Source organism: Diadema setosum, chromosome 8 (assembly GCF_964275005.1).
Source record: "Diadema setosum chromosome 8, eeDiaSeto1, whole genome shotgun sequence".
Lineage (NCBI taxonomy): Eukaryota > Metazoa > Echinodermata > Echinoidea > Diadematoida > Diadematidae > Diadema > Diadema setosum.
Window position 1 is genome coordinate 33,580,609 of NC_092692.1, and position 63,980 is coordinate 33,644,588.

General features: G+C 38.3%; 1 protein-coding gene across 1 annotated transcript; it reads right to left on the minus strand.

Annotated features, from left to right (window-relative positions):
* Positions 1-9,365: 9,365 nt before the first annotated feature.
* Positions 9,366-48,309, minus strand: LOC140232212 (ras-related C3 botulinum toxin substrate 1-like). Its single transcript, XM_072312349.1, has 5 exons — positions 48,266-48,309; positions 36,806-36,877; positions 23,662-23,779; positions 11,530-11,727; positions 9,366-9,521 (listed from the first exon to the last, which is right to left on the minus strand). The coding sequence occupies exons 1-5, from the start codon at positions 48,307-48,309 to the stop codon at positions 9,366-9,368; spliced, it is 588 nt and encodes a 195-aa protein (XP_072168450.1).
* Between the last annotated feature and the right edge of the window lie 15,671 nt (positions 48,310-63,980).

Consider the following 63,980-nt stretch of genomic DNA (forward strand, 5'->3'; position numbering starts at 1 on the left):
AATGGATAAATAAAGGTAAATAAAGGTAAATAATGGATTTTTAAGGTAAATAATGGATAGCTGGCGATGTTGGGAATTTGTACAGAAAATGACTGATCAGAAAATCCCGCAAAAATGATAGAAAACTTGTTCATCTGTACATAGGATCATTCCTGCCTTATGAATCGAAATATTCATGAACTGTATATATCCATGTAGGAGTCCTATTGTCTCCATGTTTTGTTGAAACTATGTGATTCAACGTTCCTTAAAATATCATCTACTCATGTAAGCGTTATGTATATTGCTTTGTATTACTTTATATGGAAATAAAATCATTTGAAATTGAAATTGAAAAACTCCATCTAAATTTTGCTAAATTTTGTACACAGTGGAAGAGATCATCATGACTATAGGATTACGGAGAAGGTGGGGGGGGGGAGGGGAGAGAAAAGCAGCATTGGAGGCGGCTGATGGTGATGAATAACGAACACAACTCCTATTCGCCTCAATACCACGATGACAAATTACTGACTACACTGGGACTGATGACCAGTTAAAAGTAACCACTGGCCTCTAATCGGACGTTCGGTTGATTACCGATACGGCAAAGGACGTAATTAACAGCGTGGTGGGGGATGTATGTTGCCTTCTATCTAGGGCGCAGTGGAATTTGACAATTCTACTGGCTTTACATACGTGACCGGGCGAGCGAGTGATCAATCACATCTAAATCACTGTATCTAGGTTTGTGGATGGTGTAGCATTAGTTGTCAAAAACTTCCTTTCACTTAACCCCCCCCCCCCCCCATTTATCTGCCCCAATCTTTACTTTTCTTCTGAACACAAAGGTACTGCTGAAAACGAGCTTCACGCCACCGTCAATCGAAGCAGAGTACACAGTGAATGTCTGAAATATAATAAAAACGAGAAAAGAAAAAGCAGAGGGAAACGTCAGAATGGGTCGTCTCTCAGGTATTATGACGTCACGCCAGTCACTTGAAAGCACTGAATGGCGCTCACAGATGGCGCCCACGTGACGTGCATCGTTTACAAATTGAACAAAGACATGCAATGACACGGAATTAAAACACGAATTTGATTATCAGACAACACACTAAATACAAAAGTCTATTTACAAGCAAACACACATGTCCAGCTAAGTCCAGGTCAACACACACACACACACACACACACACACACACACACACACACTTATGCTTCCTTGATCTTTATTGATTTCATTCTCAAATCATACATAAATGGATTCGATTCAAAGTGAAACATACAAATTTTAAAACAGTTAGCAAAATCGATATAATTTCGTAGTATTGAATGCCAAAATCTCTCACTTCAACATCAACAATGTGATAAATCAATTAAAGCCCCGCCAACTTAATATTAACATCGACAATGGTGATAATAATCAAGGTTCAATCAAGTAATCAATACTAACAAAGCAATACTTTTGCTTTTCATTATTCATTTTGCTTATGTGCAGTATATTCCATTTGAATATAATAACCCGCTATATTCCATTTGAATGATTATGTTGACATATGAAACGATATTTCACTAGACGGTAGTAGGGCACATTATAGATCCATTTTAAGCTTAGCATCTTCCGAATTCAGATCTACCAATCACCTAAAATTATTTTCCCGAAATTATATGGCTTTCGTGATGAGGTATCATAATTACTATTCAACATGTGGGTTGAACGTACTTTTTACCATGCATACACACACACACACACACAATGCGGATTACAAACTTAACAAATAAAAATTGATGAGCAAAAACCTTTGAAGATTCGAGAGGTTGTTATGGAAATCATTGTCTGCCTCCTCTTCCACTCTTTCTCTAATATTTCTCTAATCCATTGTGGACTTATTATTTTTCTGTGACTTTACAGATAAGGGAAACATTCTGCGATCTCGCACAAATCCCAGCTTACATATTTTTGTTTCAAGAGTGAAGAATTGGCCACGACTGTACTGTCTTCTACTAAATCTCTTGTTTTGTTTGAGCTTGAAACAAACACACAAAAAAAAAAAGTCTTGTCTCATATATAAACCAGTGAGGTATTTTTAAGTACTCGTGTTTCACTGACCTAAATTGTTACAACCAACGATTCCGAAATATCTCCCCGAGGTGCACGCTTAAACACTTTGCAAAATTCTAACCACTTGGTAGCATTAAGCGGATTTTCAAAGCCTCGAGCTTTATTGAGCACGCAGCTGACGAAAGTGCCCGTTCTAACAAATCCCGCTTGATTTGAATTCTGTAATGGAATACACTTTTGAATATGGATAGGTCCACACCAGACTGTTGTTGTCCACAGGGTATCCTGCAAAGTGAGGGTAGGGAGGTGGTGGGAGCAAGGAGGTATGAGAGAAGACTCTCATACCTCCTTGGTGGGAGCAACTCACAATACAGAAAGACGGACAGACAGACAGATACTGAGATGGACACACACGCATGCCTACACACACACACACATACACCCCCTCACACACACACACACATACACACATAGTACGATAGCTCAGAACATCGACCAACGGTGTCAGAATGCCCAATGGTAACTCGATAGTCGGCATTGTCCATGGGGGGTAGAAAAGCTCGTCTGATCGATAAAAAGATTGGTAGATACATGAAAAAAGGGTGTCCTTGGCTGAAGTCTATCTGAGTTCGATCCTCTCGCTTAGAACGAATCCCTCGGGCTCAACGAGAAACCTGATCGCTGATGCCGGTGTCCCAACTTTCTTCCTTCAGATTGTTTGAAGCGTATTCGTAATCTACAAACACACACACACACACGCACACACACACACTCATACACACACAAACTTTTTTGTCAATCTTTTATTTTCTTATTCATATGAACAATAATAGCCCTAATACAAATTAGTTGTTTGCAAAATAATACAAATTTCATTTTGACAACATAAATTCTACATTGTCAATATTACAAATGAAAAGTAAAGAAATTTCTATTTTAAAAATAGGTAAAGAAAAGGCAAGCACATCAAAAAACACACCCACCCACACACACCACACAATAGTGTATCATGCTAATATGTATGTATAAATATATAAATATAATAGTATAGGCCTACATATTATATATATATATATATATATATATATATATATATATATATATATATATAATATATATGTATATATATATGTACATATATATATATATATATATATGTATATATATAATATATATATATATATATATATATATATATATATATACATATATACATGTACATCTAATTATATTATGCATGAATGTTGTGGTGCATGAATCTATAGTGTCTTACTCCGTTCCAATTTCAAACATATTAATTTTACCAAACAGATGCACAGAAAAGAGTGAAAGACACAAAATCGTTCCGAATAATATTACATGTAATCAGCAAACGCTTTATTTTCAATGTTATCAGATGTGATTGGCAAGTTAGAATGCCGCAGCTATAGAAACAGTACAAAGAATCGCAGATCATAATATTTCATAAAGTTTGAGGAAAAATTATTTCCCTCTCATTGATCGGGTCAATTGGCATGAGCAACTTGAATGTTTTCTCACATTGTCAAATGCACTTTTGTATTTAAGAAAAAGAGTTATGTTTTAGGAGAGATACAATATGTACAATGTGAGAAAAGAATATCTCAGATATCTGACTTATTACATGTATCCGTCACTGAATGAAATAGTAAAAAATAAAAAGAAATTGTAGTAATTCCTACAATCCGGATGACCATCTTAAAACGTTACACACATTGTACGTAAACAGGTTGCCGTTATGCCGACCAAATGTTTACGTACAATGTCTGTAGCGTTTTAACATGGTCGACCTGGGTCCCGTTGCATAAAACTTTTTTCACAACCTTAAAAAATGCAGGTTGGGATTTGCCCAACCTGAATTTTTTAAGGTTGCTAACCTAAGAATGTAAAATCCGTTGCATAAAAACTCTGGTCGGGAGCTTCCAACCGGAATTTTGTGATTTCAACCGGAAAAAAAAAAAAAAAAAAAAATCCGCTTGGAGTTTTATGCAACGGGCCCCTGGTAGGGGAATCCACTATTTTCACATCAGCTAACAATGATACAATAACACAATAGTAGCTGACCAGTCAACATCAAAATAATGTCAATTAGCGATACCAACACGTTATTATGTATTTATGTGTGCGTGTGTGTGTGTGTGTGTGTGTGTGTGTGTGCGTGTGTTTGTGTGTATGTGTGTGTGGGGGATGTGGTGTGTGGGTGCGTGTGTGTGCGCACTCGCCCCCATGTCGTCGGAAATGGCTATTTTGACATTGACTCTTTCTTCTGTTGTTGTCAAAGATTCTCTTTTTTTACGAGTATGACGTCTTGCATTATCATGTCTGTAACACAAGTAACTCTTTAGGACCGCTGCCTCAAATATTATTGTTTTGGTATGGTCCTGCGCCCAGCCAGTCAAGTGCGCATCGCTCCATAACCATATGGCTGTATAGACCAGGGCCCTGTCTTATAAAACTTGTGATAGAATCAATCAATCACAAATCTCTTGAAAGCTGCAATTAATCGCAACCTGTGATTGATTGATTGCAGTTCTCCATCTTAATTTCAATCATAACTTGTTTTGTAAGATGGATTTGCATTTAATCGTAAAGTTGTGATTGATTTGAATCAATCACAAGTGTTTATAAGACGGGGCCCAGACATCCGGGATATAAACCTCTGTGTCCAATATCCGCCAGTCAAAGGGTATCATTTTAACCTTTGTTGGTGTCATAAGAGTTTGGAGGCTTAACAATAATATTTTGTTTCGTTTTGTTTTGTTTTTGTGCAAATTGTTCAGTGGAGGTAAATGATGTCCGATACTAGCTATGGCAATGACTTTTCCAAAACTAAATTCATAAAAATGAAGCACAGAAGATGAAATAGTGTTTGACATCACCCAGAATACTGTGGACATGAAGGTAACCACCAGCAAAATCCCTATGATGAGATATATCTGGGAGAGAGATGGCTAGGAGATAGAACAGAGATTTGTGTATGCTGAACTATTATCACATTATATTGTCTTTTCCGCTCTTGGTATATAGTATGCAATTGTGTGATTACGCAAGGATAAGATACATGTTGGTTGGAAAACAAAATGATTGAAGTTATCCAATTTTCCAGTTTCAGGGGGGTGGGTGGACGGGAGAATATCCCGTTATTGGCTTTAAATCACCGCCTGCATTTACACGTCTGTTGTCCCTTGGGGCACCTGGAGTATCCACCGCTCTGACTTAGGCGTGAGGCCCTCAGTCGTAACTTTAGAATATACCGGCGGTTTGACAGCTAATTACACAACAAATGTACAAAGAGATGAAATACACACAAGATCGACATTAGAGTAAGTTGCGACTCAACTACCCAACTGTCTATCGGACAAACTTATAGGCAATTACAATAGTTGTATGACATCGGAATCTAAATTGACAACATGGCTTACAGGCAGCAGTATCGTGTAACGAGAGTAATCTTGTGCCAATTGCGCGGTTTCTTTCTACACGCTAATTTTGATCTCTAAGTTCTAACACGGAGACAAAAATGAATGTTCAGCGACCTCACTTGGAGAGACCATGGAGCTACCAAAAAGATGGTAGCTCCATGGAGAGACTCACGCACTCATCAGGCAGATAAGCACCAGTAGATACATTTCTTGGCCCGCAGAGATGGATGAACTTTAAGGAATGGTAGAATTGGTTGAGGTGAGAATTCCGCTTTTAGTTTTTGCGAGATACTTAGAAACCACTAAATGAAATGTTAAAGAGCATGCGATTCTAAGAGGAATTCAAAGTTCATTTGACGTAAATCGGTTTTGAAATGGCCGAGATATCAAAAAAAAAAAGAAAAAAAAGATAAAACAAAGCGATCCTAATAAGAGATGGGTCCCACCTTTTATTAGGATCGCTTTGAGTTTTGGATATCCCGGCAATTTTAAGAGGACTTTTCATGAAATAAACTCCTTTTAGAATCCAATTGTATGCCCTTTCATAATTATTTGATAAGAGCTTTCTCATCATCTCACAAAAAAGTTAAAAACCTGAAGCCCCATCTCAACCAAAACTAATATGTAGTATGTCCTAAAAAACATTACAATCAGATTTTCGCATTGATAGCACCCAATATGATTAAACTGTCTAAATGCTACTTCAGACTCTTAAAATATAACATCGAAGCTCTATTTTGCAGAAAACCCCGTTCAATTCGGTTCAGCGGTCACAGAGAAATGTGGATTGTTGTAAAGCATGTCATGAGTCTGATTCTTCCAAGTTTAGCACTTCGATGCTCTTGTGTGCAGTATAACTTGTGTGTGAATATAATAGACAGAACTCGGAGGGAAGAGATTTCTGACATCCTCTACAAAACTCCTCATTTCTCTTTGACCACTGAAGCAGATCAAATGGAGTTTTCTGTAAGATGTTGGCAATTAGTTATAGTTTCATACCCTGAATTTGTATTTAGATTGATTCACTATTTTTAAAGATATCATTGCGGAGGGTCCCGTTGTAATTTCTTTTCTTTTTTTTTTTTGGACATACGGTAGTGTTCCAGCCCTTTAAAGATAAATTATCAGAATAAGTATCTCGGGTCGTTTTGCAGATCCTGGGCGGCTTTTTAAACAGGGTTTTACTATGGTATCCCGCTTACATACCAATACCTCCCCCACGTTTTGAGCCGTTACAGGGGTATAGTGATGCTTTGATTATACCTGCTAACACAGTATAGAAGAGGTACAACACATCTTTATTCCAATGAGGAGTGGAGGGCTACTGATCAACCACATGTCTCTCTCCCTCTCCCTCTTATTCTCTCTTTCTCCTTCTGTCTCCTTCTTTATTCTTCCTTCGAGAGCACACTAGATTGGAGCAAGTAACAAGATCATAAAGAAAAAGAATTAAAGGGGCCCTGAAATCCAAATGCATGTTGATTAGTGTTGATTTATGATACCCTCAACATCACTTTTGCGGTGAAACAAATATCTAGAAACATGTCATATATTTTTAACGATTTTTTTCTTCTTTTTTTCTTCAGATCACTTGGGAACGCCTACAAAAAAAAAAAAAAAAAAAAATCCTTCCAAACCAAGCAATATTAATTCTTGAGATGACCTCATCTGTCAAACATTGCTGAAGTACTGAAATGTTTAACAAAAGACATTGGAATGCACCTTCCTCTCGACTCAGCATAACTTGCATGTTTCTGTCATATTAATGTGACACAAAAGACATGGCGAGGGAACATGCAAGTCAACGTTCATTTGGATTTCAGGACCCCTTTAAGGTTGTGATGATTGATTTGAGTGTGTGTATGCGACATGCAAACTTATTTTTCCTCCCTCACGACCTTCTCCTCACGCCTTCGCCGAACAAGAGTAAACAAGGAAGCAAATTCCGGTCAATTACTCTTCGCGAATGCACTCCTAATTCCCTCGTACACGCAGTGATTAGAATGATAAAATCATTATTTGGAATATGCTATTCTAGTCACTCATTATCTCACCAAGGAATGAAAATATGCTAAAACTACTGACTTAGCAATACCGTGAATTCACCAACCAAGAGCCACTATGTGCAGAATAGAACTTTGAAAAATCAGTTCAAAATTGGCCTAGGGTATATAGCTTGGCAGAATTTCACACCATACCAGTTTGTTAGGAAGATTTATCTGATCATCTGACCTACTTACTAGTCATACGTCTATTTGTATATTTGTATTTGTATATTCATTTTGTAACCTAGTCAAGTTTACATATTTGAAAAAAAGAAGAAGAAGAAGAAGCAGAGATGAAAGGGCTGGATATGCTTTCCTTGCACTATTGTCTATGGCGTCTTGCTAAATTTATATCTCCTTACAAGTATAGCTTATAGGGACAAGTCAGAGCATACTTGCGCTTGTTTATACACCTTCAACCTGAATATGATTTATCACATCCACCGCATAAAATTCAAATTTCAATACATAAGATTCCAGATGAATTTAAAGAGGCTGAGTATTAGCTGATGTCAAAAACTGGTACAAAATATCTGCTAGTTGAGGACAATTTGCATATAAAAACGTAATCATGGAACTCGATGAATCATAATTATGCCTCCATTGAGAACTCTCATTATTGAAGATGCGAAGTATGATATTGATAGATGAATTATTCAAACAGATTAGAAATGTTAACGTCATCAGATGACTGGACAAGAGATGTGAAAGAATAATCTTCCCGTCCTTCACGATTTCGTAACATTGGAATCGGTAGTTTATTAACTCTGGAAACAAGCAAATAGACAAACAAATAGATAGCTGGAGTAAAATAAATCATCGAGATACAAACAAACAATGGAAAATGTGCTCAGATCTGGCAATACCTAAAGGGAAATAAAGACTGTGTTGCATATAGACACAACAAATCTTGTCGCTGTGTTTCACCAATAGTAAAGACTCTTAAGATTTCGCACCTGGTTCTTATCCTTGAACACTGTCAATATGTTTAGGTCTCGTGATATCACTGTAAGAACAGCATGAACATCAAGAACACTCATTATCATGGCGGTCTTTCTCAGGGGTATACATTTCTCGTATTCATAACAAGGTCCGACCGAATTAAGTCTAAAAACTCTGCAAGTCACACACTTTCTTTCTTTTCCTGGGCTTTTTTTTTCACGAGTGCGTAGTTTTGAAGACGACGTCTCATGGCAGATATCATAAGTCAATGTAATGACGATGACGAAAGTGATTCGATTGTTCCAAAATGTTCTATTTGGAAAGTCAAAACTGGATTTCAAAGCTGAGAGATATCAAGAGATAAGTATGTGAAATGAGTTGGTATTTGGAAACCAAAATGCTTTTAAAGTTTTCTGAATCTACTCTGTATCTAATCTAGCCTGTGACACGACATTTGCTCGTGCGATAGTTGCTCCGGTATTATTTTCTCCAAGGACTTGGGGTTAGGGTTTGGGTTGTGATAGGAATTGTGGTTTAGTTTGATGCAACGATTAGGATTAGGGTTAGGGCTATGTTTGTGGGTGGAATTCATGTCTGGTGTCGCGTGCAGATATTTCTAGAGAGCAACTGTCGCAAATGTCCTGGAACCAATCTTAGCCCTTGCCTGTCTGTATACCTAAGCGAGTTGTACACCGGCATACACTTCACGTATTATTCATCACATAGATATCAAAATAAAGCAGTACATGGAAATAAGAGACCTGACAACATCCACAGTCACTGCTTGACACGAAGCACAGAGAAAAGTTGTGTAGCTGCTTTAAGGCCCATTCATAATGAAATCAATAATCTTATCTAAGGTATAATAAGTATGATACATTATACATGAAGTCTTTAGATTATACAACATCTTTTCTTCTTTTTCTTGAATTGGTTAGGATTGAGTGCTGCCCTCACTGCCTGGTTGAACACCTCCGTGACGCCGTCATTATTCTTCGCTGAGCATTCTACATACGCCAGCGCCATGACTGTCTTAGAGATCTGGACACCCTGTAAAGCATTGCAGGGGAAGAGGAGGAGAGAAAACGCAGTATAAATTACTAAAATTCAATATGAATAATTTCGCAAGGTGTAGATAAGCTTCGTCAAGTGAATGGGTGGTTTATACCCTGCGTTAATTCCCTAGCACACACAATCCATCTGAAATTTGGTTTTGTTTGCAGCAAGAGACTAGTAATCCAACACATCTGACCGTATAAAATTTATAATCGGGTTAGAATAACAAAAACTTTAATGATACAATCTTAATATACATATAAATATGCAGGATATGAATCTACGCTGTCAGTATTTTCCGAGGAAACATTAACATCATAAATGTCCCTGTTTCATTATGCAGACAACTCTTATTTCGTTCACTAAATTCTCAGAATGCATCCGTTTAATACCCGGCATGCCTTGCAATGATTTAGGCCTCTCTATACATACAGCCATCTTTGTCAGCATGTCCAATAAGCCCTAATCAATTTTCTAGCATGCAATCAATGGGATTATGCGTTTTTGTTTTTGTTTTTATTTCATCTGCTCCACAGAAACAGAACTGTCTCTGTGACCGAAATTCGTACTCCATCCATAGGTCAATTGTTGCTAGATCAGACAAGTCTCAGTCAAGCTTTGAGGTAATTATTCACAATAATCTTTAAAAAACACACAACATCAGATTTAGAGCCTAAATAAACTCATCCATTTCAAGCATTTGTATTAATCAAGAAGAAAGTACTGTTACCCAGGGGACTGAGGTTTTCGGAATTACATTTCTCTGAAAGTGATCAGGAAGTTGATGGTTTCTTCTGTTGTGGTAGATGATGAAATTAGAGAAGAAAAAAAAATGATTGAAACGTTTCCTGAACGGCAAACATCCCTCAAGCAAACTGACGCAAACGCCTGAATTAAGGGAACGAGGGCTTCGATATACCCAAAGATCGATGGAATATTTACAATTTGATAAAAAGAAATGGAAATAGAAAGTACCGAGAGAAATATTATCACATTAATCACTTTATCTCGGGCAACGTCATTATTCTTCCGTTCGTTTTAATTCACATCACTGGCAATATGAGAGGGGTGGGGATATGGAAGTTAGGACGAGGGTATTAACGGAAGATTGATTTGATATCCTCTAACCTACATCTTTTAAATACCCGTGATATTTTTGTTTCCTATTAGTACAAATGTCAATGACTGATCAAATCAATGTTATCTTTTCGGTTCCACTTGAGAAGTGTGTCAAAAAATGGAGGAGTACATAACCAAGGATGCATACCATGTAATGAGAAGACATGTATTGTCCCAATTGGATTATTGTTATGGTTTCCTATGAAACGAAATTTCTTAGGGCACAATTAAGGAGATTGCAAAAGTTACAGAATTGGGCTGCTCGCCTTTTCTTCAAGGTGGAACGTTATCACAATCCCTCACTCTTGTTTTAATTTCCCTTCACTAGGTCTCAGTTAAAGGAAAGAGTTGTATTTAAGATATTGTTACTGGTTTATTATACCTCTGACAACCAAACACCAAGATACATCAACAACCATTGTTTCGAGTTGTATTAATTTTCTTTGTAGAAGGAATCTACGTCCTAAATTACATATAGCACCACTCCTGCTCCTGAACATGTGGTATTAAAGCTGGGGATCGTAATAGTAACAGCAACACAGGCATACAACGAACTCCCCACTTTCATTGACTTTCTTTGATTCTGCAAGTTCGGCACGCACTTTTAAGAAAGTGTTGAAAGCTTGTCTTTTCCCTCAGTTGTAACGATGATATATCTTATTATTCGTTTTTATACATTACAGTATCTTCTGTAAGCGCTGTGATATAGCTGAACTATGTATCTACATAGAAGATACATATGAACTGTGTATCTTAATGTCGAGTGATGATAATTAGTTAGTTGGACATTGTTATTTCACATTGTTAAGTGCAAGAGAAGGGAAGGGAGGGGCGGGGACGAGTAAAGCAAGGAATCAGGATAACATCTTGGTAAAATAGTCACCTCTTCGTGCATAACAGGTCTGTGTTTCTGCTTCTGCAGAGCATCCAGCGTCGCCTTGTCTTCTCGGAGGTCCGTCTTGGTCCCCACCAGGATGATGGGGGTGTTCGGCTGGTGTTGCCTCACCTCGGGGACCCACTTGAGAGACACGTTGTCGCGGGAGTCGATGTTGACGGTGGAGAAACACACTAAGAACACGTCCTGTGGGGTGCGGGAAGTGAGAAGGGGGACAGGAATGTACATGTATGAAAGGTATCAGACTCTCTAGAATTCTTCAGTGGTATTATAATCACAATAATAGCGATGATGTTGTCATGGTGATGATGAAAATGATATGATAAAGACGATGGTCATGATGGATGCAACGATTAATAGGACGATGGTAATGAAGAGAGAAGTGACTATGATGATAATGATGATAATAATAAGAATAACAATAATAATAACAATTATTATTATTATCATTATTATCATCATTATTATCAATATGATAATAATTTATTATTACTATTATTATTGGTATTATTATTATTAATTTTATTATTATTATTATTATTATTATTATTATTATTTTATTATTATTATTATTATTATCATTATTATCATGATCATCATCATTATTATTGTCATTATTATTGTTTCTATTTTCATCGGCATCATCATTTAATTATCATTTTCTATTCATTTGGCCATAAGTTTGGAATATAACATGTGATTAAGATGCATAGGAGTGAAAAATGGGCCACGCTCACAAAAGTAAAATTCTTTACTATTACCCGGAGAGATGTGAGCCCTCATGCGTCACTCCCTGGGAAATAATAAAGATGTTCAAAATGATGATGATGATAATAAGAATTATTAATGGGGATGATGATGATGATAATAATAACGAAATACAGGTTGTTTATATTATTAAAAAAAAAATGAAGAGCCTGCTTCCAAAAGCCACTAAATCCATCATTTTTCACTGGATTTAGCGTCTTTTGGAAGCAAGCTCCTCAAATATAATTTTTGTAATCACCACCGCCATCATCATGACAATTATAACAATGAATAGAACAATGACCCTTCATTTTCATGGAGGGAATACTCGTTAGCTTTGGTACTTAATTCCACAGAGTTCTCACATCATACCTTGGCTATGACCGTTACACCTTCCTCATTTTCACGCTTCAGTCAAGAGGAACATACTAGTAAAGGGCAGAACTATGGTTGCATTGAAGTACGCCGCACGAAAGGTCATATGCGCCGTGAATTTTGCGACCAGGTCGTGAAATTCGCGATTTGGGACGCCAAGTTCGTGACCCGGGACACAAACTTGGCGACCGGGGACACGAACTTGGCGACCGGGGACACGAATTCGGCGACCGGGGACGCAAAATTCGCGTCCTGTGGTCACGAAATTCGCGACTTTGGGTCGCGAAGTTTGCGACCACAGGACGTGAATTTTGCGTCCCCGGTCGCCAAGTTCGTTTCCTGGGTGCGTGTTTTTTTTAGACGGCACAGATTGGGGACCCTAACCCTAACCCTAACCATAGCTCTAACCCTAACCATCAAACCCTAACCCTAACCCTAAACCTAACCCTAACCCTAACCCTAAACCCTAACCCTAACCAAACGTGTTTCCCATAGGTTTGATACGCGCCATGCCCCAATCTGTGCCGTCTATAAAAAAAAAAAAAAAAAAAAAAAAAAAACGCGTCCCGGGTCATGAAATTCGCGTCCCGAGTCACGAACTTGGCGTCCCAAATCGCGAATTTCGCGACCCGGTCGCAAAATTCACGGCGCACATGACCTGTTGTCGAGCGTACTTCAGGGTCACCATACAGAATACCTTGAAATAAAAGTGCGCACTGGCCAGGGTCTTGAACACAGGGATTCTCGTATCATGTTACGTTCTACCACATCAGTGCATCTATTGTTATCACTGTCAGGATCATTCCCATTGAAGTGCTTATCCACGTCACTATTATTATATGCCAACATTCAACATAATGTTAAAGGCATTATTTACCACTTGAAGATGACAAAAACCCAACTTTTGGGCACCAAAATAGTTCTTAACTGTGAGTTAGGAATAGAAACAACCAATACAAAATTTTTGATCAGCATAATCAATGTAAAGTATTGGTAGATGTGTAAAATGTGAACAACAGTTAAAATAGAATTGTTTTAGAATAAACAGTTATATACAGTGTTATATGGTTTATTGAGAAAAATAGTGATATCTCCTTATATTTGAGGATTTATTGCGCAATTTTTAAATGGTGTGATGTTTTGTGATACAACTGTCCATCACATAAATATACATCAAATTTGATAACTCGAACATTTTTAAAATCATTGCTCCAAATGGTAAACTATACCTTTAAAATGAGCAAAGAGAGTCAGTTTCAACACTGTAGAATATATCCCTCAAAGTAAGTTCCGCAATCAAAGTTTGATATATCATATTTTTCTTATACCGGCATTATTTTCGTAAAATATGACATCATAAGAAATCCTGATTAATCATCTTTGAAATGACACCTCACTCGCTATTATTGGGTGTTCCTGGAATGTGCAAGACAACTGAGTATGGTGACCGATCAAAATCGAAAAATCGCAACAATTCTGCTATTCATAATGTACTGTTACGATGGAAAAAAAAAAGCCACTGTAATAAGCAATGCCGAAATATGAGCACTTACAAAATCTCTCACTTCTGTATTATAGATGGTTATTTGGTAAGCCTCTATGTTTCATTTTAATCTGCAGATGCTACTGATTTTTTTTTTATCCATGGTTTAAGCCTGGAGTCTAATGAAAATCTCGCATTGCATTCTTTTCTGAAAAGATAAATCAAATTGCGATTGATATACTGTTTGGCGTAACTCGTTTGCTCCATATTGCAACATTTCACGTTTGACCTTTCTTCATGTTTATCAACACTCAGTCGTACTGTGCATTCCAGGAATGTATAATGTAAATAAGTGAGTTGCCATTGTAAAGAAAATTAATCAGGATTCATTATGATGTCACATTTGAATGAAATGATGCAGTTTCAAGAGAAAAATGGTACATCAAACCGGAATATCATCGCAGGACTTTGGAGGGCTTATTTCGCTCGGCTCTGTACCTTCATGGTTTGCTAATTACAGTAGTCGTTCTGCTTCATACAGCAGGACCGCTACTCGCAAATTTAGTCAAAAACATACAACTTATCCAAAGCAGGGGAAACTTTGCACCACTGCAAGTTCTTGTGTGATGGGGCCATCAAGGAGTGATGGCGGCGATCGGAAGCGTTTAAGAATGGATAGTTTTGCCATTAGAAAGTGAGAAACGAAACATGCCTCGCTATGTAGGCAAGGATGCAGGTCAACGCACGGAGTCTAGACCGTGAATGATAAATTGCTAACACGAAGCGAACGTGACGAAATACGAGAAAGAGTGCGAGTGAGAGAGCAGAGTCGAGTAGGCTATCATTAATGTTTGATTAGAGGCAACAAAAGAATTGAGTGGAATAAATGAGCTTCAGATGGGCCCATCGTGCAAGGCGAGTGTATAAAGGGGGGGGGATTTAGAGCGATGCATGTAGCAAAGAACACCTTGTCTTGCATTTTATTCCACATTGTTCGATTGTTTAACCCTATTGTGATGTAAGGCAAAATTTATACGCAATTGAGCAAAAGCAATTGCATTTTTAAACAGTGGTACCTGAAGAGCCAGCGGCCAGGGATGTGTGTGTGTGTGGGGGGGGGGGGGGGCGAAGGGAGAGAGGTGGGGGGGGGGGAGTCATACCGCTGAGCCGCGTTTATCACTGATCCCTCCAATTTTTATGTGACATCAAACCTTCATCACCGCAACATCCAAAAGTGCCTTTGACATTGTGGACAAACGTACGGGTCCTCAACAATAATGACACATTTCAGAGGAGCGCACGCCTCATCCCACCCCATCCCCCTCGAATCTGTGAGATAGATGTTCGGAAAAACCATGAATATTTAATTGCTACGCCTCGCTAGCTGGCGTCAATTCCGTACGATATAGGTTTGGACAACGAGAGTGACAGGGAGAACTCCCCGACGCGGCCGGGGTGACGCGACGGTTGGCCAGGGACTGATAACGAGTTAGTTTAGATTCATAAATGGATATTTCGGTCTGCGTAGATATTTTAAATAAAGATTTCCCTGTGAGCTCTTATTCACTGTCTGTTTCCATTATTATTATTATTTTTTTTTGGGGGGGGGGGAATATGTAAATTGTCTCTAAAAGTGAGTAGTGGGTTTCACTATATACATAGATCATCATATCTATTTTCAGATATTCTATGCATAAGAAAAAAGTAATCGTCCTTTTCCTGTGATCATGTTACCAATACACAAACATGTGTCAGGATAGCTCCGAAAAAATATCAAAGTAGGATTACACAAAGTAAGCATTATGTATAAACTTGTGTGTATATACTATAAAAAAAAATGCACAAAAATACGAAACAAAAGAAACTTGTTTCGATAAAGAAATTTACGAATTTTATAAGAAAGCGTCATGAGGTTGGTTTGTTACATACTGGTATTACTCAAATGTTTGAGAGGTAGAAAATGATGTTGATAACAATTGCTTTGCTTTTGAAGTCGTAATTTTGTAGCCACGGTAGAATTTTAAAAGAATTCAAACTCACGAAGATCCGTAATAATGAGTCGAAAATGGAAGCATTACACGTGCAACGAACACGCGATCACAATGTTGAACACAGCATACGAACACACAATTACACACACGCACACACACATCACACACCCTGCACACACACACACACACACACACACACACACACACACGCGCACACACACAAATGATGATGGTAAAGAGTGTGTTTAAATGACTTTATGTATTCAAATCACACACCTGGGGCAGGAGAGATTTCACTGCATCAGATGCCAAAACTCAACTGCAAAGACTAAAAACTCATGAGAGTTTTTTTTTTTTTTTTTTTTTTTTTTTTTTTTCAGATGAGCTTCCAACACCATCGTTTTCCTTCTGTACTCTCTGCGAGCATTCAGCTGCAGCAAATTCTTCCTGTTCACGCTGGCTCTTTTCCCCTTCTTCCTTGAAATGGGCCTGTTTAATAATTGCCTGGGCTTGACTGACAGGAGTAATCTTCTGTTTAGATCAAGATTATTAAATATGCATCATACAACTTGCTAACGGTGTCTTTGGACCAGATTTGAGTGCCCCCCCCCCCCACAGTGTGTGTGTGTGTGTGTGTGTGTGTGTGTGTGTGTGTATGACAGGGATGGCAGTTATATCGCTCCATGCCGTTTCGATTACTGGGCAGCGATATGGAAGAGGGATGCCGTACCATTACCACCTGCCCATGACAAGAAATCGTCTATCCCATATGATTTATATTCACCTACACGACCTTAGTATGAATATCATAAACCAACTATATAGACATAAACCTATTGACACCAATCAATGTATCTGTATCTGTGTCTACAAAAGAAAGCTTCCGAAAAGGAGGGGGAGAATTATGGTTTCATTCCTGACTGAGATCCAGCATTAAACGTGATATGATCACTGATGATGAATCGCCTATATACTACATAAGCATCGAGTGAAAACATTATGCTGGTGAATGATAGTTTTGAAGAATGTACAACGCAAACAGTGGTACTAACTTCACGGAATACTTGACGAACTAAGCTAAAACCCCGCAGACATGGCAGAGGCATATAGTTTGATAAGTAGATGACGATGTTCATAATGATAGTGTTATCATTTTAGGTGTTGCTATAACTGCATTGGAGAAAATTCATTTTGCAATGGCTTCATGAAGTCTAATTTTTAACAATTTCAAAGTCTATCGATCAATCAATCAATCAGTCAATCAATCAATCAATCAACCTATTCAAAAGGATTCAAAATAGTCGCTTGTCGAATGATGAGACAGGATTATAATCGCACGGTTCCGCTTTGTTTGTTGTTGGAATCCCTCTATTCGTTTTTGCCATCTATAGTCACAGAAATGACGTACATGTATAGTTACGTCAAACATCACCTTCACACCAATGATGAGTTTACGTCATAATTCTCCTGACGTGAAAAGCAGACTTGATTTGATTTGATTCGATTTGACTCGATTTTATTACTTGATTTCGTTTTGAATAATGAATAATATTGCATTTATATACACCGAATGACTGTGAATAAACGCAGGGTTGATTGTGACAAAGTGTATCTCAGTTAACTCGTTTGGAGTCTCCACGGGATGGTATAGTTTTTCTTGAGGTGGGGATTCAGATTTTAACTTTTCGTGAGATGATCAGAAACCACTTGTATGAAATACGAAATAGCACACAATTCTAAAAGCAATTTAAAATTCATCCGATGAAAATCGGCTTTGAAATGGCGGAGATATCCGAAGCAAAGAGATCATATTTAAAAGTGGGTACCACCTTTGATTAGGACCACTTTACTTTTCCGTATTTCTGGATATTTTGGCCATTTCAAACCGACTTTCATCACATAAACTTGTTCTCAGAATTGTATGGACTATATTTAATATTACATACAAGTGGTTTCCAATTATCTCGCAAAAAGTTAGATCTGAATCCCCAATATCTAAACCAAAAGTTATATACCATTCAATTCAGAAAGTTGCTACAGAAAGATATTAGATTCGTTCAGCAACCACATTCGTAAAGTAGACCACATCATATTTTCCCTGTTACTTGTGATGATTGATAATGACATGCACAAAGGGCGAGAGACGTGACGAAAATCAGTGAACCAGCGTATAACATGATGTAATGCCATGTGTCTCACCAGTGAGATCGAAACGTATTTACTTTTCTTCGTGTGTTCATCACGACATTGTATGACTCAGCTTTATTTGATCACTCAGTTGCAAAGGTTACAGAAATGACACCAGTGCACCGGACATCTACGAATAACGACATGTTTACACATACTCTTGTACATCGAATGTTGAAGTCCCCAATTAGCGTAATAACAAGCATTTAAAGGAATGTTTAAAGAAAAACAAAAGAAAAAAGAAAACAAATGTACGTATTTTGTTTCTTTATTTTGCCTGTATATCGTTTGTCACGTTCGGAAAGAAATTATGCTGCCATCATACAGAATTGCAAACGATATAAGTGAAAGAAAGAAGGAAAGCAAACCTAGCGAACCAGTCATATTCCAAATATTCAGCTCCCGACTTAACCTGTTATTGTGACGAGGTGCTGAAATTGCCAGGACACTAATCTTCCGATATCATTAGCGCACTAATTAAAAAAATAAAATAAAATCAGGGTTAGAGCAATTGTTAAGCAAAAAGCTAGAATATAACGATAAAAGAAATAAACAAACAAATAAACAAACAACCCCTCCAAAAACAACAACAACAACAAAGTTATAATTTATGGATTACTTCGTAATTCAAACAGAAATGGAAAGCAATGATGCGTAGAAAACAATAAAATTTGGTAAAAGCACTAGGCAGATATAGCTTACGTGTGTGTGCCGATAGCGTTGAAAAAGTGTGAACGTGGCATTCCATCACGTCTTAGCAAACGTGAATGAGGCCTCTGGAGGGTTAAAGTCAACATTCTATTATATTTCATAGAAATTCTCATTAAGTCATCATTTATCAGAAGACATTACGACAAGCACGTCATCACGCAAGCAGACAGACACAGACACATCGTATAGCACTTACGATTCGCCGGGGGAGAGGTGAAGATATTGAAAGACATTTTATTGCTTATAATTCATATCTAAGCCCAGGTGACATAGAAGTAATGTCTTTATCTAATAAATGTAACATATAAGCATTTCAATATTTATGTATCTTCATCCGTCTCTCCCTCCCCCTTCTCTCCCCCCCCCCTCTCTCTCTCTATCTATTCATCTATCTATCTATCTATCTATCTATCTATCTATCTATCTATCTATCTATCTATCTATCTTTATCTATCTATATCTTTCAGTGAAAATATATCTTCCTCTATTTCACTTTACATTAACGAATCTACCATAAGCTTTTAGCCATGACAGGGGTACTAGTATATCACCGTCACCACATCACATCATACAGGGGTACTAGTATATCACCGTCACCACATCACATTAGTGACCCCAGTGCCTTCGGCCGACACGTGATAGAGCGCAGGATGATCCTTTAACGGCGCGCGCCGTTTCGGGTCGCTTGGCCGAGGAGGCCATGCGTTAAATTGCACGAGACCGCGGCGGAGAGCTGACAACAGTCTGGGCCAATAACTTGGCGAATCTCCACCTTGGACCTGTAGCCTACCTTCCAGACTATCGGATGTTCTGCTCCATCCCGACTGACATGATAATGTCTCATTACAAATAATAACGGAGCTCACAAATCACGCATAATCTGAGAACAGCCTTCCTTCCCTGAGAGTTTATACGTCCGATATTTTGTCGTGTACGTCGCGTGAGATGCAAGAAAGAGCAAAATTTTTAAACTAATAGGGAGAAAAGTGTTCGGTTTCTACCCGAGTGTTCTTGGTTGATTTGAAAATTTATCAGGGAAGCAAGAATAAATCAATATTAACATAAAATAGATTAATACTTTGTGAAGAAACGGGGAGAATTTAATCCCAGCCAGACGAACGAAACAAAATGTTCAAAGGTCGCGTTTATAGGTTTCAGTTTGATGGCCCTATGCTTCTGGAACTCGCCTGACAGCCAATGCCTTCTCCAAATCAGAGTCCGTCAAAAAAGTGGAAACTAGAAACTTTCTAGCAGAAAGAACAGAGCTGCTCTCAGTAAGCATTAAGGTAGCTGACAACCCCTTTAGCAACGAAAAGGATATAGGTTTTGAAAATATTTTCCTCTACCTTAGGATTGAATCAAGACTACATACAGCGATGGCGGCCACTCACAGGAACGAGATGTCAAGGAAAGGAAGAATCAAGTCACCCCGAAGATTATTCTTGTATATACAGAGATTATAATTGTCTATTGATGTACATGTTGTTTTCTCTTCAGAGATGGACTCTATCGATAGTCACTCTCCTCTGGACAACTGGCATTAATTTCCCTCGGGGAAATTAGACGGCGGAAATTTCCCTCCTCTTTGTCAAGATCGTCATCAATGTTTAAGCCGCCAAAGAGGCTATCCCTTAACTTCTTGAAGTGCTACTGCCGATTGGACGAGTGCACAAGAACTCACTAACCTTTCTCTGATTTTTATTAGAGCGTTCCAAATTTATAATCCTAATCGCAAAGGTCGAGCGAGATAAACACTATATGATTTTACGTCAACCAATCCCAACAATGTTGGTAATTTTTAGTTTTCGTGTTCGCAGTTTCAGCTTGAATTGAACTTGACTTGACTTGACTTGGCTCTCTTCAATCATAATATGCAGTTGTATTTGTGTGTGTGTGTGTGTGTGTGTGTGTGTGTGTGTGTGTGTGTGTGTGTGTGTGTATGTGTGTGTGTTATATATCCTCTAGATACTATTCATTTGCACAGTTTCCGCATAAACCAAAGCGATGTGATAGAACAGGCATCTATAAGAAAGAGATGGGGGGGGGGGGAGATGAGGCAGTTTCTTCTTTTGTGATCCGTACTTCCATGGAAAGGTTACCGGGGCAACCTTGAAGCTTGTCCATTTGGTGCTGGGCGATATATTGGTCTAACTTCATCTGAAATTCCAAATATAGATATAGATTCGCAGATGACAAATCTAAGAGTGTGCATTAGGATTAGAAAGGATTATAGTTTACAGTAGTAAGCTGTCCTCATGGACTTCAAGAAGAATCATACTTCTCATTCAACACGTGTACATGTGGATGAATTCAAGTAAAGTGTTTAAAGTGTTGAAAACCCAAGAATTGTTTTAGCACAAAAGTCCTTAAAACATCACATGGCCCTGATATTTGGATTTTATCACCCGATAACCTTAGACAATGTAGATCTATTCATTTATTTAAAAGACAGCTTAAAGATATGATGTTAACTCAATATGTATCCGAATATTAGAGCATGATGCTATTTATCTGTTTCATTTCTTTCACTTCTATAGTTAAAGTAAGGGCTCCGAACCAAACGTACACAACAAACATGAACATTAACACATACTCACAACTCATTTCCACGCAAACACTTTACATCTTGCACAATGCACCGCTGCACTTTTTTCCCCTCATTCTTCCCTCCCTTTCTCTTTATCGCCACTCAGTGAGTGGCGACTTGTATATTATATTCTTACAATGTCGTATTGTTTAGACAATCATTTCTGAGGCCATTGTCCTCGTCAAGCGTTTGCTTATGATGATGGTCTCCTGAGTCTGTACATCGAGAGTTGCCTGATTTGTCTTTGAACAATAGATATACTGTAACTTATGTTTGCATAAATGTATGTATAAATTAGTTTTTTTTTTCATTTTGCATGGCGTCAGAAAAATATTGTTGGATATTTTAATTAATCATTATTTGTTTCAACTGTCAGATTCAAATCATACTGTGCTCAATTGTTTCGTTCAATTGACTTTGTATTTCATTTATGTATAAAAAAAGAAATTCAGAAACAAAATCAAAATCAATCAAATCAAATCAATCTTTGTTGAATTCAGTAAAACCGCTTACATTGAAGCTCTCTTACCTTCTGTGAATATTGAGCACTATTTATGTATTAATGCATGACTGCAACATCTTCAATTATCAACGCTCGCTGATTGAGTAATCACGTTTACTTTGATCGATTTTATTTATTCATTTTTTTTTTGTAATGCATTTCTGCTATTTCATTAAGTCGCAAGGAGCATACCGCAGACATTAATCAGACTTAAAGGGGTAACGACCGCCAGGCTAAGACATACTTAAAAAAAAATAAATGTGTTTGCAAAAATACACGTGTCAATTATATTACATGAGTATGATTTCTGTAGAAACCATTAAAAAAAAGAACGATAATGATTAATGACGTTTAGGGGTTCTATATTGGGTATTTGTAATAAATTTCCACGCGGAATTTTCGACTGTATATGCATTTGAATGATACGCACGCGTATACAATCATCGTGACTACTCCTTATTCTTTTATCGAGTGATGTTCGCTACAGAGCGTCAACCCGAAAAGATAGAGAAAAAAAGGAGATCACATTAATACCTTTCTGGAGCCGGTGTATGGGAAATTTTGAAATGAAAAGATTTGTCATAATATATAGTCTACTTACAGATGTTTGTATATGTAGGCCTACTTATATGGGTCGTGTATGTGCGATATAGCAAAAGAATAAAAATCCTTCTCTGGTAGTAGGCCAACTCTTTAAAGTCAGCAGCATACAAACATTGATATAGTCATATGCATGTTTGTATACGTATTAGGTATCGATAAGTGTAAATGCATATCTATATTTATACATTTACAACTTTTTGTTCACTCTCATCCATTGAATTTTTTTTCTTCTTTTTAATGTGTATTGTTTGATTGACCTGGAAAGAAGAATACCAATAGGATTACCAACGACCAACAGCTGTTTTTTGTTTGTTTGTTTTATAGTAGAACACAGTATTTTGTGAAGGTCTTTGCGAGACACACAGCAAATGTAGACACTAATTTACACGTACGTTATTTTAGAAGAAAAAAGGAAAGTTTGCTGAAAATAACTTACCTATTTCACTATATATCGTATATCTATCTGCATTCCTTCTATTTTTACATCATATAATTCTTTGCTATGTAAACTATACTGAGGAACGTGCGACGAACCCGTGCTCGTAGAGCTCGGAGGCATGCGATTGCATGGCGGCATGCATCGGAAGGTTGATTTGATATAGTTTTGAAATTACAGTATCTAGTTTCTGACACAGATTATATCTGTAGAGAGACAACCATATATAGGTGCACTGTGAACTTAAAAACCTGATACCGATTCAAAGTGATTACAGACTGTGTGGAGTTCTCCATTTCACAGCGTTCCACATCTAAGCTATAGCTTAAAATATTGCTGACGTTTGTACAGTACAAGCTATGCATTTATCATAACCGTTCACAGCATTACACTAGATCATACCACGTTTGTACAGCATATGCATTTGTCATAACCTTTCACACTATTGTACTGGATGGAGTCCGTAAAATGAAGTATCAAATTGGGACGAATACTCACGGCGTTTGCATAAGAAAGAGGCCTGACTTGAGCGTACGTGTCTTGGCCGGCTGTGTCCCAGAGACTCAGGGATACTCTGACGTCATCAACCATCGTCTTCATGGCATAATGATCGAATCTGAAGAGAAATTAGATAAATGAAATGCAATGTCATATCATATGGCGAGAGCAGTAAGAAGAGCGTTATTTCACGGAATGATCCCAATCAAAGTCTAATTGGGATAAGTATTCCTCGATAATGAATGATATTGAAGTAATAAGCACATTTCAGTCCGATTTTGGTTGTTTCGGTTTTCTTTATCCAGGGTAGCCTCTTCAGCATTGCCACTGCTCTACTAGGAGCCCTGCCATGATTTTTTTACCCCAGCGTTGCCAGGCACCATCTATACACCTGGGTCGAGAGAGACATGGGGGAGAAAAACACCTTAATTGTCAAAGGACATATACAATAAACGAGATTCGAACCCGGGACCCCCGATTGAAAATCAAAAGTCTTATCCGCTATACCACAGCAACCCCACTGCGTCTTTGCAAAGACGTCATTGCGTCATTTTCTTCTTCTTCGTCACTGTAGTAATAACCCGAGGCCATGGCCGATTCTGTTTAGTCTGTCAGGTGGAGACTGTCCTTGATAATGAAGACGATTATTCTAGAACTGGAGGAGTTACATTCGTGTGAGAGGTTGACCCATTAACCGTATGTACGTTACGTGGTAATTCTCTATGGATTCAACGCATGGCAGTGCGGCACCCCGCTGGATTCTTCTGTGCTGAACAGTGAAGCGATACCTACACGAGCGATATTTGTTAGTCCGAAGGATCGTTAATCAGAAAATGGAATAAGGTTCTTTATTCCAGAGATTTGCTATTCCGAAATGCACAAATTCTGTATACCTTGGTGTTCGTTAATCAGGAAATGAAAATGTGATTTTGAATTACGAACCTTATTTCGTTTTCGGATTCCCAACATTTTACTTTATCCACGGAAGTGGGATATTCAAACTCTTCATCTCGTAACTATGTTATTACAACCGGAGGTGTTCCTTAGTTCAGTCTTCATTTACATCAACAGCCTCTGGTATCTGCAATTAACTGTTACTCAACGTAAAATGTGTCAGAATCATAGTGCACAAGCACATCTAGCACAAGAAAAAACGACGCAGGTCCATTCTCGAAGGTTGCTGCTGTAGCGCCCTCACGATCCCTGGTTCCCAAGGGCCCTAATTCCCATTTACATGGCAGGGCAACCTCGCGTGCTGGCCATGACTGCGTCTTCAGGAAACAGTAACCGACATTGATGGGAGATCGTTATCAGTTATCAATGGGCTGTACTTTTTCGTTATCGACAAAAATATGATAAAGGCGGAAATCTTATTAACCCGACAGCGGAGAAACAAAATTTCCAGTGGGAGATATCATACAGAGCATATTTGTTCCAATTACAACCATTTCAAATGGCGGTATACGTTAACCGATACTGCAACCTAATTCTGAGTTTCAAAAAGGAGTGGCCTCAGCAACGTAGATTTGTGCATGTGGGATCTCGTACCTGCGTGTTTTGTGTTTTTTGTTGAATAAAGACACATTTTCTCCATGACCCTATTTTAAAGCCAAAACTTGATTTCCTAGCTCCAAGACTATGACGTTGACCAAGCCATACGCATGTAGCAGTCAAGGAACTGGAAAGTCTCATCGTGTGAAAGGTGACAATGGAAAATCCCTAGTGGAAAGAACACAGTGTCCCACAGTGTGATCACAGTGTGGTCACATAGTCGACTATGTGAAAACGCTCGAATTCAAGAGTGTGGAGATAATAATTTCACACTGTGGTCTGGTTTTCACAGAGTGTCCACATGGTAATGTTCTGTGTCACACTGTGATTTGATTTTTCACAAAGTGTTCACACTGTTAAAAGCTCGAATGTTACAGTGTGAAGAGATTTCACACTGTGTTCACACTGTGCCCACACAGTGTTTCTCACACTGTGGGACACTGTGTTGTTTCCATCTACTCGGTCATGTAACCAAGACATCTTTCTCACGTTCCTTGCATGCCAGATCTATACTGTAATTTAATAACTTACATACCGTGGTAATTTTTCGATTAAGGTTTCGAACAAGTATTTACCACTTAATAATTCCATGGCAGATTCCTATTTCGTACCTTCGCTAAATGTCGGCTTTGGACGCCAAAGGGATAACAGGTGAAAATATTAGCGCTGGAGATTTTCAAAACCGACTAGGGAGGCAAGATGTGGGATGGGGAAGGTGGATATTGAGTTGGAGCTCCCACAACTACCTCCCTGCATCCAATAAAGGAAAATAGGCACTTCTGTTTCTCGCCTGTTACTACTTCCTTCGGGCAATTTCATGCTTTGATTGGACAACCAACCAAACAGCTCACAAAGTCGGTATTTGTGCGCAGACACTCCCGCGTGGACATCGACCTGTAAACCTTAATCAATATCACCGTTTGGCTTTATTAACCTAGAGGAAAAGAAAACCTCAGCGTCTTGAATCTCTTGAATTGAGCTCCTTACTTGTGACCCACGGTGACTATTCACCATCGGTGTCGCTATCGTTGAAATAAATCAGCGCAATTTACTTTCCTCTCCTTTTATAATATGTGCATTCCGATGCGGCTAGTCTGTCGAAATTCCTTCTGCCATCCAATAAGAAATGGACGAGGGACTTCTGTTGCGTACCATTTTGTTCTACTCTTCTCACCCTGCGCGCGCCCCATCTACACCGTGGTGCTTAATTAGACGGTATAGTAGTAGCATGGAGCTATATACTGTGTTGTACCTCCATGATTAGGCATCGCATTTGTTTCAAACCGAATTTGACGTGCGGTATTGGCGCCAATTGTTACTAATACGCCGAAGTTTGCGTCTCTTTCGCTCTCCCCCTCCCTGATGCCACTGCAACCTTGGCGTTTCATTAAGTCCATGATGTTCTCGAATGCTAGACAGTTATCACATAGGCAGGCAAACTAATTTCGTAATTCTAGCCATTGCGTACAGGTCTGCACTATTTGGCGCTCGTTAAACTAAAATGTCTGCTAGATGATACAGAGATCGTGGTCACAATGAGTCATGTGCTCGATTCAAATATTCTAGTTCCTTTCTTATGCTGGTATCTATACGAAATTATCCATGTAGAAATATAAGCCATGACTACACCAACTAAATCGACAATGAAATTTTTATTAGTAAATATTTTTAAGGATGATAAAATGTATTTTTAAATAGATTTCAGTTCACTATTGTGATCATCGTGATGATACCGTGGGGGATCTTTATTAACGACGTTAAAATGACAGAAAAGCCGTGTGAGAACGTGCTTGCTTGCCGTGAAGAGAAAACATTATACATGAAATTAATCCGAATGTATATAGGCTTCAAAAGCAATCACTGGGTAAACAGAATTACCCCTCGTCATGGCCGTTTGAATTCCTGCAGTCACATACTCCAGTAACAAATACACATCAAGCGAAACATTTGTAGCCCGATATGACAGCATAAGAGCTTCTGTGACGACGTCTACGTATAAAATCTCCCTGCTGGAAAGAACACAGTGTCCAAAGTGTGAGAAACACAGTGTGAATGCATTGTGAACACATTGCTCACACTGTTAAATTCGGGCCGTTACACAGTGTGAACACAATGTGAATTACCAATTAACAGTGTGAAACAAAGCATTACTATGTTAACAGTCTGTGAAAACCACACCACAGTGTGAATCATCTTCACATTGTTTAATGCAAGCGTTTTCACAATTATAGTCGACTCTATGAACACACTGTGAACACACTGTGAGACACATGTGTTCTTTGCAGTAGGGTTTCTCATTGTTCAGTGCATGAATGTGTTGATATACTAAGTATTCCTTCAAAAGTCTGGTGTAAAAACTGGCTAACCGGAATTGATTTTGCCTTATACTATAATCTATGTAAGGGGATTAATTACGCCTTGGAAGATAGGGGTTAAAGTATGTGCGAGACTGTTGGTTCTTTCGTGTTTTTCAACTATTCTGATGGCACTTGTCAGGATCACTCCGATTTGCGCAGATTTCTTTACCATGATACGACTCCTTACGACTGTCGTCACGTATCTAATGTGTCGTTAAAAGCGAACACATGGACTCGCGTCTGTCTTCGTTAATTAAACATCACAACCACTGATCGAATATCATACATGCAAATTAGGATGCTGTGTGCATACCATATTCAGTTGTTTTACGGACAGTCCTCCTGGAATATTATATGCATGATCGAGTTGTTTTTGCGGTTTTAGTAATATGGCTTCATCAGTCGTCATGCAAAATTAAAATGTGGCGCATGGAACATTATTATCTTGACGATGTCTCAGAGAGCCAACACACATTTTACCTCGAGTAAAGTCAGATCACAGTTACAATATGAGCATATTATGCAGTTAAGGAGCATTACAGACCTTCTCTTAAAACTAATTCTTGTCAATGAGCTGGTTGAAAAAAAAATGGTAGGTCTCATGAAAACGATGTTTTAAAAAACACATGGATACAAGAGAACGTTTTCAACCAAATAAAAAAAAAACAATCATGCAGCAGTTACAACTTTCATGTGAATTAGCACTGTTTATACAACACCTCAGAATGATGTCGAATTGTGATTGGCCAAGAACATGTCACATGACATTCAATAGAAAATACCTACCAAACTCATTGAGAGTGACAGCCATACAATAGGCCCCTGGCATGGGCCTATTGCACGGCTCGAAGGTACTATAGCACGGCTTCGTGGGGGGCTACTAATGCATGGCCGCTCACAGAGTTCTGTGGCTCACAGCAGCAAAGCGCCAGCAAACTACATTGTACGTGCTGCGCTGGCCGGCTACGCTGCGATGCGCGCGCTGCCGGTAAACAGACCAGTCGCGGCGGAGTACTGCAACGTTAACGTGTACGCGCAGCTACTTTACCTAGCTAGTTGCATGTATTGCGGCCTACCTACTGTTGTGTTTTTAGTTTTGACTCTGATCTGCTACGTGGACCACAGTGATCCCAAAATCAAGACTTCATTTCAAGTTGAGAAACCGTAATTTGATTATTTTTCTGTGTTTTTATACAAAATCATTTTCGGAAATAGAGAAAGTCTAGACCTACTACTAGATCTACCGACATCTCAGGTAGGCTTAACAGTCAGGCCTAACTCGATCTAACGTTAGCGTAGAATGGGTATAGACCCTGCGGAGTTTGTGATTCCTGTGACTGTGTGGTCGAATCATGACGAGTGTTTGAAAGCAGTACACAGGGTGGTTTACAATTCTCGGCCTAATTGTTACATTTATTTTTGGGCCTTCCTGAGTTAGCGGTCACTAATTTAGTACTGTGATTGTGGACAAGGTGTTGTATAAAACGAATAATTTATGATTCTGTTCGTGCATTGGGGCATGTAATACCGCACTCGGCGCGAGATTCGCCACTGGTCTATTCAACGCGGCGCTACGCGCCTTGTTGAATAGACCAGTGGCTTATCTCGCGCCTCGTGCGATATTCGGGCCCTATGCGCTCACAACTCATAAATTATTCGTACACTGTATGGCTGTTGTCAACTGCTCTTCTAATCAAAACAGCAATACATATTTTGAACAGTCTGTGTTTCAGAAGTCTTTGAAGACTAAACTGCTAATGCTGAAATGGCCTGTGCATGCCACACCTTCTTTCTTCAACCTCATCCCCAAGGGATTCCCAAAATCTCCGTGCAATTTGTATACGAACTACCAGGTTCTTTGAGGTAATGGGTTCTGAGCTTCATTACCAGGGCGTGGACGTGTGACGAGCACTCTTTGGTTAACCCTTTCAGTGCTTGTACTATGACTCATCACTGACATCACAATATGCAGTGTAAATGCACATGGGACTGATCGAGTTAACTTGTCGCTGAGAGGCATGAACTTGTACGGAGAGGCAGTAGCTTAATTACCATCTTTTGGGTCACAGGAGGTGTGTTCTCCTATCAGATAATTGAAGACCTGAATATAAGAACGACCCAAGTCCATTTGCCCAATTAAGTTTGGTATTGGAAATTGTAGCTTATGCATGGACTCATCTTGTGTATAAATGATACATCCTAATTACCCCCGGCAGTGCCTTAAATGAATGAGTTAAATCTTATATGAATGTAAGAATGATGGACTTGGGTCATTCTTACATTCATGTTATAGCGCCCTCTCTCATCCTTCTCTCATCTCTATAGCAGAATATCATGTATATGATTCAAAGAACGACCCAAGTCCATCACATAAAATGTCCTCTCCACAATTAATGTAAATGTTAATTGTCATAATAATGTATGTTCTAATTTGTACATACAATGTTGCCTTCCCATCACAGTTAAATAGAATATTATTGGACAAATAAAGAAGATATGACTTTTTTTAAGTTTACTCGAAATGGTCTTCCACGGACTTGGGTCGTTCTTATATTCAGATACTCAATTGCAGTGGTGATGTTTGATGAGGGGGGGGGGGGAATAGATTCGATGCTGGTGTTGAGGAATCCTCCTGTATCACATCGAGATTAAAACTTTACAGTACAGCATCACATTATCATACAGTAAAGTGCACAAACTAGAAATCAAAAAGATCTCAAAATTATCATCTAAATATCTTTACTTAATTTATTTGTTCTGTTATAACGGAATTTCGATATAACGAAAGAAAACTGCCGGTTGTTAGAACTTGAGTGGACTGTCATCCCATTGTGCAGTTCATGACTGCAAAACGAGTAGTAATTCTAATACAAGTGAGCTCGAACGGAATGTCACAGCTTTTACAACTAAACATTTGATTGGCAATTACGTTGGGCATTAGATTTCATCCTTACGCATGTATTAAGAAATGCTCATTTTAGTCACTGTAGTAGACATATCAGGTACAGTTGGCTACTAGTACGTGTCTCTTCTGTCACGACGCGAGCGTCCATGCGAAAAGGCGGGAAAAGGTGACGTCGAAGACCGTAAAGAGCACATCTGTCGGACAAGACTCAACCACCTCAACGTCTTTCGCAGGTAGGACGGGGAAGTCACGCAGTCACGCGTAATCTGCTCACGTGACGACCCAATTACAAGCCAGCAGCACTGGACCTCTTTCGCTCTTGCAGAACATAATTTACCGGGCGTGATATCACGTAGACAGACAGACCTTGTAACTAGGTTCTCATGATCAGTTATGATACCTTACGTTCGTCCGTCGCCTACTGCAACCACACTGTGACCCATAGCCTTTTTGTGTGTTCAACCCACTTCATGTAACTAACTTATTTGGCCTTACGCCCTTTCATAGCAACGTACGATCTCGGGCATAGTCAGTGACACACATGCAGTGTATTAAAAACCATTCAATTTATACCACGATACACTGACCGTACTGACCAGATTGTTTATTCAATCGGCAAACTGAAGTCCACTCTTTGTAATATCACATGATTTTCATCAACAGACGTCTACCCATGTAAGGGTACCTGTGTGCAAAATTTGCTGTGTAGGCCTATACCTATGACATCTAGATTTGAAGATGGGTAGGCTTTAATGAGCGTAACTTTCACCCACCCCTCCCTTTTTTTTTTTTCATTTCCATTCCACTTCGAGTACACACATGGGCACCCACAGGTACACTATATAGGCCCCATTATGTATATATATATATATATATATATATATATATATATACACACATTTCATTATTTTGCCTAGTCCAAAATATAGATTTAGATATCCAAAAAGCGGTTTAAGAAATGAAAGCGAGAGTAAATCACGCATCGATGCAATGTTGCCACCACACCATTAATAACCCGTTGATATGACTCATCAGCACAAATCACCAACTGATAACCGTGAACATTATTTTTTTTCCGCTGCATATATGCCTCACCTTCACTTTGCACGTGATGACTTCAACATTTCAAAGTCTCTACCCACCTACACCCTAACGTCGTGAATAAAGCCCCGTTTTAGCAGAGCCTTTCAAACTAAAGTTACCACGGCAACGTAATTGAGCAACGTCAGGGTAACTTTTTTTTTTCACCCTGCCTAAAACGGTCCCAGCAAAATTTTGCTCGGACATTGTCGGCCGTAACATTTGCCAAAGTCAACCCTTACATTACCTTAACACAACACTATCCTGACAACCTTTCTATTAGAACGCAACTGCGGTAACATTCCTATGATACACTCAACCCACGTATGAGTCACATTGCAGAGAGACAAGAGAGAGCAGGATTAATTTGACAATGCGAAATAGAAACGACTCACTATTCCATTCATTTATTTTCGTACACAATGATACTCTTTATTGAATAATTCTCGTCAGGTTGGAAAGGAATTACCTTTTATGTCGTTTGAGAATCACATTAATTTTTAGATGAAAAATCACCGATCATTATTTTGCTTTACTCTTACTGTCAAAATGAGACAACGCCCGTAATGGGAGAGCAAGATTCACTGCTGCGTGAATGTCAAAAATACACACTACAGTTTATAAAGTATGAGATTTTATAAGTCCAAGAATAAATATATAACAACATCCTTTTAAAGCAATCGATGATTTTGACGCTACTCAAATTCCGCCAAAGGACACAGTGTGAAACACAGTCCGTACTGGAAAGAAGACAGTGTCCACAGTGTGTTCACAGTGTAGTCACGTAGTCGACTATGTGAAAACGCTCGAAATGAACAGTGTGCATGGAGATGATTTCACACTGTGGTTTGGTTTCCACGGAGTGTTCTCATGGTAATTTTCTTTGTCACACTGTGCACTGATAATTCACAATGTTGAATTGATAATTCACAATGTGTTCACGCTGTTGAACGGCTCAAATTTAACAGCTTGAAGAAATATTCCACACTATGTTCACATTGTGTTCACACTGTGTTTCTCACACTGTGGGACGCTGTGTTCTTTCCAGCAGGGGTATAACGTTTCAAAGGGTGCACGTCACGATCCAACACCCACGAGTCATACACCCCACGAGTTAAACAGCTCTTGAGTCACACAGCCCACGAGTTATACAGCCCACAAGTCGTATACAGCCCATGAGTTATACATCCCATCACGAGTCAAACAGCCCATTTTGCAAACAATTAAGGCCCGTGAGACCGACTCATTAAGCCCTGTGTTGTAACATTCTGTCGAACTCGTGGGCTGTTTTTACTTGAGTTGAACTCATGGGCTCTACTTGCCTAGTGTCGATCTCATGCGTTATGATTATGACTCATGGACCTTTTTTTGCAATGTAGAACTCATGGGCTGTATGACTTGTGGGTGTGGGTCTCGTGGGATGACCCCGTTTAATCAGTATAAACATAGTGTTCACAGTGTGTTCACATTGTGGCATTCACATTATATAGTCGAAGTCGTGTGATCACACATGTGTAAGCAGATGATCCAGAGTCTGGACAGTGTGAACACACTCTATGGCACAGTGGGTTATGCGAACATAATGAGAACATTTGCTTTTTTTTTCAAGCACGGAAATACTATTTCGATATGTACCCTAATTCCAAAATATTCACCGTGTGTGCCTGCATCTGATTTATAAGAAACAGGTTAATTCGATATTCCTTTCTATGCCCAATTTGATTTCAATAAGTAGAGCACAGACAAATCAACAGTGAAAATTGTTTTACGATAAGGCAAAAGAGGTAAGAAATTTATGGAACTGTAAAGGTTGATTTTTTTTCTTCAAGAAACCATGATATTAGATAAAATCACGAAGGAAAAATTTGATGAGGGAAAAAACGAAATCATCGTCTCACAAGTCCATCACTAATTTCAAATAGTTTGCTCCTTTGAAATGTATTCAAAATGACTTAAAAATCATAGTCCTCGCCTCAATTCATTTTATATTAACCTTGCTATGATATAGCAATGATAGCTTTTTGATGGGCGGTTAAATTTGCTGAGTGCCGCGGAAAAGAATTTACGACAATTTTACGAGCAAATCAATGTGATATGAGGCCATGACAATATCGTCTCAATCAAAAGGCTTATGTGAGTATAAATGATAGCACTGCCGCATAAAACATGAGGAACTTCTATAGAACAGAGTCAAATAGCCGCAACATAAAACAAAACCCTGTAAAGTTGATTCCTGTTTTGCGATGGTAAGATCTACACTCTAATCGGTTAGTTGGTTCCCACTAACACTTCAAAACATGAGTGCAGCCATCTCTTTTGACATAGTATTTCGCGGGAAGCAGCGTAAAGTGGAAGCGGCAATGGGCATATCGGATCGGATATAGGCCCTTTACCTACGCATAGCGAGTAATAGCTAGGCACGAATGGTCGGTCCAGAGTTCCAGAGAGGGAAGATTAAAAATGCATGGTTTCCACGCATGGTGGATAGCATCTCATGAAACGACTCTCTGGGTGAAAAGTAGTAACATTAATTTGATGACTACCATTACAGTTTATTTTTGTTTCTTTGAACAGTTATTGAATAATACAGTGAGCGATTGCACACAAATTCACGGGTCAATGAAGGCCCCACCTGTGTGAAAAGTAAACGATTGTAATGCATTAAGCATGTCAGAACGATAGAAAGACAGTTTCATGTATGCAATTACTTACATGCACAAGCAAATAGAAAATTAATGAGTTGGTTGAATTCTACTCTTATTGAAAAAAAAACACAAGTAGGCAGAACTTATACTTAAGCTTTCAGCTGGTTGGCATGTCTCTGAACTATCTTTAACTTGTTTCACCTAACTATGATGATTGCGATACATAATTTTGATCACTGACAATTCTGTAATAAATTGAACACTAGATTCGCAATTCCCCTGCTCAGTATCAATATAGCTTCGCTAAACATCAGGAATAAAAGCTGATTAAGGCATGTACAATTCTCTACGTAGAGACAGAAGTCGATAGTGGATTTAAAATGTTCGTGTCGCTACAAGAGAGAATGACATTAACTATTTATCATGTTCACGCTTCCGAAGGCTTTCAAAAGTCAAAATCATCATGCATTTGAGTCCCTATGGATAAAATGTGGCGGTGAAAGTAGCAGAATTGAGGAGGGGAAAGGACGGGAGGGTGCGGAATGAAGGATAGGGGAGAGGAGGAGGGGAGGGGAGGGGGAAATGGGATTAGAATGGACGCGATGGCATAGTGGAGTTAAAGGTACTCTTTATCATTGGGTACAGTGATTTTAAAAAATGCTCGAGTTATCACATTATTTTGATGCATATGTGTAGGTCAATTGTATCACAAAACATCCTACCATATAAAATTTTCGCAGTAAACCGTAAAATATAAGGAGATATCACTATTTTTCTCAATAAATCATAACTGTAGACAGTTAAGTCTAGAGACAATGTTAGTATAGCTATAAAGTTCACATTTTGCATATTACACTATACTTAACATCTATTATACTGATTCAAAATATTGGCTGTTTATATTCCTAACTCACATTTTAGAACTACTAGTATTTTGAAGCACTATCATTTGACTCATGCTGTGTTTTTGTTTCACCTGCAAATGGTAAATTATGCCTTTAGGGCAGGGAGAAAAAACAGTGTTTGATGAAGAGATTGAAGTGGACGCAAGGTAGCAGTGGAGTTTAGGGGGTGGCAGGGGTTGGAGGGAAGTGCACCAGAGAGGAAGAGATGGGAGGATACGGGAATGAGAAGGGGATAGATGTATATTGGATTGAAAGAGGAGGAGAATAGTGTAGGGGAGGGGGAAAACTCTGTTTGAAAGAACACAGTATGAAACATGATGTGAAACACAGTGTAAACACATTGTGAACACAGTGTGAAATCTTTCCAATGTTAAATTCGAGCGTTAACATTGTGAATACAACGTGACTTATATATTCACAATTTGAGCCATCAAAACTCACAGTGTGAAACAGAAACTACTATGTGAACTCTCTGTGAAAAACCACACCACAGCGTGAAATCTTTGCCACACTGTGTAATTCGATTGCTTTCACACAGTCGACTATTCTGAACACAATATTCTGAACACACACTGTGTGACACTGTGTTCTTTCCAGCAGGGAAGTATAATATATCATTTGAGGAAGTCGAGAAAAGTGGTAGTGAGTGGAGAGAAGTATAAGAGCCGAGGATGAGAATAGACGACATGTGGGGGGGGGGGGGGGGGTGAAGAGTTTTTGAGGAGGGGGGTGGAGGGGAGGACAGAAAAGCAGAGGGCTTTGGAGGAGGAGAGCAGTGTAGAAGAGAAGGGAATGGTATTTTAGGAAGTGGAGGAAGTGGTAGGGAGTGGGGTCGTGGGGAACAGGAGAGAGGAACATGAGGAGGCAGCCGATGGAGTATGAGGGGAGGGGATTATTAAAAGAAGAGATCCAGCTCAAAAATAAACTTGATAAGAAAGAGAGAAATATTCCCTTCAAAACGATACGAAAATGACAAAAATCGGATAAGAAATAAGGAAAATATGACATTTTGAAGTTTAGCATTTTTTTCAGAAAACATTTGTCGACAAGTCCTTATGAATATTCAAATGAGCGAGTTGATGATGTCATACCCTCACAATTTTTCATGTATGTTATACGTAAACTTCGTATCATAGTTAACGTTTGTTCTTTTGTATTTTTGGTGGTTTTAAGGCAAGTTTTATATTCATACAGCTAAAATGTGAGATTTTGTAATTTCTGTACATGAAATGAATAAGAAATTGTGAGAGCATGACAACGTCAACTTGCTCATTTGAATATTCATAAGGACTGGTCAAGACATGTTTTCCCCCCAAAAAATGTGAAATTTCAAAATGTCATATCTTCCTTATTTGTTATGCCATGTCAGTCACTTTTGCATCGTTCTGTAGGTAATATTTTCTCTTTCTTTTGAGGTTTATCTATTTTTGGGGTGGATTTCCTCTTTAAGGAGGGGGAAGGGGACAAGATTGCAGGAGATGGTAATGGACGGGACGGGAAGTGGGGGTGGGAGGGGTGGTATGAAAGTTATGGGGAGGTGAAGGAAGGGGGATGGAATTTGCTAGGAGTGGAGGAGGGGTAAGTGGAAGCCAGTCAATCAGAGGGAGTTCGATAGTGGGGGACGGGATGTGTGACTCCGTAATAGGGTAGATAGGGGTGAAGGGGTGATGTGAGTCACAGAGCGCAGCTCAGTATACTTACACAGTTGGAGCGTACTCCCCGGGGAAGCGGTTGGTAGTGTAAGATATCAGCAGACAGGTCTTTCCGACGTACCTGCGTTCAACAATCAATGGCAGAAGAGAGACAGAAGAGTTCATTACTGTAACAATAAGATATCAATTACAGCTTAGAGTATTTCAATTCCGTTTCTGGATATCTTTTTTTTTTTAATGTGAATGACTCCTCCATTAATTCTACAAGTTGAAAACAATTAATGGGTTTCTAAAGAGATTGTATAGTTTTTGGTTGATATGGGGCTTCAGATTTTTTTTTTTTTTTTTTTTGGGGGGGGGGGATACATTTGAAAGGGCATACAATTCTAAAATGAAATTAAAGTTTATTCGATGAAAAATCGGTTGTGAAATGGCTAAGATATCCAGAAACAAAGTGGTCATATCAAAGTGTGGGACCCAACTTTTATTGGGATCCCTTTGTCTTCTTGGGACATCCCAGCCATTTCTAAACCGATTTCCATCAAATAAACTTTAACTTCAGGTCCTATATGATCTTTCATATTTTATTTTTCATAATTAATTTCTCATTATCTTCCTAATAAAAAAAACCCTGACGCTCCATCTCAAGCAAAAATATACCATACACATCTGTGTTACACAGTGAGGTCCCTTATGAGTGCTTTTTCTGTTTGTGTGTGTGTGTGTGTGCGTGTGTGTGTGTGTCTGTCTGTCTGTCTGTCTGTCTGTCGTGAAAACTAATTTGCTTGATGGAATACAATGTCAATAATGTCTATTGCTCGATGTTATTTATCGGTTAGGTGTTGCCGAGTGTGTGAAGCGGCTTGTTTTCGACTCTACGAAGAGAAGAGAAGAACAACTCACGAGCAATTAATGGGTTTAATTAGAAGAGTAGTGTCGGGGTAACGGACGTACGCCTAAAGACCCTTTATTTCTTGGTCAGTATATTAGAAGCTTGGTTAGTTGTACATTACGACATCAATCTCATTCAGGTGTATCATAATGTCTTTCATCTGATAGGATCGAGGTTCTTACTGCACGCATCCTCCAACTTACCAATTACTCTGAATTGATTGACATGCAATCCATTGTAAGACGTGTTCATGTTACACTGTTTATGTCGGAGATATTCATCCTTCCCGATTGGAGATGATACAGTTTGTAGTTCGGAGAAATATATTATGTAGATGGATGGCTATATTCATGCACAGAGAACTGGATCTATATAAATAGGTTGATGAGCAGACAACCATAGATGGAAATTTGATATTCGCATAGATAGATAAGTCAATAAGGGACAAACAAATACATAAGGAAAGATAAACAGTGAAATATATCGATAGATAAACAGAGAAATAGGTATATTGACCACACCACTTCAAAGAATTCAAAATACAGCTACTCTATAGGCTTGTGACCCTTGCAAAAAGATCTGACCATCACATTTCTCCAGTTCTCCAATCCCTCCACTGGCTCCCCATACATCAACGTATCACCTTTAAAATCCTCCTTGTTGTTTACAAGATATGTAATAATTTTACCCCATCTTATCTTAAAGACTTGATTTCCTTCCGCTCCTCCACTTCAACCCGTTCTCTCCGTTCTTCCTCCACTCTCCAATTATCACGTGGTCCCCGCACCTGTACCCGTTATGATGATAGGGCTTTTTCTGTCATTTCCCCATCTCTTTAGAATGAACTCCCTCTCTATATTCGTAATGTTGAAAATGTTAGTTCAAGTCATTGTTGAAAACTTATCTGTTTTCTAAATCTTAATTCTGTTGTTGTTGTTGTTGCTGCTGCTGCTGCTGCTGCTGTCGTTATATCATAATATGTACATAATGCTGTATTTTACTTTTCTGTCATACTTTTTTTTTCCCCGGATTGATGCGCTTAGAGACATCAGTTTTAAGCGCTATATAATGTTATTCATTATCGTTATCATTGAGAGAATGAGGTAAATGCGCATATATATATGAAGATGTCTTATACGAGCACAGGATGAACTCGCGACGAAAGAGCATAATGTTGTTGTTGTTGTTTTCTGGCACAAACTTGCACACGCGCATGAGCACGAAAAAACACGCCGTCAACGATGTGATTATTTTCCAAGAGGTCAAACAACTGTGGTTTTGCTACATATAGCAGTGCGAAGGAACCTGCTACAGAGGAAGTCATTCAGCTTCCCTTTTCAATTCAAAGGGGGAAACTCACCTTATACCATTGTTGCTGCATTTGATAGCATCGTAGGTTTGCTATAAAAAAAAAAGCATCCTCGGCATTCGTTTTGTTTTTTTTGTTTTGGTAATATTGTTATCACTATCTTTAATCATTGCCGGGCAGGTATGCATGTTCGACTGAATGATATCGGAGTGTACGAAGTTCATTAAGCAATATGACTCAGTTTAATTGTTCAAACAGTAGCCTATACTTCAAGCACTTGCTGAGAACTCATTTATTAGCAGACAAATAATACCACGGACTTCACAAGGTCACCTATATAGACATAGGCCCCACTTATTGACAAGCATATCCTGACTATACGACATGTTGCTTGTGAGTTACCATGGTAACTGTTTCATTAGCCTTGTATTGCTAAGAGCAATGGTATCATTTCTCATGCAGCCACAACAAAGGGGGAACCGAAATCGATAGAGATGTTGAAAAATGGGGCGAAGATAACTATAGCGGGAAAGAAGCATTAATGGGGCAAAAATGGTCAGGAAATTGAGTAAGTTCGTTCCCGCGATCCCAACAGCATATAGGTCCACATTAGTTTCAGTTGAACAATATATACGGGAGACAGAAATATGTCAAGTGCTGTATTGATTAAAGGTACTTAATCAATACAACATTTGTTCATTTCACATTCCGTCAATCACTGCATTTCATCCATCAATTCATTATATTTTTCTTTCTACCCCGTCTTCTCAAAAAAAGAGCAGGGTAGTCCAAATCAGAGACATAAAGACCTCCTTTACAACGGACACAAATATGATACAGTGAGTGAACAATCGATTTGTAAGGACATACCAAAAAAAATAGAAATATTAAACAGTGAAACCACCTACTGGTATGAAAATATCATTCCATACCATCTATAAGTTAAACTTAAACAGTCGTATAATAAATCACAGAATAGTTGTCTTAAAGGCGCCTCTTTTCCCGTTTTTTCCCGTTTCAACCGCGTATGTTATACTTCCCATTTTCCAATTGTTGTGAGAATCTAACTATCGCAGACATCTTAAATTGTCAATATTTATAATGTATTACCTACTAAACAAGTTTGTCTCTTTCAGTTACCTGTATTGAGCGATATACACGTACATAATACATATCTGTGCTCCCCAGGGAGTGGAGAGTGAGCACTGTCAGTGCTGGTTGGAAATAATGTATCCAGCGGCAGCCGGGGTAACAATAGTCTGTCAAGCGCATTAAGATACTTAGCGAGTGTGAAATGCGCGATAGAAATATATTAAAATAACAGCTATCTACACACAAAACTAATCCTTTTATGTTATACATTTGATAAATGTAAAAAAATAAAATCTTTATGCGATTAAATTAGTTTATGAGCTAATCGACAATAAAACTTCGTAAGTTGGAAGACATTGTGAGCACAGACACTTATTTTTTATCTTCTTTTTAATGCTGCTGCTCGATTATATACTTGCTCCAAGTGACGATATCGGGAATATTACGATGCGGCACCCAGGAAGCGAGCGCCATATGGTATAATATGGAGCCCGAGGGATGCATACCACTTACCGTAGCTGTTGCTGACATTTCGCTCTGGTTCCTTTACTGTCGACAAATCCGACAAATTGAATGAAAGAGTTTTGTTTTAGTGAAAGTGTTTTTAGCGATTATAGGAAGAGTATCTGCACTCGCCTAAAAACAGCTCAATTCCAGGAAATTCGCATCTCTACCGTGACGTGTCACTTTATAATGTATGCCTTTTGTCCCTTCTCTATGTACACACATCTTTTTAAGATGTCGATCAATTATGCAAAGCTGGTCTAATAGTAGTATGAAAATCAATGTATTATATGCCATATCAAAGGTGATTTGATTGGCTATCAACCTAGTAGGTCAATATAAATGGAAACTTTACGCATGAGTGAACACCCTTGTTTTTGCACTCTTATGCACTAATTAAAAGTAAAAAGTGCAAATATTGGCATGTTGTCATTCATTTGCAAATTCCTTTTAAGATAACAATGGTAACAAAAGACCTGTTTAACAAAATAAGAGACATGAATGAAATATCAAAAATAAATTTTCGTTCTTCTTATTTCTTTATAACTTCAAGCAAAGTCAAAATGGAGAACTAGAGGGGGAAAATAAAAATTTCATGTCAACTTAAACTTCAATTGACATAGGGAGTAAGGGCACAAAGATGATTAAATGAACAGAACATCTTTATTTCATTCTTTTAATTTAGTAATTTAAGAATTTATGGGGGCAAATTCAAGAATCAAATATAATTTACAATTTTCTTATTTATGAAATCGATTGAAATTCCTACCATTTTGTTAATAATTCTTCTTCTCTCATTTCATTTGAATTTCGATTTGACAGATTTTTCATTTTCGTCCATTATTTTTAGCGTTTATTGATCTTTTGCAATTTTTACTTTTGTGCCTTGGGAGAGAATTAGAAAGGTGTTCAACACTTCGTAAAGTCTTCCTTTTTATTGACTTACCAAGGTGATAGTGAAATAGATTACCTTTCATATGGTATATAATGCATTTAAATTTAGCTAAACATTCGATGAGAAGTATAGACTTGAAAAAGTGTTTACTTTCTTCTTCTTCTTCTTCTTCTTTTTGCTGAGTTTTTTTTTTTGTTTTTTTTTTTTTGCTTATATATATATTAATTGGTGGGATGTATAGAAGAGACCACATTGTGAGGCAGGTGTTATACAGACAGAGAGTTAAAGGGCTTTTCAAATAATTTATATAATTTCACATCATAAAGTACATAAATCAATAGTGCCATGTATAGATTTGTGGAATTTATTGCGCGATACACAATAAACTGAAAAACTCAAAACATGATTCGCTGAACAAGGATAATGACTTATTAGGAGGCTCACATATTGCAGTGATGTAGCAATGTAATTCCATTGCAATACCACTAATTTATGCATGCTTTCTTCTTTTGTTGTGCTTCCTTGAGCAACAAATCATACCTGGTGTGTCATCATCCTTGTTCATTTTGATCTGTTAGGAATTTTGAAAAAAAAAAAATCTTATTCCTCATCTCAATCACTATAAATTCTGAAACTCCGTATCCAGTAAAACCAATTTAAAGTACTGCTGTTCAAAAGTCTAAAAATCATTTAGAGGTCTCCTTTAAACATTTAAAGTGTTATATTCGCACCGTTGAAGCTTGCTTGTGTTTATGCATACAGTTTAGTGTATCTAGGTCAATGATACATAATATTTTCTTTAGGCATGTCAGGAAGAATTTTCACAAATTGTGACATAATATAAAGCAGTGCAATTGCATTCAGAATTGCAAAAGAAAGAAAGAATGGTGACTTTTTGAATGCTGGAAATCGTAAAGCATGACGTCATATCGGGAAAAGAAAGATCCCAATATAGGTTGAGGAGGTGCCATTTTGAAACTTATGAGATAAAGGTAGACTGCTTTGCGTGTGAAAGAAAAGGGGATTCCTCCCGTACCCAATGCCAAATATCTCACATCATGGCCGGCGAAATGCCCCCCCCCCTCACTTTTGAAAAAGTGGCGCCCGCGGTGCACATACCTTACGGAGTTAAGCAAGCACGTTTCCAATCACTCGCTCCCTACACAGTCTACTAAGCTGAGAAAACGCTTTTGATTTAAAACTGCCATAACGTCACAGTCTCAGTCTTGAGCGGCGCCACAGTTTATCTACACCACTGTCATCCATAAAACTTCCGAAAGTGGATTGCAAGTCTGTCAACGGTAATCGGCTTGATTAATACATATACTTTGTAGGCCTATACCTTTATAGTGTACGAATCATAGATCAAAAAAGTGGCCTTCATTGTTGTTGAGAATCAAATAAGGTTTGAGTTTTTAGTTTCTTTTTCAAGCATTGTTTTAATGCGATCACGCACACACACACACACACGCATACACACACATACACACACACACACACACATACGTACAAGCAGGTCGCACTTCCTGACGGTTTCACTTCACTTCTCAGTTGTCAACACATTCGCCCGAATTCACCAAGGTGGTACAAATGAAACCATGGTTTAGACCATGGACAAAAACCATGGAGCGCCAAGTGTCGCATGAAATATTTCGATACGAAATCAGTCATTTCGTCGATGAAATGATTATTTTGTAACGAAATGACATCATTTTGTAGCTAAATGAACATTCCGTCCACGAAATGATAATTTCGTTAACGAACGGTCATTTTGTCGACAAAATGACCAATTTCATAACAAAATATTCTGTGCGACACTTGGCGCTCCATGGTTTTTGTCCATGGTTTAAACCATGGTTTCATTTGTACCACCTTCGTGAATTCGAGCCAATAGATTGTCTATTCAAGAAAACGGTTAATAAAACCATAGACATGGATGTATTAAATTTGAAATTGAAAGGAAATGTTTAAACATGGCATTGTCAGCCGTTGGTTTATAACAAGAAGGGTGTCTGCATGTACCTTTACCTTTGCGTGTGTTTGTGTATGTGTGTGTGTGTGTGGGGGGGGGGATAATAATTATGATCTATTGATTCTTGCGCGGGGAATCAGGTATAACCCAAATAAGAATATGTCACCTTATTTAGGTTCTATCACTTTGACAAAATGGAACATTCACGCACTAATGACTAGGCTATCCAGTATTCATACCAAACGCAAATTAGCCCTCGTGCAATTCTATTACACCTCTACTCGGCCTCAGTTAAAGGACAAGTTCACCTTCATTAACATAAGGATTGAGAGAATGTAGCAATATTAGTAGAACACATCATTGAAAGTTTGAGGAAAATCGGACAATCCGTTCAAAAGTTATGAATTTTTAAAGTTTTTGTGCAGTTGCCGCTGGATGAGAAGACTACTGCAGTGTATGATGTCACATGCGTACAACAATATAAGAAAAATATAAAGAGAATTTCACAAAATTTCATCTTTTGAAAAAAGTACACATTCCCTTGACTCGTTGCTGACATATGTTATGGGTAATATTATTCCCATTGTCTTTAGAAAGAGGCAAGTCAAGTGCTCTTTTATTATGCGAAAAAAGTGAAAATATGTTGAATTTTCTTTACATTTTCTTTATACTGTTGTACTCATATGACGTCACGAGCCTTAGTAGTCTCCTCATCCAGCGGTCCCAACACAAACATTTTAAAAATTCATAACTTTTGCATCGATTGTCCAATTTTCCTCAAACTTTCACTGATGTGTTCTACTAACATTGCTGCATTCTCTCAATCCTTATGTTTATGAAGGTGAAATTGTCCTTTAAATAAACTTGCACTTGGGCTAATTATGCATTTGTCTTGCATATTATTATTCTAGTATCTGAGTATAGTACATTCAAGATCCTGTATGTATAGGATACAGTTATGATTATAATGAATCATCCTCATCAACATCATTGCCAGAGTTGTATAGCAGGATCAGTTGATAAGTAGCAGTGTCAATTTCAAGATAGCAAAGTAGCTGGTTTGAAAATAAAGTGTGGGCCCCTAATTGCAGGTGGGGTCTGAGAACTCATTTGGAAATTTCCAGAAGACGCCTCGTGAAACCTTCAAACTTTGAACTGTAACTACTCTGGCTTTTCTTTGTTTTGGGGGAATTTTTGGTTTTATGTTTTGCTTTTTTTGGAGAACTTCTTCAGCCTTGATTCCCAAACTTGGTCGATGTTTTAAGCATATACCTCTGTTCTACTCTTCTCATTTTAAACGATTAATTTACTTTCTTCTTTCCTTCTTTCTCCCTTTCCTTCTATCTCTCTAATATGACCCTGCTGGAAAGAACACAGTGTCCCACAGTGCGAGAACCACAGAGTGAACACAGTGTGAACACGGTGTGAAATCTCTTCACACTGTTAATTTCGAGCGTTTAACAGTGTGAACACAATGTGAGTTGTCAATTCACAGTGTGAAACAAAGCATTACTATGTGAGCACTCTGTGTGAACCACACCACAGTGTGAAATCATCTTCACACTGTTAAATTTGAGCGTTTTCACATAGTCGACTATATGAACACACTGTGAACATACTGTGAACACTGTGTTTTTTCCAGTAGGGGACATTACTGTATGACCATCGGTGTAACACAAAATTAACGCATACACCACGCATTTAGCCCGATAGAGCGCTAAAATATACCAGAGAGTGTTCACACGTGAATGCACGAGGTGGTCTACCATACAATCGAGATCCATTCTCCCTGAATATAGGAGCCTTGCCAGAGAACAATCAACGTCAGGATTTCGAATGGAGAACGTAATTACGAGACAAGGTCGTCATGAATTGAAAACAAATAGGATCTACAGATACTAATATCATGACTCTAACAAATAAATGCATGCATCCATCTGAGTGACTAGTGTCAGGTCGGCACGACTACCACGCCCATTGCGGAAGGAAGAGAAGAATGATTTTTGTGCGTGTCATGATGCTTCATGTTCGCATGGCAGGGAAAAGTGGTAGAATGCTAATTATCATGTCGATTTGCACAGTTTGACTATAGTCGATGGGCACGCCATGTCGCGATTGCAATGGTACACCTTATGCGGTACACATCAGCGCCCTGCGAGTTTCATTTCATTTCGTTTCATATTCATTTCATTTCATTTTATTTCATAGCCACTTCATACTGCACTTCATTTCATTTCATTTCAATTCAATTCAATTTTTTCATATTTCTCAGTGAAAAAATACATCAGAAAACAAAATGTAATGTCATCAAGCTTGTGTTGAGCCAGCTCATTGCTACCGATCGACGGGCATCAGGCGTAAGCAAAGTACACATCCGTATTACATGACATTGTAATACGCACATCACAGGCTTTATAGTTGCATTCAATCGTCACTCCGTGTAGAGAGGCAGCGGAACCGGGTGGGGTGCATGGGCTGCAGGACCCCCCCCCCCCCCCACACACACACACACACACATACAACTTTTCCGCTCATCAAAAAAAGGGGCTTAGAAAGAAAAAAATCACACTGAGGAAACCCCATGAATCCTCATGATTCCGGGGGGGGGGGGGGAGGGGGAAGTAACCATTGATCCTCGACGCTCCCCCCCCCCCCTACCAGTCCTCCCCACGCACGCACACACACGCACACGCTAAAAAACACTCGGCGGCCCCTGGACACTTACTGTGTCTATGCCTACGTGTACATTACCCTCTTGGAAATTGGGTTCAGCCAGTGTACACCAAGTGTACACAAAACGTGAACATATCGATGTACTTTGTGTTGTATATTAAACAAGGCACCTGTGTTATATTATGTTTGCTTACACTCATGTTCAAGGACGTTTACATCTGGAAACTTCCTGAAACTATCTCATCTGTTAAAATCCACCTACAGCGGTAAGGTTAATCGATTTAGTTTGCCACAGTCATTTTTCACTTTGGCAAGGGATTCCTGTTCACCTTCACTCAGAAGTTGAACAGCGGCCGTCTTGCAAATTCGTATCCCATGCTTGAGCAATGTGTGATCGATAGCCGAGAATGCTCAATAACATTCCATCGCCCCGTGACATAGAACTGTCCCATCTGGTAGCGTTTCTCGTTCACGAAATTAAAAAATTTTATTGGAGGTAAAGTTTCACAGAGACTCCAACCTCAAGTATACCGCCTGGATCCTCTAGAGATGTTGATCTCGCGAACATGCGCACAAAATTATTATGCTAGTAGCGCACATCGTGAGCGCGAAGCACGACGTCCTGTGCGGGCAAAGGAGTTAAGCTCCAAAAGTTCTGATGCTCTCTGGTCCTATTTAACACATCGGACAAACTATATAAAGATGATCGGGAGAAAGATGCGTCTCAATCGGGAGGGATATACAGCTAGCTAGAGCGGGAGAAATTCAAGAAATTCAAAGAGTAGAAAGCGGGATCATTTGCCAAAGCGTTAACATTAATTTGTATATAAAACGAAGGCAGACAAAGGCATAGAGAAAGACAGACACTCTACCACAGAACTCATCACGACACCAATCGAAAAGTCACATGCTCAAAATTATGTATCAAGGGTTATACAAACCTCATTTTGCTCAAGGTTATTAACATTTTAACATCAAATGAAAAATCTGGGCAATCGGCCATTCATTTCCAGACTAGCCCCCAAGAATTTGGTGCCCTTAAACAATGTTTAACACCCAATCAAAGAACCGGTAGCGTGGGGAGATTATGCGACGGGAAACTGGCCCGACTCGGATACATTCGGATATGCTCGTAACAATTTGTGTACAGCTTTATCACTGATCTCTGTATAGAGACGTCCCACCTCCCTGCTTGTGTATCAATACACACAGAGTCGAAGAATCTCGACTTGAGTCGAACGTTATTATGGATAACCGTACGCTTCGGGGCACATTGATATTCGTTGATGTGCAACTCTATTCTAGCAGGTCTGCGATTGTCATGGCTTTTGAATATACCCCGGAGTAAGCGAATGAAGATAGATTCAATTGAGTCAAGACGTGTTTGTCTACCCCCCCCCCCGTCTTTAAAACAAACAAACAAACAAACGCCAAAGCTGGCTTTTCCGTTCATTCTCCTGGCTCCAAGTTCACTTCATTATCATATCTTTGAAAAGAAATCGGATATTGGGTTGAACAAGGAAGGAGACCCCAAGTTTCCGTACATCAGCATACACACGTTCATAAATATCTACCCATGATAGTGAGGCAGACATATTCTCTTTACCCATACATGATGTGTAAAATCCTACATGAAGGCACACCCACACACGCACACACGTGCACGCCCAATCATGTAGGTCTACGCATACATTGCTGTATTATGATAATATTATGTAGAATATATATGCAATAATAATATGTTTGCATACAATGTTGCATGTGTTGAAGAGGATTTATGCAGAATTTTATAGATCTACTTAGCCACAAACGTACACCAAAAACGAGACACTGCCCCATGGAGCATAATGAAAGTAGTTATATGAGAAAGAAGAAGGCGCATACTTTCATATCATAGGATAACTTGGGATTTGCGAATAGCAATGGTAACAGTTTTTCATTAACCCTTTCTCTGTCAATGAGTAACATGGGCGCAGATTTCACACACCATAACCTATGGACAAGTATACAAATGAATGTGGCAAGAACAGGGTTAATTTGCATCACACATTACATGACAAACGTTGGCCACTACTCGGCAATCGCAATATCAAATGCTCTCATCCCATTAAATAACAGAGAAAGTAATTAAGGATCGCCTCAACTCCGTACGAGTCGAACTACATCACTCACCCGTCTCCGACAATAACGCATTTGATATCTTTTCCCGGTTCCATGGTGATACACTAACAACTAGCGTCGATAATCAATGACATATACTCCAACAAACACGCGAATCCTCATAAAAATCCATTTAGTCGACGTATGTTCCCCGTACAATTATTTGGCGTTTTTTTTTTTTTTCAGGAATCCGTGTTCATAATGATCCCAGTGAATGTTTAAGCGCACGAGTAACTCACTCCGTAGAACGCCAGCCGCAAATTAGTTCGAAATATCGGCCCATAAATCCCTAATTGCCGCAATATGCAAGCTAATGTAAGACAGTGGTGACAATGCTTAACGAGACGAAAGAAAACCTCTCCCACCGCTTCAAAATAACTCGTCTTTTCGGCCCGTAGTATATTTATGGCACAACGATGTTCCTGCAAATGTTCATTCTTTTATTCCGAATACTTTATTCCAATGTGAATAAAACCGCTGGTCCGTGTCACACCCACACAGTGGTAGTAAAGAAAAAAAAATCTATTTATTGTGATACTTCAGTTTTTGTGTGTACGTTCACAATGCTGCTGTAAAATTAGCTCACCACTTCCTACATACAGGCACACACAGACACGATATATCTCTCTGGCTTCCTCCCCGTGTAACTTCCGTACTCGATATTTCCAGATATGTTAAAGTCCCATACACTCTATACAGCGAGACACTTCGCCACAATAAAGAAACACCGTGACTTTTCTACAACTTGTCGACAAGTTAAAATCCAACTACCAGATGCAGGATCTTCGCAGCGTCTAGGAACATAACGTCAGGAGATCACCCGTTTCAAATGCGTTTGTTTCACTTCTGTGCGCGATCCGAATCGACACCCAAGAGGTATTGCGAACAACTCGCAAAAGTGAGTTGGCCTCTATCTGACGCTCTGGTTGAACGGGAGCAGCGGGCGATCACGCGCGAAGATACCCAACAATGGCTCTCTCTGTCAGTGAAATATTTCGGTTATTTTCTCGTGTCGTATCTGTCCTATATATTTCCAAAAATGGCAAATATCTGTTTGATTGACATCTTCAATCAAGAAGAGGGCTCAGTAACCCTCTCTTCGGCTCGCAATCACAAATTCAATTGACGTATTGTACGACGTTCTCTGCGATGCGCGATGCAAAACAATCGTTAATAGTCAAAAAGACAAAACTGCTCTAAAAATTCGATGAATGATGAGAACAAGAATGGTCGATTTTTTTTTTTTTTACCGCAGCCAGGGAAGAGTGCGTTGAATGTGATTTCCAAGGTCGCTAAATCCTGACGGAAACTCGCAGACTATAAAGCATGCTGCTCTTCTGACCATGGAGCTCCATGGTCTGAGTAACATAATTATGATGACACGAGAGTGCGATGAACGATTGAACATTAAATCCACGCAATCAATGGCTCTGGTGAAAAAAATACTGGGTAACACCTGCGTGCGCAACGTCCGCCGTGTGCAACCACTGTCATAATTATAAATGTGGTGATGCGACTATTAACCCATCGAACCCTGGGTCAATCTTGCTGTCTATAGATCATCATCTTGTCATCATCAATATGGAATTTCACTACATATCATACATTTATGGAAGGATTAGATGGAAGCAGAGGAATTAATTCCGCATAACACACACACACACACACACACACACACACACACACACACACACACACACACACACACACACACACAAATCAGACTAAAAAGATATTGAAGCCAATTTGAAACAAAACCACGAACCTATAATAATTACCTTCTAAACTGTACGGACAGCATAAGAATCAGTTGCAGTGGGGCTTTCGGAAATTCTATACAGCTGAAAATGAACAGCTCTGTATAAACAGTATATTGAGGCTAAAAAAAAAGAAGATATGTTCCTTTTACTCTACCTTTTGACCAGTAACATGGGAAATCGATACAATGTATCACAATAACGTACACAGTACCAATTACCACGAGTTCATTCATACTGTTTGTTAATTAGCATAATGCGAGCAGTATACTAATGAGACACTATCAGCGCGTTGTATACAAAGCATGCATTATTTACGTTTACCGCGTCCAAGCCCACACTAGTGTTGTTTATGTTTTAGACAGCAATAGAGAAAACATTGATAGTAAAATTAAGCATTTGTAGAAGTAAATACCATTTTTTGTCTATCGATAAACAATGAGTATCAAGTGCTCTCGTGTATATCAGAGTGACTAGCAATCAGTCAATTTTTAATTGTCTCCCTTGCCAAGAATCTCGGCAAAGCTTTATCCTCAAGTCTTTGGAATCGAAAAGTTTTGAGTTCTTTTTTATTATTTTTGTGACCTGTACTATTTTTGTGTGGACCACATGCGATAGTTATCCCTTCTGCAGTGTTAAATGTATACACCTGACCGACAAAAGTTTGGCATATGGTTAGAGAGCCTGGCTGCACGCCGGGTTCAAGGCGGCGGGACCGTCTGGAGCTGAGGAAAACGAAACGTGTTGAGTCACACGGCTTCCGGTGAACCTGTGGGGAGGGGATGAGCCGAGAGTGAGGTGCAGACTAGAGGAGGATGAGGGGCGGTGGGGGGAGGGGGAGAACAAAAAAGGTACAAAGGAGGAGAGAGATGGAAAGATGGAGAGATAGACAGATAGTTGGATTATAGATAGATCGTTAAGTTATTGATAGATAGATAGATAGATAGATAGATAGATAGATAGATAGATAGATAGACAGGTAGATAGAAAGGTAAATAGATAATAAAGAGATAGATAGATACATGCATACATACATACATACATACAGGCATACAGGCAGATAGGCAGATATAAATTGATAAACAGATAGATAGATGGGAGGTAGATAGGTAGATATCTAGATAGATAGATAGATAGATAGATAGATAGATAGATAGATAGATAGATAGATAGATAGATAGATAAAAAGGTAAATAGATAGATAGATTTATAGGTAGATAGATAGATAGCTAGATAGGTAGATAGATAGGTAGATAGATAGATAGAAGGAATGAAAGAGATGAGAAGCTGAATTGATAGAAAGGGAGAAAGACAGAAATGATAAGATGGATAAAGAGAGGGGGTGGGGAGGGGAGTTGCTGGTAGGGTTGACTAGACAGAACACCCCACTGTAAAATGTTTGTGTGGTATCTGACTGCTGATCATGCACAAAGCTTATTGACATGTTGTACAGTTCGTTGTTCTACATAAGATTATTTGTAATAATTTCCATGTTACTGTTATAAGTCGTATGCACCTTACGCACACTTGTCGTTCAAGACCATTAATTCAGCAATTCCACTGCGCCAGGTTGCTGCCTGTTTGACGAGTACACGTCTATCTCCCGCCTTGAACGGAAAACCACTAATCTATCAATTCAATACACTGCCAAAGATACGAACTCGAGGGTTTGATAGAGGTAATGCTGGAGATCCGCCACTGCTGATTACATAGAAATCATTCCTGTTTGAAACACGTACGTCGTACTAATAAACATTTACGTGTAAATGTGATGACTCAGGATTGGACAGAAAACTAATGACTGCCGAGGGCGTAACAAGACATTCACATTTAGCATAATTTTGGTGGTAATACTACGAACAAGTTTGTACTATATCGCAGCCAAGGAGCAAAACCTCTTCAACGTGCTACTACACGTGTATCTCCTCCGAAATTATTCATTGTGTGATATTGTGCTTGCATGCATATAAACATGTTCTGTCTGTTGACGTGACTGATGCCGGTATGCATGCAGTGTTCAAATGTATTGATGCTGTCTGAAAAAAGAAAACATAGAGTGTACTTTCACACCATGTTTTTGGGTGATTTTAATGAATTGAGTAAAATTAAACGAACAAAATAATGAAGGTTATATCAAAATTGAACCTAGAATAGAGAAGTTATGGAATTTTATACAGTTTTCCATGTTTTCATAAATCAGTGATTTGAGGCGCAGCCACCACTCTCAAATTGGCAATGGTGAGGGTCTCATGAGCTCACAAGTCTGTCATAAAACTGTACATAAAGTATTTACTAATTTCCTTTTTGACCTGAGAGTGACATAAGAACAAGATGTATCATTCACCTCAAATCATAGATGGCTTGTAATAGTAAACAAAGAATCATTTTTGTTGTTGTTGTTGAGGAAGGGGATGTGTTGGAGTGTGAGTTGCAGTTGCTAAATCCTTAACTAAAACTAGTCCTTTTGGAAAGAACACAGTGTCTCACAGTGTGTTCACAATGTCCTCACATAACATTGGATTACGTGAAAACGCTCGAATTTAACAGTGTGTAGATGATGTCACACTGTGGCATGGTTTTTCACAGAGAGTTCACATGGTAATATTCTGTTTCACACTGTGAATTGATGTTTCACCATATTGTGTTCGCACGCAAATTCAACAGTGTGAAGAGACAACACACTGTGTTCACATTGTGTTCACACTGTGTTTCACTTGTGTTTCACGCTGTGGGACACTGTGTTCTTTTCAGCAGGACTATTACAGTTGTGGAGTGGTAGTGATTATCACCGTCTCTGCTAATTTGCGTGTATTTGATGAAAACATTGCTGTGAACCTTTAAAATTCAATAACTTTATTGTTTCATATCCGGCCTATATCATTTTATATTATTCAACCCCTGCATTCATTACAGCTATACTTTGAACATGACGTGGAATTATGCTCCAAATATCGACTTTCACTGGTCTTCGCCTTGCCTAATGTTTCCTATTCTGCTTCCACCACTGGTCAATGTGTCTGTGGTGCTCGCAAATAAAAATGGTAATCCGGAGACCTAAAGCGCAGACGACTTGATAGTACCGCAGTGACGTCATACACTAGAACATGTTGCCAGTCCCAAACAAGGGCACATTAGATCGCATTTGGTCGCGTCGACACATCGCACTAACTCAATTAGCTACCGTCTTGACTTTGGTTTTTCCTTTCAGTCGAGGGTGCACTGTCCATTACAACATAGGCTGGTGCTAACGTCGTGTTGACAGAAATGAGGCAGACTTAAAAGGCGAGCAAAGATGGTGAAACACACACAGAGACATATACACACGCACACACACACACACACACACACACACACACATATATAAAAGTAAAAGAAATTAAAAAGAAAAAAGAAAGGGGCAAAGAAACCATCCTTGTCAGCCGATTGTTTAAGGCCTTTTTGCTTGTCAGCTGATTAAACCCAGAAGTGGTACCAGAAATATTCTTTGCGCCCCCTCCCCTTTACGGAATTCCTGGATCCGCCTCTGTCAACATTATGCGCATGTACGTGTGTGGGTGAGAATGTCTCCATCTATATGCCCCTCTTTTATTCTAAATATTCTTAGTCTTAAAAAATCCAAAAACACAATAAATCATTTAGCTTTTGAATTTTCTTTGGTTTTAGTTCTATTTTTGTATTTTCTGCATATTCAATAATGAATAAAACACCAGCCATGCACGCTGACTTAAAGTAAACAGAAACTAAACTACAGAGGAATAAAGTCGACCCAGTAACACTAGTTACCTTGGCAACCATTGTGGCTCATACGAGATAACTTAGAGCGAAGAAACAGAATGGCTAGAGACTCAGTGGGGAAAAACAACACACGAGATCGCTCCAAGTTAGTAGACTTGGATGGCGGCCCAACAAGATGATTACCAAAACGATCATTTGCTTATGCATTTATACTATTATACACTACATGTTTAGTAATAAAAACACAAAATAATGAGCACAGTATACAACTTTCATGAAATCAGTCATCAATCACGTTGATCTTCATGCAAATTTATGATTTCAGATTGCCGGCAGCTCCGCAGTTTGCTTATATTGTAAACATCACATTTCAATGTGCAGCACTGTATTTTTTTTTTTTTTGTCACACACATGGATTGTATGGATACCATACTTTATGTCCACACAATCTCATAAAAATTGTCTGAGTCTTCTTCCGACCTCAAACACCTGACGGGCAAATCGGAAGAAGGTATAAATAAAGGACTGGAATCTCGTTGAGTGCCTCCATCCTTTAGATAAGACGTTTTCCCTCATCGTCCCCCTCAAGTCATCACACATTCAATTCAATTCAATTCAATTCAATTCAATTCAATTCAATTCAGTTCAATTCAATTCAATTCAATTCAATTCAATTCAATTCAATTCAATTCAATTCAATTTCATTTCATTTCATTTCATTCAATTTAATTCAATTCAATACAATTCGATTCGATTCGATTCAATTCAATTCCGATAGTTTATTTCAACCGGTGAAAGGGTATATGAATAGACGATACAGAGCAGTTACACATAAATTTCACAAATCGTTTTGTTTTGATAATTTGCTAGAAATACGTTACGTACAAATGAATAGCGGAGTAAAATATCGTTTATGTAGGCCCTACAAATGAAATAGATAATAAAGGAAACAGTGTATACTCTGCAGAGTAAGCAGAAAAGTATTTATGATTCATGATGATGGATAAAAGGGATCCACAGAGCTTGTAAAACGTGGATCACTCAAGAAGAAATGTGTAAATAATACGTTAGTGATATATGAATGTTTACCTGGCAATACTTGGAAAATGATAATGGAAGCTCCCTCTGGTGCAATGGGAGCTGTGCCCACAACATCAAAGAGGCTGCTTCCAGTCTTAATCGAATCGCCATTATACTTGAATGTAGGAAGGGCTCGAAATTAGCGGTGGCCCGGCGCCACTAAAATTCAATGTCAGCCACCAAATCTCCATACAATGTATCTTCCAGTGGCCCAACTAGCAGTAAAATGGATTGCTATGTTTCCTTTGATTCGGGCCAATGGATTTCTTTCTTTTTTTTTTCGGGCTACCAAAATTTCAAATTTAAAGGTTATAGTGTCCGGAACGAGCCGCCAAAGAAATAGTTAGTGTTGTTATATGATCGAATAAAATTGAATGAATAGAATAATTTTTTCTTTTTATCTATGAGAGATGTTCACTTCATCAATCACCCTTCTTTCTTTAGGGAGGGTGGGAGGGAGGGGTGGAGAAGGGTATGGAGGAAGTATGTGAGGTATTACAGGATGCCATCTGTGAAATGCATCATGGGATACCCATCACTCGCCGGCTGCCCACAGCCAGTGCCCACAGCTAATGAGTCGCACGGCCTTCAGGAGCTGTTGTGAGGGCTGAGTCTTGGCGGGGAAATGGGGGCGAACCAGGTAAGCGCGGGAAAGACGTTTCCGGATCATTGATATCATGAATTTCTGATGGAGCACCTTCTATATGGGTACTTCTTTCTCATTTTTATTCTCCCCTAACGGGAATTCTTTCGTCAACTTCTATTTCTGGGTCAGCCCGGAGGCGGCATTGTCACTGGGATGTATCTTGGTCGGTGCGTTTGAAAATTAGGTCGTTTCGGCTCTGTGAAGGTTCGGTTTACTGTGACTGATTAACGAAAATTTTATATCACATTTACGGAATCACGTCTAAAGTAGGGCACACTTACGATCTTTTCCTTGACATCCTTTACCTCATAATAATATTCACTCTCTCCTTCTTGTCTACATTCTCTTGTCTACTCATTCCTCTCTTTCTCCTTCTTTCTCTTCTTTCCCGTGTCCTTCTTTTTCTAAATTCTTCTTTTTTCTATTCTTCTTCTTTTTCTTCATTTTTATTCTTTCCCCTTCTTGTTATAGTTAATAGTAATTGTGAGTGTCATCATTAACGTATCCCCCTCTCCCTTGCACACACACACACACACACACACACACACACACACACACACACACACACACACACACACACAAACAAACACCATTACACACAAAACTGTGCAGATCAGATGAGTCTGTATTCGTTCTGCATTTTTTTTTCAATTCTTTATTGTTTTCAGGAAAAATTATCAGCATTTTGCAAAACTGTAATAATGAAAACCGAGTTCCGGGAATAATAATGATAAATGATGCAGATGATATCGGTTGCTTTTTCGTATCATTATCATATTTTTATAACTATTTATTATCATAATATTGATTGTGCTGGTGGAAAAAAAATAATGGTTACTATTATCATCATCATTTCTGCTATGATTATAAACATCATCATCATCGTGGTTGCCATCATAACTATTATACTGATACCTTTCCATTGTGCTGTATTACCCAGGTAAGCCTTTTCAGTGTATGTCCTGTTCTACCGGGGCTTGCGGACACCCTCCTGTAGGCACGCTGAAACAGTGAGTAAAACAAATCATCCGAGGATGCACTCACTGTGCTGAACTCGAAGCCATGACTTTCTGTCTATGGGTCCAGAGTTCTATCCCCTAGACCACATCTCCCCAACGTACTTCAACAGAATTTGCGAGCAACGATTAATGATTTTGATAACGATGATGATTATGATAATGATATAATGATGATACGGTAAAAATCACAATAGTGATAACGACAATAACAATCATATTTAATGATAATGATGGTGATGATAATGATGATCGATGATGACAATAAGAAGAAGAAGAAGTAGAAGAAGAAGAAGAAGAAAAAGAAGAAGGATAAAAGATCAGGAATTGTTATATTTTTCGTTGATTGTTATGAAATGAAATGCAATATATTACTGATGTAGATTTAAAAGGATGAAATGATGAAAGTAAATAAAAAATTAATTTAGGAACAATCTAGTATATTTTGTTGTACAAATGTCCTGCAAGAGGGATAGGCTGATAAAACCAAGCATCGAAGCTCATAGCTGCAGCTCAGTTAAAAGCGTTTAGGACGTATCATTGAAAAACACAAATATGGAATTAAGGCTTTCATGCGTTGTTAATGCCAGCGTTACGATACTAATGATTGGCACTATTCATGATGCAAATACATTCATTTCATTCAATCATTCACTCATTCAATTTTCCGGTGTAGTTTGTGAACAATCGAAATCTCCAATTAAAAGAATCAAAACAGAAACGCCGAAAGTAAATAAAGCGAAGTATAAGCGAAGTCTGTCCGGAGGATTTAGTATCATTATTGTTGTTGTTATTGTTATTATTATTATTATTATTATTACTACTACTACTACTACTACTACTACTACTATATTCTTCTTCTTCTTCTTCTTCTTCTTCTTCTTATTATTATTATTATTATTATTATTATTATTATTATTATTATCATTATTATTATTATTATTATTATTATTATTACTACTACTACTACTACTACTATATTGTTCTTATTATTATTATTATTATTATCATTATTATTATTATTATTTTAATATATATTTGACATTTACGGCTCTCCTCCGTAGCCGTAGACAAGAGGGGAGAGGGGAAGTCAGAGGCAGTCTCCGCGTAACCAAGGAGTGGATAAGCAATGAAAGGGTCCAGATACACATCGACTTTCGGTCAACTATTATGGTGGCAAAAGAAACACTTTCTTCCATGATTTTTATCTATGTGACGATTGAGCTGTTTTTATGATAGATCAATTATGAAGATACTTGGCGATTCCACATTCGTACCGCAAGAGGGCGCCAAGTGAAAAGTCTTTTCACACATCTTACAATGACCTAATACTGTAAAGTATACACTTACTCAGATCTCTTAGCTCTTAGAGTTCTGTAACCACAAGAGACTTGTAATAATGTTTACGACCACGACTAAACTACATGTCAGTCAGATTGGTTTTGTGGTTGTCTCTACAATCTTTTCAATTTATGTCAAACTACTATCATAATCCTCAGAATCGTTTGTACAAAAACTCAGACTGTTTATAACACGTACTATGACCGAAGGAAAAAAAAAAGCCAAACGAACAAACATTATGATTTCTTTGCTATATTTTGTTAAATCATAATTCAATTGCACCTCATAAAATTTTGCGATGTGAATATGGAAACAGGTTCATTAACATGAGGAATGATCTATGGAGGATACGGAATTTTGATCTTTAATCTGTATCCACAAAATGGAGATAGGCCTATACTGAGCACGTGTGCCAGTAAAATCTATTGATGATGTCATGGCCTCAGTCTAACTACAGACTTTTTGCGGAGAAACGGCTGCACATGCCAAATCTAAATCATTGACAAAACCATAATGTTTTTATGCCATTTCATGCTCAGTAAAGTAGGTCTATTAGAAGAGTTGTTGGTTGATGTCATCTAGCTGTCAGCTAATTTGCATATTATGAGATTACAACCCATATCTTTACTTCGGTCAAAACCATGAAAAAATGTCACATTTCATGATTAACATTTCCGTATGTCCGATTTCGCGAAAAGATTTGTCATTATTTTTTTGTTGTTGTTGTTGTTGATATGATTTACCCTCTTCTAATCAAAATTAATGTCGATTTTCGGCATGTTTCCATGTACTAGTAGATAGTAAATCATCACTTTCTGTTTCTATTTTTTTTTCCGGACTTTTTTAGTCCAAACAAACGCAGTCCTCTTCAACTAAAAAAGGCTCTCATTGTGTAAAATGGTGGTCATGACTTAAGAGAATTGTGTAAATTATGATGTCGATACTATTATTGCACTTCAATTCAGTTTAATTCAATCTAAGTTCGAAACTAACACTAGAAGTAGGAAAACTCTCACCATTGATATAAGTTAAAGTTGAAATGACATATCTTTTAATTTCGCATGTGATTTGTTCTAAATATTGTTAATTTGTTATGTATTAATTTCATCACTGATTTGAAACGTTTTGAGCATTTCTGTGGCTGTAACGATATATAAAAACCCATTATATTCCAAAATATTATATTATCATTATTTACAGATGCGACTGTCTTTCAATCACAAGCACAATTACAATTCTATTAGTTGACATATTGAAACACTCTTCATTTCTTTTAACTATCAGCAATAACCCCTAATTACCATCGGGCATATCACCATCATCATAACATAACGCATCGAATTTACGTCACTAGTAGTAGTACGTCATAATTGGGTTATTGTTAAAAACACATGGGAGGGGCGGCTCTCACTTTCGGGTGTTACGACCACAGAACTCTTACACATAGAAGAATCACACCCATTCACAACCCGCTGAGCTCGGTGTCGCCACTGCGCACCGCTTTCAGTGCACACGCCGCCATGTTGCTTAGCAAAACCTCCGCAGCTCCTCGCGAGTACGGTACGGTCAACTCACTGATCGGACAGTATGGCAGCCCCTAGCCCTTGATACTTACTTGAACTTGTAAACTGTCAAACTCGTACTTCCCAATCCAGCGTTGACCTCAGCTTCATGTACTCATTTATGTTTTTTATTTCACACTCTTCCCTGAAAGTAGTCTGTATTGAAAGAGTTTTTTTTTTTTTTCCCCTTTCGGATAGATCTATTTGACTTCGGAGATGTGATCTGCTTTGGTATAAAATTCAAGCTGCTTGTTCTGCCCTTTTTCCCATCCCCTCCCAATCCCATGTCTTGCTCTATGTGGTTTCCCTCCAATGATATGGTAAGAAGGTGTGTGTTTATGCTATTATTTTATTTTCTCCCATAAACAAGTCAAATTAAATTTTCCAGTCAGTCCCGTTAAAAAAAAAAAAAAAAAATCAAAAAAAAAAAAAATCAATGATTTGTGGATATGATACGTGCAATACATCTTCCCAATCCGACATAAATGATTATACTCAGCATATTACATATTTGGATGACAACACTATTTGATTACCTATATTCTTGTTACATGTACATTGTATTATCATTTTTATCATTATTAGTAGTACTGTACATGTATATGTAGTCAACACGAATGCACAACACACAGGAAGCAAATTATAGGCATACATGTGTGTCTGTATGAAATAAACCAGAAATCAAGTTCTTGCTGACCAACACCAATTTATTTCAGCACACAAATTTTCGAGCAATTCGCAAGAACACTTGAGAAAGAGCAAAATTTGTGTGCCAAAACAAATTGTTGGGGATGAGCATGGACTAATTTTTTTTTTTTTTTTTGGTCATGATATTGATATCATATTATTGCACCGACATGTGGACTACTTATACTGTGTGTGTATTCATAAATCAAAATATGAAAGTTCTGCGTCGGTGTGTAGTAAATAGATATCAAGAGTAAAATCAGTCGTATAAACACCACAGGAGCCAAAAAATTGGACTGATGTTTTCAGTCAAAGACCTTTATCAAAGATTTTGATAAAGGTCTTTGACCAAAATGTCATTCCAATTTTTTTTTGGGCTCCTGCGGTGTTTATACAACTGATTTTACATGTATATATATATATATATATATATATACAAAGTGTATATATATATATATACACACGTACATATATATATATGTATAGTAAACAAACTTTTTGCACTTATGATAAAGCAAAAACAAAACTGGAACAAGTTCATACTTTATTCACCATGTTTATCTCTGCACAAAATTTTTTGAGCGATTCGCTCTTTCTCGTGTTGATACTTTCTACAGAAAGAGTGAATCGTTTGAAAATTTGTGGAGAAATAAACTGCTGATGAATACAGCATGAACTTTCTTCCTGTTTTGTTTTTGTTTTTGATCATCATGTTAACATGTGGACTACCTACTCAATATATATATATACATGTATATATATATATATATATATATATATATGTGAATATACTGTATATATATATATATATATATGTATGTATATGTATATATATACACATGTACATATATATAGGCCTATATATACATGTATAATGAATGCAATGTATATTCACATGCACACACACACAGACACACACACAACCATGAACTCCTTTTAAGATTTTTTCCCATATAAAACAGAAAGCAAAGATAAACAGTTAGTTTTACTGATTTTTTTTTTTTTAATGTATTTTACAATTATCAAGGTCAATGTTGATTGCTGAGAATCAACCACAGAACAGTGACATACAAGTGTACTACCAATTTGCCAGAAGTACCACTATTATACATAACACACTGTACGATGACTATAATCACAGGCAATACATGCCTTGGAAGCATGCCAATAATAAGCCAGTTCGGGGTTCCGCTGTGAGCATGAGCAGAAAAAGGTAATAGCTCTGTACCGGCAGAGCATGTTCGATGTTGGTGTTTTTATTCACTAAGATAAGCATCTGTGATGTAATGATTAAGTGATCATTATGAGTGGTGCTTGCCAGCACATCCACCTGACAGCAAAAGTGGTACAGTGTACTAGTAGTTGACAGTATCAATAGAAAAAGATTGTTAATACATTTGATGCAAAATAATGAAATGGATGATTTCAAAAGTGCTAATTGATGGCTCATCCTGGTCACCTGGTCTAGGCAAGTTCATTCTCTGTTTGAACACGACTGATTAATTCCATAAATTTTTACGTCGGGTAAGCTGAAATACCTTCTCTCGTTTGAAAACTCATGAAGTGCCTAATCAACTGAGAAAGAAGAATGGTCATTTGTACCAATGTGCCAGTGAGCTAACCCTGAACTGGCTTATACACATAATGTAGGTGAGACAACCAGTATCGCAAATTTCTGACAACTATTATAATCATGAAAATCAACATAAAATCCATGAACAATGGACATTGTCCAGCAAGAACATCAAAGGCATTCTTGGCAACAATATCAAAGGCAGTACATCCGTATAGATTTTCACTTGCTCTTGTTAGCTTCAAGGGTGATTCAAAATGAAATCCTTGTGAAGGCCTATGAAAACATGCTACCTCATGGTATGAAAAAATAATGTGGTAACAATATGTAGGCAAGAAAAATATCACAAATATGACAACTATTACATATCACCAATTCAAATGCATGTACCATGTATACGGTAATGAACTAAGATGCAATACATGGCAACAACCCAAAGTCCATGAATAATGGACACTGGCTGCAGCCTTGTTGTCTGGCCTGAGTAATCGAAGTGTTTTCTTTGAAGTGGTGGGAACACTAGGTGGAGAAGGGCTTTGGAGTCCAGTGGTCTCTTCTCATCTTCAGTCCATCTTTGGTGAAGAGCAACATCACTTTTTGGAAATCTAGGATTTTTAACACGGAGAGAACATGTGTACACGTGAAAATTACTACCATATCAGAATTGCAAGACCTCTTAAACATGTGCAACTACAATATTAAAGGGACATTCCAGACGATTTTCATAATTTCACATCATGTAGTACAAAAATCGACAACTCCTTGCATAAATCTCTGGAATTCATTTTGGTTCTTGAACAGAGAAACAATATTTTGAAAAATCTCAAACAAATTACACTGAACAAGGATGATGACATAGGAGGTTCACATATTTCAGAAATGTAGCAGTGTAATTCCATTACAATACCGCTTGCTTGCGTGTTCACCTGTGTATAATCTATGCATGCCTTCTTCTTTTGTTCTGCTTCCTTGAGCCCCAACTCATGCATTCTTTTGGTGACTCTGCCATGTCATCATCCTTGTTCATTGCAATTTCTTCTAAATTTTGAAAATATTCTTATTCTTCATCCCAATCATCACAAATTCAGAAACTCTGTCCTCAGTATAACTAACTTATAGTTATTCAAATGTAAAAATCTGAAAATCATCCGGAGGTCTCCTTTAAAACTTGATATGCAAGATGATTGCTCCTGATGTGAATGTGAATGCTCCTGATAAGATTAAAAATATGCAAGTTTTCTATAGAATTATGTACCAGTACCCATAAGGTACAGTGTACTACTGTGTAGCTAAAACTATTAAACAGCCAAGAATAAGTTGGTACATGATGAAATAGTACTAACCCCTAGAATAGGAGTCTTAGGATTAAAGATGAATTTAACTTTACATATCGGCACCCTTGCACATGCCAAGGATAAGGTTCAACTGAGCACAAAAGCAGATAGGTTTCTACATCGCACATGTACAGCTGTAGTAGGTGAATTCTGGATGGTGCAGCTATTAATCAATGGAATGCAGTGTGGTGTGTGTAGTTGAATCATACAAACTGCACAGTATTGATAACATGCACGCGCACCCAGAGAGACCACCTCCCTGGTTCCCCGTACAATATATTAATCATATCATTACCCCTAACTTTGTTGTATTCGGAAGAGACTCACAACCTTTATGTCCTTGGGGTGGGATCTGGCCAATTCAGAGGTAAAGTTTAACAAAATTTTAGCCCATATCCTTAACTAATAACATATTTTAGTCTATAAAACAAATCTACATGTACATCTTAAATCAGATTTACATGAGTACGTTTACATGTAATTTACAATACTGTTTTCCCTTCCACACAACGTAGACCAGGCCCTAGTTCAATTTTTTTAACATAGATAAACAGACAGCATACACGCCAAACACAGAATCGAGTGTTTGGGACTACGTAATGATTGAGCTCAAGTAAGCCAGATCACGATCCGCCTGAATGTATAACGTAATTTGGGGCATTAATTCACTTGTCATTCTCATCATGGCTTACCAGTGTCAAACTCACCTGTGAAAAGTCTTTCAACATCCTCCTGCCAAACGATTTGTGTAGTTTATAGCCGCACAATAAGGCATTTTAGTGCCTGGCTCAGTTCGAAATGTCAGAAAAGCACGGTCAATGAATGGCGCTACGGCCTTCCACACAAAAAAGTGTTGCTAAGCAAAATGGCGGACGTCACGTGACACCAGTCGAGCGACGGCGACAGAACGGGTGGCTAATGATTCTTCTATGTGTAAGAGTTCTGTGGTTACGACACACGCGGCAAGCAAGAAAATTACGCAATTCTCTCTCTTAT

Bases quoted from the DNA above. Each gene is read 5' to 3' on its own strand.
- LOC140232212 (XM_072312349.1), bottom strand. From the start codon at position 48,309: ATGGAACCGGGAAAAGATATCAAATGCGTTATTGTCGGAGACGG. The intron at 23,780-36,805 runs GTAAGTATACTG...ATTTCTCTTCAG, and splicing joins GGGGAGTACGCTCCAACTGT to ATTCGATCATTATGCCATGA. The intron at 9,522-11,529 runs GTGACTATTTTA...AATGCTTTACAG, and splicing joins GACCTGTTATGCACGAAGAG to GGTGTCCAGATCTCTAAGAC.